This window comes from Sander vitreus, chromosome 5 (genome assembly GCF_031162955.1).
Source record: "Sander vitreus isolate 19-12246 chromosome 5, sanVit1, whole genome shotgun sequence".
In the NCBI taxonomy this organism is placed as follows: Eukaryota; Metazoa; Chordata; class Actinopteri; order Perciformes; family Percidae; genus Sander; species Sander vitreus.
Genome location: NC_135859.1, coordinates 15160021 through 15211703, shown reverse-complemented (window position 1 = coordinate 15211703; position 51683 = coordinate 15160021). Strand labels below are relative to the sequence as shown.

General features: G+C 41.1%; 4 protein-coding genes across 4 annotated transcripts; 3 read left to right on the top strand and 1 right to left on the bottom strand.

Annotated features, from left to right (window-relative positions):
- Positions 1-483: 483 nt before the first annotated feature.
- LOC144517553 (uncharacterized) lies at positions 484-21170 on the top strand. The gene is made up of 9 exons (XM_078249636.1): positions 484-492; positions 760-829; positions 5602-5985; positions 7101-7275; positions 7428-7555; positions 9127-9420; positions 12158-13432; positions 20817-21038; positions 21133-21170. Exons 1-9 carry the CDS (start codon positions 484-486, stop codon positions 21168-21170), a joined length of 2595 nt encoding a protein of 864 aa, XP_078105762.1.
- A 959-nt stretch (positions 21171-22129) lies between these two features.
- On the top strand, positions 22130-24279 carry LOC144518116 (uncharacterized). Its single transcript, XM_078250527.1, has one exon. The coding sequence runs from the start codon at positions 22316-22318 to the stop codon at positions 24200-24202; it is 1887 nt and encodes a 628-aa protein (XP_078106653.1). The 5' UTR covers positions 22130-22315; the 3' UTR covers positions 24203-24279.
- A 97-nt stretch (positions 24280-24376) lies between these two features.
- Positions 24377-40459, top strand: LOC144518115 (uncharacterized). Its single transcript, XM_078250525.1, has 8 exons — positions 24377-32637; positions 32741-32854; positions 32997-33110; positions 35485-35643; positions 35930-36012; positions 37939-38083; positions 38217-38399; positions 38502-40459. The coding sequence occupies exons 1-8, from the start codon at positions 24474-24476 to the stop codon at positions 38657-38659; spliced, it is 9120 nt and encodes a 3039-aa protein (XP_078106651.1). The 5' UTR covers positions 24377-24473; the 3' UTR covers positions 38660-40459.
- A 2014-nt stretch (positions 40460-42473) lies between these two features.
- LOC144518114 (hyaluronan and proteoglycan link protein 1-like) lies at positions 42474-51321 on the bottom strand. Its single transcript, XM_078250524.1, has 4 exons — positions 51023-51321; positions 45885-46229; positions 44539-44841; positions 42474-44307 (listed from the first exon to the last, which is right to left on the bottom strand). Exons 1-4 carry the CDS (start codon positions 51099-51101, stop codon positions 44018-44020), a joined length of 1017 nt encoding a protein of 338 aa, XP_078106650.1. The 5' UTR covers positions 51102-51321; the 3' UTR covers positions 42474-44017.
- Between the last annotated feature and the right edge of the window lie 362 nt (positions 51322-51683).

Below are 51683 nucleotides of genomic sequence, written 5' to 3'. Positions count from 1 at the left end.
ATCTTGTTTCACACTGCTATTAATTCATTTAGTTTATTTCTACAGGCGCAAACATTTCAGGTGACTTCACAGTGATTCCAGATTTCTTCTATTTGTCTTTAGATATATAGATAGATGATTTCTTTTTACAAAATCAGAAAAATCCTGATCTAGATGGAAACTGCACAGCATGTTATCAAAACACATTCAAATCAGAGCAGCTTTGGCCTTCAAAATTGTGAGTTTCGGTAGGACTAAACCCTTGAGGTCAGAGAAATTTAACGCCCCTTTTATGCGGTATGGGGCCGGAGGTAGACCACCTTTATAGGTTATATGATATGTGGGTCATCTTGGGGCCCTCACAGCAGATCACCAGGATCAAACACTCTTTGATTGGCTCTTTGACTCATTGATTTATGGGTACTGAAAGGCAACAGGAGTTCCACGGTTACACATAGAGACGTTTTACACGGTAGTGTGTGACTTGCAACTTTTAACTTAACGATGACTCAAGTGAGAAGGTGAACTAGTAAAATCATAAAAAAATCCTGTAACTATAAACTAAAACTGAGTAGTCGTTAACAAATTCTACCTAGAATCAGGTCAGTTTGAGCTCTTTGTCAAGTTCTTTGGTTAAAGTATGAAACCTGTTTCCTTGAACTTTGACATCAGAATGCAATCTGTCTTTGTCAGTAGTGGCAGGTTGTACTCTACATGTGAAAGGAAATTTGTCAAAATTGACAAGCTGTTAACTCCAGCTTTCCCGTTCTGTCTCACCAGTGCTTCTCTGGTCTCCTCTTTTTCTCAGAGTCTGGCTGTCCAGACGAGTCCAGCCTTGTAAAGGAGAGATGTACTGTGGATAACTGGTGCGGAGCCCTGAGATGATTACAGTGCACAAAGGTATGGAAAAGGCTCGTACGACTTTTTACAAGGCCTTCGGGCTTCAAGGGCAATCTTCTATGTGAGAGGCTTATCACCTCTGCTCTGGCTCTCAGCTGGTATGAGCACCTTCAGAAGGCAACACCATGATTGTGAACAATTAGTCCACTCCACTAGATCATCCAGCATCCAGACCCATCCATCAGTTGGATTCACATGCAGAAGCCTGTATGTCTCTTAGGCTGTCATTGATTTACGAACAATATAAACAGGATACCTTTCTGTAACCTTCTGCTGATGTCATTCATTATTTTGAACTGTTGAAAGAAAACCGGCTCCTATGTCAAGTATGTATATCATCATAAAATGATCTAAGCTGAGATAAATGTTGATTTGTTTATACACTGGACAAGATTCATGCACCTTGATAAGTTGCAGGTGCCTTTTGCTCTGCAGTTACTCTCGAATGTGTAAGTGTAAATCAAAAATGATAGCAAAATTGCACACAGCTAAAAAAAAACAACAAACATGATACATAAGCATTGTGTAGGTTTGCAATGAACACACCATTCTCGTTTTATAACAGATTTTTTTTTACATGTTGGATTTTTGTCACCCTAAGGAACTTTAGGTTCAGTCCAACTCTATATCAGACATTTTTAAATTGCACACACACACACACACACACACACACACACACACACACACACACACACACACACACACACACACACACACGGCTAAGCTAAGACCTCCTACCTTTCTAGCAGTAGCCAATCGTGTCGATTATTAGGCAAGAGTAGATAAACTGTGGTTCATTCTCTCCCCCGTGTGGAAAAGCCAAGCACAAAGTTAACCACTGTTTGCCGTCTCCCCAGTCAGGTAGTCCATTTGAGATGATCCATTTTTGTAAATGTACTCTTTTTTTTTCCAAACACACAACCACATTCCAATTAGAACGTGTGTCTATAGTTAAAGAACTTTTTCTTAAGGCGAACTGTATTGATAAAATGTGTTTTCGAAATCAGACAAGAGATCTGCGACTCAAAAAACTGTCTAAATGGGCTCAATAGGGTGGATGGGAAGAACTCAACTCACTTATATTGACAGAAATGTGTTGTTGGAACAAACAGTAGGTTGTGACTCAAATTCAACCAGAGACATGTCTGCACTACCCTGTTTCCATTGCGCACCCTTGGATATGACGGGTGCGCTTCACACACAGAGAGCATCAACATCAAAGGTTGTTGTTTATATCCAGCAAACGATAGAAACATGACGTAGCTACTTATAATAAAGGTTTGGGGTTGGCATAATTAATTTCTCATTTGATATATGAAAACATCAGGTTTGGAACTTGTCTAAAGTGAAGATGCACTCACAGTAAAACGACAGATGTGTGACCTGAACAAATGATCCACATGATTTCGGAGCAGTCCGATTGGGTGAGAATGCCCCTCTCGGTCACAGGGCCAAATTAGTTTTTTTCCCGCCTCCCGAAGGTGTCTCATTCACTTTTCAGATGGACACTGCCCCTCCTCTCTGACACTGACGAAATAACAGTGTGTGTTAGGCAAAATTGTAATTGTTGCTTGCCAGCATTTAACGCTTTCTGTCGCTTCGTTCAGAACTCAGAGTGGGACTCTGCAACTCTGGAGCATCAGGGAGAAAAGAAAAGCGCACCGGGGAGACAAGTGCTGTTGCGCCGATTTGGAGTGGACATATTTGGGCACTTTTTACGCACCCATGTTACGCACTGGGACTAACTGGATTTAAGGACAGTATATCGATATTTGTTTATTTTATGGAATAAAACAACTTTAAACGTAAGTTTTTCTTCTGTTGAATGAAATATGAATACTGCTCGCAATTAATGCATTGCTGGCTTAGCCTACTGTTTTCTTGATACTTAACATTTTATTATGATATGGAGCAAATGTTTGACAAATAAAACAAATAAATATATTTCAGTTAACTTCTCAGTCTACAAATTGTTTGACATGACGCCCTCAGTGATGCCGCGTTGTCCTTAGATAACCTACACTGGTGTGTCCCGCCGCTGAGTGAGGCAAGTGAAGTGCCAAAGTCAGCCCTGCGGATTGAAGTTTCATAGTTAACTTCATTTCATTTACAATTTTAAAATAAAAATAATTAATACCATGCTATTCCTATTTCTGCTGAACAAGCAGCAGGTGTTTCTGTGAAAAGAAAGAAAAAAAATCAAAGAAACGGCACCAAAACAGAAGTAAATAGATAGATAGATAGATAGATAGATAGATAGAGATACTTTATATATCCCGAAGGAAATTAAGGTCAAAGTTTCAATCAGCTCCTTACTGGATGGCAGTATCAGTATTTCAGCTCCCAGGAGCAGATCTTGTTGTTTCATAGCGGGGAGCATCTCCGAGCTGCACATAGAGGACCACTGTTCCAAAAAAAAACTATTCTACCCCCGTTTGACCTTTAAGTGCTGATGTTTCTTTGAATTACTTTTTTTTCTATTTTCTAGAAAACCTTCTGCGTCTGTAATTCACGCACATCGTTCAACTTTTTTTTTTTTTTTTTTTACATAAATCGTTAAAACCTCGACCTATTTCTTTTATTGTTTCCCCAAAGTCTCAATTAATTTAGTGTCCATTAGGGTGGGTCCGTTTACGTAATCATAGACGATACCCGCCCTGAAATATTTTAGATGATGGTCTTTGCCAGTTGTCATTGTATAGTGTGAGTGTCTCGTTTTTATAGAGTATAACAGTTTGCAGCTCCCACTGCGACCCGCCACTTGTGTGGGGTGGAAATATAAGGACAGGTGGTCCACTGCTCCTGTCCTGCTCCCAAAGCCCTGCAGTTCGACCCCACGGAAGCTTTACCGTTGCCTAATTCTAAGGAACAAATAAAAGTATTCTGCTAGCGTGATGTGTCAGATAAATGTGATGTGCCTTGTTTCTATGGGCTTTTTAAAGCGTCAAATGCATTATGAAAGTTTATTTATATTGGTGGAAGTTTAGATCATGTAGGGTGAGTATTCATTTGTTAAAAAAAAATTTTTAGGCTCCACTAATGTCTGGACATTTCATATTTCTTTAATTTTTATGTAAGGAATATACTGTACATGTTCACCAATTCTTCTGAAGCCCAGGACAAAAAATATCTTAAGCAGACATTTCTATTATAACTCACCAAACACATGTCTCATATGGAACATGTTGATGCACTAAAACAAACTAAAAGAACTAAAACCTAAAGACCTTGTATAAGTTGTTTCCTAATGCATATTTGTTTATTTTTTTTTTTTCAACAGATGATACCATATATAAAGTATATCCTGGGGTTATATTGTCTCTGTGAAGCTGCAACTGCAACAGGTATGTTTTGAATAAGTAAATGCTTCTCCTCCCTCCCTCCCTCTCATCCTCTCTCCTTATTCCCAAATCTCCCCCCACCTCTTTTATTTCTTTATCTTCCTCCGTCCCTCCCTTCCGCTTACTCCTTCTCTTCCTCGGTCCACCTCCGTGAGTTTCACTAAACGTAAAGTCATTTGACATGGTCACATTTAGCTGGCGTCTATACTCTTTAGCTTATCTGCAGAAAACTGACTGATGTGTCAGCGGTACCTCACAGCATTAAAGTTTCACTCTGTTCTTAAAGTAGCAGGTCGTGATAAGCCCCCTTCAGTCTTCTTGTAAAACCTGCAAGACTTTACTCAATGGTGAAGGTGACAGTGATGGGCAATGTGGTTTACATCTTGGGTCCCCCTGGCCCCCCCCTGGCTTTCCTGGCTCCCTATGGATGGACACCTTCAATTACACTCGGCTCCCAGTCTGGAAATAACAGCTGGTTTCACCCCTTATCCTAATAAGGCCCTATGTAAAGCACACACACACACACACACACACACACACACACACACACACACACACACACACACACACACACACACACACACACACACACACACACACACACACACACATGCCTCGGGGGCTGTCCCACCACTGTTTCCACAGCATTCCCCACATTGTTCCTTGTGACCCCCTACCAACCCCAGACTGTGAAAACAAATCTCCCTCATGGGAATATCTATCTACAGTATATTCAAGATGTGGGATTACATGAAATATCCTTAACCCAGAGCGGCAATGTAGGTGTGCAACATGAGCAGCAAGTGTTCAGCTGAGAATAGAGTAGGAGGTCATGAAAAGGGAGATACATAATATTGTCCAGTGTGCAGCACACTGATGACATATTTCACTTTTCACTCTTCATCTTTTTATGTGGGTTTACCTGTCAGCATCATGTAGGCCTATCGGAGGGATTATTTGAGAAGGAGAACTAACATGCACAGAACTCAGCAGTGGCCTAACATAAAGTAATGCAGCCATGACTCCACTGTTTAACCAATTATCTCTAACTGCATACAAACATGCTGTACATACACTGCAGTCAGTGTTGAATGTGTTCCCACACCCAACATTTTAAGGATGAGGTTTGACTTTCCAAGAACCATTTTCAAGCCTTGATGCATGTTTTCTTTTATTAGGCTGGGTTTAGTTGTCACACCCCATCAATGTAAATGATTTGGGCAGTTTATAGTGTCTATGGTTAGAATGAGAGTAAACAGTAGAGACATGTATTTGTAGGGAAGAAAAAAAAAAAAGAAAACAAAGAGTGGCAAAAAAAAGAAACAATACAGTATTAAATACATTTATATGATTTGAAAATGCGTTGCTTTTTGCCTTTCAGCCTCCAACACATTATCGATCATTAGACCAGTCACTGGGTCCCTCTCAGGGAAGGTAAATCTTCCCTGCTTCTTCTCCACCATCCCAACCTCAGCACCAGTGATCAGTCCCAATGGAACCGCTATTTATAGCAGAGATTACTTACGAATCAAATGGACCAAAATAGAAGGAGAAGTGGTATCCACAGTGCTGGTGGCACAAAATGGAGTCATCAAAATAGGCTCCAGCTACAGGAACCGTGTATCAGTGCCCAGTCACCCTGAGGATGTGGGTGACGCCTCATTGACAATGGTCAAGCTGCGTGCCAGTGATGCGGGCACTTATCGGTGTGAGGTCATGTATGGAATTGAGGACACCCAGGATACAGTAAACCTTGATGTCAATGGTAAGATATTCATGATATCCTTCCCACATCATACAAAAGATTCTAAAATTGTTTCCCCAAGTTACTCTCTCACTGTAGAGGGGGGGTTGCTGCAAGGGTTTAATAATAGTGAAATGCAATGCAAGTGGTGATAGAAATGTAAACGATATGAGAAAACTATGGACGCCCTTCTACAGTATTTACTTTGATAGCAGCAGCTACCCAGTAGTTACACAGAGTAACCACAGTTTGCAGTTCTTTTTTTAGAGGCGATGCCCTCTTAAAAAAGATGAGACTTTGGGTCCCTGTCCATTCAAATACTGCAATGTTTTAATTCCATTGTTCAGCCATCAATCTAATACACCATTAGAGCCCAAATATAGATGGTATTCATTATTCATCATGTTGGCAGAACAAAAGCTATGTCATTACCTCATCCATCCCTGTATTCTTGGGTGCCACCTTGTCAGTAGAGATTTTTGTCTTGGTGGGGCACTCAGTGGGTGTTACCATGCATTTACTGAGTAATAACAGTATTCCCCAATACCCCTCCTCAAATTTACACATGTTTAAATTATGTATATGATGATCCAACAACAATAGTGCTGCATTCTCCTTGGGGGGGTTCCTTACCTAGTGTTATTATGTGCACTCTATGTGTCACTCGAGAAGTATTCTGGTAGATATAACTCATGTTTTGGGGATGTAGAAAACATGGGTGGGGTGGGGGGATACTGGGATAGTTTTGGTTTTCACTGGTTTACAATCTGCACAACCTCTCCTCCAACTATCTGCAATGTTAATTAGGTCTATCAATCATATCTTCTGCGTCTGTTTACTGTCCACAAATATGGGGATTTCAGGGCCATGGCATCAGCTACAGTTATCTTGTATCTTTGTGGTGAACTTTAGAGTACGTTGCTTATCCTCTTGGTGTATTGCAAAGTTCCTTCTTTCCAAAGAAGCTGAGAGACTCGATTATTTCACCCATGGTGTGTGCTTTATATGACATTTGACATAATTTATAGCACTAAAATTATGCTGATGAACTCCAGATCACTATGTTCATGTTTCTATACAAAACCTCATGGCGTTTTATCTTCGGGTTATCATGTTCTTCGTCTATTTGTTTGCAGGTGTTGTGTTTCACTACCGGGCAAGCACGAGCAGGTACACTTTGGACTACCAGAAGGCTGTCCAAGCTTGCCAAAACATTGGAGCAACCATTGCTACATATGACCAACTGAAATCAGCCTATGAAGATGGCTTCGATCAATGTGATGCCGGCTGGATTGCTGACCAGACAGTGAGGTTAGCTGCAGTTTAATACTCTGCAATAAAGTAATTTCTTTTAAACAACACTGTCATTCAATAATGTACTTTGATTGTATTTGGAGGTAATGTAAAATTGAATGAAATATGATGTGACCTATGTGTTATAATTAGTTTTTCTGTCTGTACAGATACCCAATTACAAAGCCAAGGAAGGGCTGCTTTGGCAACCTACAGACTAAACCTGGTGTTAGGTCATATGGGACCAGGAAACCCACGGACACCTATGATGTATACTGTTACGTAGACAAACTTGATGGTGAGTCAAGCCACAAAATTAGGATTTTGTAGTTCCCAGCAATGAGGTGTCGTTTAGAGGCATTAGCACACCCTCTGAATTAAATTAAAACCTCCAAATGAGCACATTGCCAAAGCAAATTATTTTTACAACTTATAAGACCACTGTGGAAATAAACTTGATCGTATTTCTTAAATACTGCATTCGTGAGAAGGTGTGATCTTATCTTATCTCTAATCCTATATATTTTGTTGGCGGAAAACAATTTCACATGTTGTAGAAAGGGGCTTAGGGTTCGAGAGAAGCTTCTAATAATTTGATTCTTCACCATAATGGTTTTTGGAAAGTCGGCAACCAAAATGTGATAATGGGGGTTTAAAATGTCTTTGGCACTGCTTATGGGAAGTCCTCACTTCTCAGCCAACAGTCTTTGTCTGTCGGTTCATTATTCAGCCTGTTACTGCTGATGGACTTGACTCCACTCAGAGCGTTTTATGAGCGTTAACATCTGTCTTGCTCTTTTTATCAGGGATTTGTGCAGCCCTGCTACAGAATATCATATCATTTTTTTTTTTATTATTTTGTCACAATTTGCAAATCATTTAGTTGTGTATGAAGCTATCAGTCAGTTTTGTGATATGTGTATTATTAGTGTTATGATCAGATATATACAATGGTGTCAGCCAGGGAACGAACATACGTCTTCCAATTAGCGCTACAACCCTTCCAAGAAACTATACATGCATCTTTGACCTCGCTGTATTCATGACAACTAGGTGTGTTCTCATTCATTACACACACATACATCAAAACACTCTACCTAAGAGTTACAGTAATTACTTTGTTTAATTGATTAGTGATGTAAAGTTGCCAGAATACATCTTTTGTCTGGCATGTTGCCTTCATTAGATAGTTTGAAGTAGAGAGTTACCTAAAACATGGCTGAGAGGGGGAGGGGGGGACACACCACAATGGCCTGGGTATTCATTAGTAAATTAATGTTAATTAATACCAGGTAATTTTTCTGCCCTTTTTATATGTTCTTGGAAAACAGACATGTTTGGCTGATGCGGTTTGGTGGGCTTTGAAGTTGAATGGCAATATATTTTAAAGGGCAGACAATGTCCAATAAAATTACCATATAAATAGTGAAGTTTGGTTGTTGTAAGTAACTGTTTGTAGAGTATTGCATGTCTCTCATCTGATCTGAAGAGGGAAGACATCTGCAGACATCTGGGTGGAAAGCATCTCCTAATCTCAATGCCATTGTAAATCAATGGGATAAAATGATCATGGGATATTTGAAATGTTACACCCAAGCCTAACTAAAAAAAAACATGTAGTCAGTCAGTCATCTTCTCCTCTAATTTTGTTTGTTTTCCATCAAGATCCCACCCTTCTGTAGTCTTTAATTTATATTACCCTGCAGGCAGAGACAAATGTTTATAATTGCCATAGTGCAGTGACCTTTCTGAAGATATAAACCCTTACAAGAACAACATGTAGGAAGGAAACATAGAAGGTGTTATCTTGTTCACTCACTCTCTCTTTTTATTTTTTTAATTACTTTTATTTTGCTATCTTTCATTCAGGTGAAGTGTACTATGCTCCTGTGACCCATAAAATGACTTTTGAGGAGGCCAGTACAGAGTGTAAGAAGAGGAACGCTCTCCTGGCAACCCCTGGCCAGCTTCATGCTGCCTGGCGACATGGTCTGGACAGATGTGACTATGGCTGGCTCTCCGATGGCAGTGCACGACACCCTGTTGCAGAACCCAGAGTGCAATGCGGGGGAGGTCTGCTCGGCGTCAGGACCATGTACCGCTACAGAAACCAGACCGGCTTCCCGGAACCAACTATGAAACTCGGAGCTTACTGTTTCAAAGGTAAACTCACTCACAAGGTCTAGTATATTATGTCATGAAATAAAGTGTTACCTACACATGGTGGGTTGTATATGTTTATATTTTGGTTTAGACAGTGACAGACAATGAGTTAAGCGACAGACCATTCCCTGTCAAAAACGAGAGAGGCTATGATCTCATCTCCTCTTTGCCTCTGCTCCCCCACCCTTTGATTTTCTGCTTCTTTGCACTGCTGTACACACATCCACGTCCCACATCTGAACCAAACCAACACTTTGAAATGTTTACAACCTGTCTCATCTTTTGTCCATTGTTCTGGAGGAATGTTTTTCTTATGAGCATTGCATGTTACATGTCAGAGTAGTCTTACAGATTGCAGTTTCGAGTTGACCTCACTGTCTCACATTTTAGTTTCCCGGCAACAATAATTAGCCAAGAGGAGAGTGAAATCATAGTGGTGGCCTCTATTTACTTTAGAAAGCATTGGTAAAGGCAGTTCTTCTTCTAATGGGGGGATTAACTCAAGAGTTTGTGAACAGTCAGTATCTGTCTTATCTGTCTGTCTGTTTTTTATCTTTATTACTTCCAGCTGGGCTAATCAAGGCTCCTTAAGCTTCATCCTTATACAACCTAACTGGCGATGAGAAACAAACTAAAACAGTTGATGCTGCTGTTCAAAATATCCAAATGTTTTATATTAGATAATATCATATTTATTAATTGTTATTCCACTCATAACAAAGTCAAAATAAAGCTGGTTGTGGAAATTCATCAACTGAGCATTCTGTTAATGTTATTCACTTTCTGTGGACTTGCTTGTAGGATCCATTTAGATATGCATGGTAACGACTCCTTCGTGCAAACCATGGTGATTACTAAACATAGGAAGACACTTCATGGTTCACTGGAAGTTAGCAGAACTATGCTAATCCCTCCTCAAAATAAGAGTGTTCTTAACTAATCGCTATCCCCAGGGTAAAACCAAATGGCAGATGATAGTTGCCATTTAGAGAAACAGCAAAAGTAACTAACACCTCACCTGTCAGCCTTTTTAGTCTTGCTATCTTACTCCCTTTTTCGCCTTTCTCATCTTGTTTCCGCTGTCAGAGTTTGCCCTCCGTCATTCTCACTTGTACTTATCAGAGCAGACGTTTGGATAATGGACAAAGCTACTGCTGGACTTCTATATTCAGTCATCCTCGGTGACCCCTGACCTGGCCTTTCCAACTTTACAAATGAGAGGTTGAACAGATAAGCTGTCCCCTGCCTGGCCATTTACTGCGCCTGAGCTGTGCTAGCTCTCGCGGTGATAAGTCCCCATGGAGTTCAGAGGGCACACAAACAGGCCACCCTCACCTCCTGCTCTGTGTATTCCATGTCAGCTCTCTCAGTCCTGTTGTATTTACGGCCCCGTCTAAGTGCTTTTCAAGTACCCTTGTTTGGTTGGACTCACTCCATCGTATCCTGCTTTTCCACTCTCAGTAATATTTCAGAAAACTATGTAAACCTATGTCAGTCAGACTACACAGAAAGACAGGGAGAATAGAGGGTTGGTGCAGAGGGAAAAGTGCGATAATTGGTCTCTGATTGGTCTCTGCATTGGCCCAGAGAAAACAAGGCCTCAGTAACAGCATCAGTGAGATAATGCACTCTCTGAGAGCAGGCACTATTTTCCTGTTAGGGAAAAAGTGTGTCTCACACCTTACATCAGAGATAGTTTCATGAAGAAAGAGGGCTAGTACGTAATGGTCAACAGCTGGCTTTACACAATCTGTCTGCACCAGCGAGGAAAGCTTTCTAAGTTTCTCTCTATGGGTGTGAGAAAATGAGAGAGCATGTGAGGACAGAGAGGAAGGAGCAAACATAAAGAAGTAAATTAAGGGATTAACTCATTAATAAAACCCTAAGAACAAGTAGACAAGTTAATTAGTGAGCATAACTGAGAGATGAAACACATTCACGTGCTGCTGTTCAATGACAGGACAAAACACAAGTAAACACTCAAATTGTTGGAGGAGAGACAGTGCACAATGTACAAGAGAGGACAAAAATAGTCAGGGTCAACTCGGACCAAACCACAACACTAGATTCCTTCCTGTTTAATTTCTCAGTTACAGTAATGTGTATCTTTTCAGGCAGATCTGGACATGTTCAGAGAAACATTCAGAGTACACTTAGTTTTTCACAGAAAATAGAACACTTTGAAAATGACCTCACCGGCCTTACTGATACCTTAAGATAATTGAGATTAATTGCCAACAATTCTAGTGCAGATAAAAACTTTGTTCCATAACAAAGCATTGATTCCACTGTTTCTTTGAGAACATTGTGCGAATTAATGTTAATGCAGGTTATAAACAACATTAGGAGTTAAGAGAGGAAGTCCTTTGCACATGTTTCTAGGAAACTTACCTCTGGATACTTCAATGTTAAGTGGCAGCTGTGGCATATTGTTCTTTGACTGCTATTTGACTCGTAAGGCTTGTCTCACAAACTGCCTGATTTACATTCTAAAAAGATTTAAAACAATTAGTATATAATAATTGTATCTGTTTTACACATCACGCATGTGTAACATTTGATCAAAGTGAGATGAGGCGATTGTGTTAATCTTGGCATCTTTCCACACCTCGGCATGTTGTCGGTATTCTTAAAGTGTTCTAAACAATTCTGCTTTATATTTGAAGGAATTATATTCTTTCAGATTATTGTAATCATTTTAGATTTTTTAATTTATGTGCTTATGTGTGTTTCTTAGGAAGGACTAAGTTGATCAACCAGACTTCCTTTGTGGATATGTCTGTGGTAGGAACCACCACCATCAGCTCCCCCACCTCCATCCCTTTACTGGAGAGTAGCACCATGACGCTAAGCCCAACATCTGAAACTGTATCAGAGGCAGACAAGTCTCCAGATTCTGCAGTTCCTACAAAACCTCCATTTATGTTCTCTACCAGTATGACTCCACCTCGCTCCACTCCAGCAGGCCAAGAAGAAGAGTTAATCACCACAGTTGGACCCACCATCAAAGAGGAACATGAAGATGTTGATGATGTAACGGCCGCACCAGACGTTAATGTTGATGACTTTGTAAGTGAAAATGTAACCTATGTGGAATCCGCTCCCCACCGCGGTGACACATTTTCAGAACCCCAACACACAACAGAGAGCACTGATACCACAGAGTCAGTGGTTAAACTCTTTGAGGAGCCTGACGATCAGTCGGTAATTGAGATCAGCACAATCCAACCTGATGTCCCCATACCAGGCGCCTCTGTCAGCACAGAGCCCATGTTTGCAGAGGGGAAGACAGAGGAAACAATTGTGGATTCTGGGATCACCACAGCCATGACCTCCGACCTCACCGACACTCCAACAGATTCAACTGAACTGACCAGCGACGAAGTGTTCAGCCCCTCAGAATCACCCTTAACCACTGGGCTTTATTCAACAACACCATTCCCAGACTATGTTGATGAGCTTGAGACTGATATTTATGTAAAGGGAGTGCCACCTTCTCAGCCACCCCAAGATGACTTCTCATCCAGCCCATCCGACAGCACTAGTATCATTGATGGAACAACAATCCCCACAACCGTTCCCACTGACACCACCTTTATGTGTAACACCCAACCTGGCAGTGAGGTCACCACCACAGGACAGCCAGAGACTACCAGCACTGCGGCACAAACCACACCTCAAACCCAGGATGTAGAGACACTGGCTGTCGTCTACAAGGAAGAGAGCACATCTGCAGCCGTGATAGCCATCACCTCTCCCATAGATGTTGGAACCTCAGCTGAAGATGTGACATCGCCAACAAGTGTACATGTCTTTGATGAGTCCACCACTCAGGTGCCAGAGCACAGCAGTGACTCCTTGACAGAGGACAACACAGCAACAGCGATGGGCGCCGAGTTCTTTACATCCGCTCACGTGGCTTCAGCTGTGGCTGACACAACCACCACTCCAGGTACAGTGGTCGCTGGTGAACAGTCCGTCCAAGTGACCACTGCCATGCAGAACGTATCAGGTAAGACATACCAACAATTCATTTAATCTTTCAAAGTTTCATTTGGCAACTTTGAATTCAGGGCAAATGGTTCTAATTTAAAGGGGAACTATGCAGTTTTGTTTAGCTTAATTTACCTTAAAGGGATATTTCACCATTGGAAAGATGAATATATCTTTAAATTGGGTCACTTATGTAGTAGAAATGTGAAAGAAATTTCACAGAGAAATTGGTGGCTTCTAGGCCGAGAAAAGCCAGAAAATGTTTTTGGCTCATGTGGATGAAAGACACCAAATCCCAGAATGCACTTGCTTCACTGCTTTAGAGTCCACTCCCAAGCCACGCCTACCGTTTACAGACAGACAATGAGACGTTCAACTCAAGTGTGTTTTATTGTCATTTCAACCATATACACGAAACAACATTTCACCGTGGCTCAAGTGGTGTAACACATTTAAAATATATAAAAATGACATTATATAAAAACGACATACGAAACAGGCTACATTTAGTACACACACATTATAGGCTCCGTAAAGTTCAGCTAACGCATACTAGCATTAGCGCTTGGTGGGCTGTAAACACCGAGTATAAACACCGTAAATTTGCGTGGAATGTAGAATGGTCGGCATTTAACAGTCACAAACTCCACCAGCAGTTAGCAGTTAGTTGGATACAAGCAACCCATTTCTGCACAAGTCCATGTTAACACAGCCCACCTCCACTAGTCTTACCCAGCGACAGAGCAGCAGACCTGGTAGCTAGATAGTCCGGTACACTGTTGTTCAGCCATGTTTCCACAACAACAAAAACACAGCAGTCTCTGAACTCCCGTTGGGAGTTTCATTGAAGTTAGATGTAGTCCAGTTTGTTGTCTAATGAGCGGACACTTGCAAGCAGAATTGATGGAACAGGTGGCCGGCTAGCGTTAGCTTTCCACTCCTGCACACCGCTGTCGAGGTCCCTTTCCTCGGGCGACACCGCAGGCTGAGGTGCTGGTCCATAGCAGGCGAAGCTCGCGTAGTGTGTCGAGTATTCCGTCTGTAATAAAGTGTCCTGCATATTCTCCGATATGTGTGGTAGTTTGAATGCACATAATTGTTGTAAAAGTTTTCTGCTAAAAAGACGGAGCTCCCTGTTAGCGAAGCTTCAAGATGGCTGACACTCATTTTACTTCGGTAACCTTCGGGTAAAGACGACAGTCCAACCCCCTATGGGCGTGTTGAAAACATGCGGAAGTAGCTCCTACTGCTGGCTGTAGTCTATTACCTCTGGGCACAAAATCTTCCGATGACGCAAAAATTGTCGTTTTCCTTCATCGGAAGATTTTTTTCCAGACCCACAAAACAGAGATCTCTCGTCTCAGGGGGACATGATGGAGGGAAGCACGGTCATTCGAAAATACTACCGTGTTTCTACTGATAAAAAGCTTAATGCTAAATCGGTGAAGTACCCCTTTGACTGAACAGCTTCGGAGTCATTGGAATGGTTATATGACTTTATTCAGGTTGAAAGGTGGTCGTCTCGCTCCCCCTAGCGCCTTTGAGCGGAAAAACTACCCTTGCAGAACTGCATAGCGTCCCTTTAAGTGTAGTTCAGATTTTTGGTTGTGCAAATAGGACATTACTTGATCTTTATTTACCACAACAATGAAATGGTAAACAACTGGAGGAGGGCCTGATTGAACGAAAACAATCTTCTTGGAGATAGTTATAGCTTTCCACATTAAAGCATTGTTTTAGGCTGGCCTGTAATTTACTCAAGTTCAATGAGCTCTGCAATTTGGTCTATCCTCAAATAGTGTGTGTCCATTATACTGGAGGGTGATACAAATTTGTTGTATTTGTTGCTCTGTTTTGTTTTTTCTATTTGTTACAAGTTGATGCACTGATTTGTTGAGACGTTGATATTTCTCATGAATAGCCTTTTTGCACTCTTTATCATTATGCTGCATTGTACAATAGCTGGGAGTTTGAGGAAGCTGTGCTGTCCAGGGTGCTGAAATAGAGAGAAAGTTTGATTTTGACTGCAAGTGAAATGTATTCTGGTTGGAGTAAACTGATGTAATGTGAACATATCAAAGACAATGTCTTGGGCCTCTGCTGTTGAGCAATTGGATTTTTGTTATTTAACCCAACCAGCTTAAAACAAGTACTGCTCTTGTTCTTTTTTCCTACCGGACTTTACTATTATTCCTAGATAATTTAGACTGTTAAATAACAATGTTTAGTTAAGGTGCAGGGACTTGCTCTCTAAATTACTATAATATTTAGTGGTAATTGTAATCTACTGTAATACACAAGCAGTTACTCTACAGTGTACTGGTACTCATTTTTGCATGGTGAGTCAACTCCTTGCATGCAAGTTCTTCTACAATTAACCAAGTTGAAGTGTTTTGTTTTCCGGTTCCCTCAGGCTCATGTTTGTGTGTGTTCTCAGTGTGGACTACTGCTGAAAGACTGCTTAGCCTCAGGACCTTCTCAGTCAGTCCAGCTGAGCAGTTGTCCTTATAATTATTGTCACATAGACAAGCGAGAGAAGATGGGAAAGAGAGAGGGAGAGGCGAGAGATAGCAGTAGAGAGAGAGAGTGGGATCAGAATCATATCATCGGTGGTGGAATGTAACTAAGTACATTTACTCAAGTACTGTACTTAAGTAGAAATTTGAGGTACTTACACTTTACTTGAGCGTTTCCTTTTCATTCCACTTTCTACTTCCTCTCCACTACATTTCAGAGAGAAATATTGTACTTTTTACTCCACTACATTAATCTGACAGCTTTAGTTACTAGTTACTTTACACATTAAGATCTTTGCACACGAAACACGTTTATGAAATACAATGTTTCATTTCCACTTTCGAAAATGTGAGTTTTTTTCTGCATTGAGTACTTTTACTTTTAATACTTTAAGTACATTTTCCTGATGATACTTACACACTTTTACTTAAGTAATATTTTCAATGCAGGACTTTTAATTGTAACAGAGTATTTTTCCAGTGTGTTATTACTACAAGTACTTTTACTTGAGTAAAGGATCGGAATACTTCTTCCACCACTGCCTATCATGAATAAAATATAGTTTCAAAACTTAATATAAAACATAATTCACTAAGGTTGTTATGATTTATTATAATTAATTATTTAATTTAATTTAATTAATTATATAATCTGTATTTCTTCATATTTGTAGTGCTACAGGAATGACAAAATCTTACTATTTGAGTTATGTCAATTATGTTATTGTAGACATGACTTGAAGATATTTAGTTACAGCAAATTGAGAATTTTTAAATAAATATTTAGGCCATGACTTTCAGGTCAACAGCACATGATCTCACATGCAAATGCAGCTGCATCATTTTGTAATTTAATTTTCTCTCCAGCTGAGCTGCAAAAATTGCCATGGTGACTCATTCCTTGTCCCTGAGGAGCAGCTCATGTTAGAGCAGAGGGATCTGTTGAATTGGAAAGGACACAAGTGAACACATTGGTCATTTGGCAGTTTTTGGAATTTGGTCTGGATTCGTGGTATAGGTGCCTGGGAGAGCAGTAATCTGTACTTCAGGTTATACACACTCAGCAATGTGTATATGCAGTGTGGTCAGTTTAGTTGCCAAGAGTATACATTACATAATATTTTGTATGTTTGTGTTTGCACGTACAGTACTGTATATGAAAGAGATACAAAATCTGTCTGTGTGTCTTTGCGCATAGTGTGTATTTGTACTGCAAATCACCATGCATTTGCAGTATTTCTCTCCTTCTGTGTGCATGCACCGGCTTACTGACAGCCAGCCTGGCAACAACAGTGTTGTGTTGGCAGTCTACCTGAGTGAGCGTATATGCTTTTTTTCCACACACATTGGACACTACCTCAAGAGGTGATGTCATTGCTAACACAAAGCCTCCCCTCTGTATGAGGACAGCTGGACGCTGCCTGACCAAAGCGAGTGATTATAGCTACTTTTACTGCTATCATGTGATGTGACTCGAGGGCTCTTTTGCCCTCCCAGTTTGTGTGGGAAAAGCTTGTGGAAAATATTGTGGCAATGGGAGAAGTGTGTTGCCTGTTTGCTACACAAAATTGCTGCATGCTAACAAATTGCTGCATGCTAACAAATTGCTGCATGCTGCATGCTAACAAATTGCTGCATGCTGCATGCTAACACATTGCTGAATAATATCAATGAATGAACATTTAGTGTTGCCCAATATCTGTCAGTGTTATTGTCATTTGAACAGTGCCTGTGCATTTTTGATTAATTCAAGACACGTACATATCAAGTGTTTGTAAGATATATTATGAAATAAACTTTCAATCCACCAAGGCTTGCTAAGGCAGAGCCATGCTAGCAGTTCCTCCTGTTTCTAGTCTTTTTTGCTAAGCTAAGCTAATAATTAACCACTTGAAGCTGATTGCTAGCTGAGGTAGTTATTTGTCCTATGTTTGTGTCTAACCCCTATATGAAGACTAGGGTGGCCAATGCTACTGTGGGCTGCTTCGATTCGGTCATTCATGTTTAATGTGGCGTTGGTAACTTCAGCACAGCCAACTGACTAGAGGGAACGACCTGTGTGTGTGTGTGTGTGTGTGTGTGTGTGTGTGTGTGTGTGTGTGTGTGTTGGGTCAGGTGGGTCCATTGCCTTAATTTCCCAGGCCTGGCCTAGGTTTTAAACAGGTGTCTTTCTACAGAGCTGAGCTGGTGCAGGTGTTCTTGTTTGCAACCAATAATCTTTCTGAATCACCATTTGTGGGAAACAGAGAGAGAGAGAGAGAGAGAGACATAACATGACCAGGCCCAAACCGAAGTAAATTATAATGTTATTTGGCCCTAAATACAGAATACAAATAGGCAGATTACTTGATTACTGTTAAAAGTATCAGGTTAAGAAAAGTTCTGATGGTGTACAGACTTAGTGCACACAGCCTAGCTATAGAGACGGGTCGCTACACAAAGCGGGCTCCCAGAGGAGGACACACACACACGCACACACACACACACACACACACACACACACACACACACACACACACACACACACACACACACACATACATGTTAGGCCTTGAACACATTTAGACTTTTTATTATTATTACTTGAATAGCTTTGTCTCATATTCATTTGATTATTACCATTGGTATATTGTTATTATTGTTATTTTGGTTGTTGAGTTTGTATTTGTATAAATTTTGCGTGATGCTTTGGCAATATTGTTTTTGTGACATTCATGCCAATAAAGCTAATTGAATTGAATTGGATTGAATTGAGAGAGAGAGAGAGAGAGAGAGAGAGAGAGAGAGATCGTAAAGTAAAGTTTGTATACCAAAGGATTTCATGTTGTTGACTGTAAATAATCTTTTCCTCCTCTTTGCTTGTAAACTCTGGTAAACAATTCAGGCGCAATAGGACCAAACTCCAAAACCAAATTTTAGGATTAACTATTAACTGTTAATTTTGCCAGCTGCCCTATGCATATTATCGGATTTGTCGAAAACTTGATGCTATGGCTCACTGTCAAGGCTTTTCTTTATTAATTAAGAGCATGCAAAACAAAACTGGAATGTCTGTTCTTGTAGGGAGGATAGCCAAGTTAGTCAGAGGGATCAAGATGATTTCCAGAGATAAAGGGCTGTTGTTTGGGCCAGTTTTCATATGTGACATGGCCCTTTCTACAGACATGTCATGTGGACATTCAGTGGGCGTCATCAGGGTTTTTTCCTTACAGTAATTCTTTTTTTTTCATGGCCTCAAACCCTTTTCTTAGTTTCAAAGGTTATGAATGCCATCTATTAGTTCCCTAAATTGAGCTGTAATATAACACTCTAATCTAATATCTAATATCTTGATGTTTGGGTTTTGTGTAGTCGTGTAGGGCAACTATCTTTTGGAGTTGTACTATTTCCAGCCAGACATCTTTTTTTATTCATATAAATACATAAACCCATTTGAGGCAACATAGCGTAGGTGGAGGATGATAAAATTGGAACATTGCATGCTGAAAAGGGAATGATATTCTGCTTCTGTGTTAGACTTAAAATCAAGAGCAGACAGCTGCTGACATCTGAAATCACTTAGTCTTTGGAACTCTAATTAGATAATATGAAATGAGTGGACACAATAACATGAATAATTCTACAATATAATATTATCCAAATTAATAGTCCTACTATAAATATTACTTTTGTGAAGGTCATGATTTGTATTAAGCATTGGACACAGTTGTTTTGATTCAACTCTCCTACTACTATTTAAGCAGTAGATTGTGATGATGTTTTTTTGGGTTGTATTATACAGTATGGTGTTCATGTTTTAAATTTTAACATAAGAATGTGTTCTGAAATAGTTGCATATGATAGTGTATATGCCATAAATGTTGTTGGCATACTGATTTACTACGATTCATATTTTCTGTTTCAAATGTGGTAACCATTTTCAGTTAAGACAGGGCCGTTTTACCACTGTGTGATTTATCTTGTAAATAATATTAATAGTACCTTTAGTAAATCAACAGATCAAAACATTTTTTACGTACTTGGCAATGTCTATGTTCAACTGGCCTCTTGATAATATTTTATTTTTCACAGCAATTTAAAATATAAATCTTTGAATTATGGTTTGGATGAAGTTCAGACACAAATATGCTGGAGAGAGATTTATTTGCAGTGTTTTGCAATGTTTGTTTATTTCGAAATGTTTTTAGAAGAAGGATTTTGTGAGAATACTAAAAGAAATGTGAATGCTTTGTTACAGTGATAGCCATAGCTTTTTCATTCTAAATCACAATTTAACACATAGAAATTCAAGTTCAGCTTTTACTTGTAGTTTTCTCTTAATCCATTGACTCGTTAGCAGCTGCAGCATAAGTAGTTGATACACTTTGTTTCGCAAGTGTTTAGAAACAGAACCCCTCGATCAATTGATGCTTTTTTTTGGTTAGACCCTATCTGCCTGGTAAACGTCCATGTCTTTCTTTTCATTAAAAATATGTTGTCTCGAGCCGAGATAACCTTGGTGACATAGAGGTATTTTCATAGACTTGACAAAGCTGTGGTTACAGTCTAGAGCCACCAAAGTCATGTAGTGGTAATCCCCATGTCTAGTAAACTCAATTTAATGTGAATGTCTTTAATAGTCACCCCATAAAATTAATCTTTAAAGGAGCCTTTCCTTTGTCTCCTTTCTCAGTGATGTATTTGGTGTTTTTCCACTGACAATTAAAAGAGCACCTCTTAAGTGTGTTGTATGTGATAGTGTGACTATCTGTAATAGAATGTCATACCTACCACTTCTGGAACTAAAATGTAAAGTTGTTTTATTTTTTTATCCATTAACTACATTTCCAGTTGCTTTGCAATCAAATTGCCACAATCTGCCCTTATGTTCATTTATTTTCATTGCAGTTGACCAGGATCCACATCCACAAGATTCTGAGTCTCCTGCCATACCAGTTGTGCCTGACCATCCCACCCCCTCCATAGCAGATGGTGAGCCCATCCTGCAAAGTGGAGACCCAGACCTTTCCTCCCAAGCTGCGGTAACCATCACTCCAACTATTAGCTTTATAAATGGTAAACATGAGCTGACACTAGAGCCACAGACCCCAGAAGAAAAAGAAGCCAAAGGTACCCAGATTTTGACAAATGTGACAACTCTGGGAGCAAGTGATGAAATAACCACAGTGTTTGATGATAGTTGGACTGATCTGCCTGTTGATAGCTCCACTGAATCAACAACAGAACAGACAGCAATACTGACCTCTACAGAGATCCCAGATGTTGATGTTGATGAGAATGACCCTGACATAAACCCACTAGTTGAATCAACACCTCCTCACATACTCCCTGAAGCAGATGAGCTGACCACAAAAGGCTACACACAGAAAGACACAACCTCTGTTCCAGCCTCAACAGTAAAGGACACAGAATCGAAAAGGACACACAAAATTGAAGTTGCCACAGACGCCACAGAGGGGATGAGTGATGTAACAGCTACCTCTGCTGACTTTGTTCTTACAGTAACACCAGCTGAGCTACAGATCACCAAAGCAACTAAAGAGACCCAAACCATAAAGGCTCATGAGGAAACCACCTCTGTCATGACCACATCTGTACAAGAAGAGGCCAACGAGTTAGGGAGGACTCCCACGTATGTTAAAAGTGACTCAGGAGTGACTCAGACAGAGAAGGCTAAGGACCAACCATCTGTTACTTCTTCAACTGAACTTTACACAGCCAGCGATAAAGTTGACACCAAACAGGACACAAAGAGCACATTTGCCACTCCAGCTGCTGAAGACAGCACTCAGTCTATGTTACAGACAGTATACACTCCCTCCTCTGATGACGCTGATGGGAAAACACCAATATCAACAACTAGTGACTCACAGACCTCCACTCAAGATGAGAAGGGAGAGAAAGAGACCCAAAACCCAAAAGAATTTCCCTTCAGCACAATGGATCCTTCAGTATCTAGTAGTTCTGCCTCTCCTGAGCAGACAGCCAAGACTGCGATAACACCGGCCATAGATGTAGGCAGCACTGAATCATCAGCATCTGCAGCACCTATCCTGGCTAAAACTTCAGAGGCTACAGTCACAAGTCAGGGAGGGACTACAGCCAGCCAAATGCCTTCCGTCTCACCTAATGAGAAAGTTGCAACTGATGCAATGTCTATACAGGAGGTGGATTCAAGGGTTCAAACAGTACACTTATTTACAACCGGCCCACCATCAAATACTTCAGCAGGGACAACATCATCTTCAAGTTTAAGTGCTACAAATACAACGGATCAAGCTACGTGGGAGAGTGAAGTAACATCGCAAATAGTAGAAACAGCAGGCACAGATAAAACATCAATTTCTGCCACTGATGAGTTGGAAAAAACGTCAACACCCACCACTATGCACGAGGAGTGGAAACAAAATGAGACAACAACTCCTCCCTCTCATAAATCCACCAAAACCACTAGTTCCCCCTTATACAGTGCTATTGAAATTATTAAAACAACAATGGCCTCTTTCACAGGATATTTTAGTCAGTACTCAACACAAAGTGCATCACTCATGACGGAACTACCTGAGAAAACTGCCAGTGGTGACAAAGATGAGGATACTTCAATAGATCAAACTTCCTCACCTGTGGCTACTTCTCCAGTCAACAGCATCATCAAACCAGATGAGTCTTTTTCAACCGGAGCTTCAACAGTGGAAATCTCAAGTGTGACTGAGGACACAAAAAAGATACAAACTCTAACCGTGACCCAGGTTAGTGTCATTACGGAGACAGGTTCATTACATCCTAGCATTGCTGAACAAATTACAGATGACCAACCTTCTGGTACCACATCAACAGGAGCTAGTGATGCAGCTACCATGCTCATAACAGAAAAATCAGCTGTTGGAACAACACAATATGAAACAGCTCATGGTTCAACCACAGCAACTACTGTCTCATCATTGTTGATTACAGAGTCACCATCAGTAACAGCATCGCATGAAACTGAAACAAGTTATACTTCGAAAACAGCTGTCACTACAGCTTCATCATTATACAGTACTGAAAAACCAACATCAGTGTCACGTGAAACACAAGAGACTGTAACCACAAGTCAGACTGAGAAAGCATCAGTAACACCAGAGTCAAGTTCTACTTTCCCAACAACAGATGAAGAGAGCTTAAGTGAGCAGACTACTGAGATGTCCAGCAAAGATTCTCAAGGTCCTACAGGTTCATCGTTGTTTAGCACTGAGAAGTCAACAGCACTTCCAGTTGGGGAACAAGACAGTGCTCTCACAGCTCAGACAGATAAGTCCTCACTCTCTCCTGTTACTGATAAGTCAGAGCAAAGTTCAATTTTCACTCCAGCAGATGAAGAGGGCTCAGGTGACCAAACCCCTCCCATGTTCACTTCTACCTCTTCTGTCACAGGGACATCTTCTCTCTACAGTACTGATGCACCAACAGCAATGTCACCTAGAACAACAAAAAGTCTTGACACACATAAAACAAAACTGCCATCACTTACGAGAGAACCATCGGTTTCTCCAATCTCTGATGAGACACACACAGGCTCAATAACAATGTCTCCACGTTTGGCTTCAGTTACATCATCCATTGATCCAGGCATTGAGGATGATGTTACCAGCAGTGAACCTACAATGGTGGAGTCCAGTCCTTCATTCAGTGGATCAACCATGAGCCCTGAAACAGCATCCATGGACCTTCACACTACCAGTGAAAGATCTGGAGACAGCAGTGTTGATTTCACTGGAGAGTCATTACTTTTGGCAACCACTCTGTCCTCAATGTCTAGCACTGAGACTCCATTAGTGACAGCATCACATGAGACTGAAATAAGTGTTACTTCAAAGCCAGCTGATATTACAGCTTCATCACTCTACAGTACTGAGAAACCGACCTCAGTGTCAGCTGAAACACAAGAGTCTGTAACAAGTCAAACAGAGAAACTACCAGCTACAGCAGAGATAAGTTCTACTTTTCCAACAACAGATGAAGAGAGCTCGGGTGACCAAACCCAAGAAATGTTCACTCAGACCTCCTCTGTCACAGCTAAATCGTCTCTCTACAGCACTGAGGCATCAACAGCAACATCTCCTGTTACAGCATCAGCTGTTTCAGACACTGACACTAAAGTTATTAGTAGTGAAACTACAATGGTGGAGTCCATTCCTTCATCCAGTGAATCAACCATGAAAGCTGATACATCATCACTCCTCATTACCACAGATTCAAAGAGTTCTGAAGCAAACACTGACGAAATTCACTGAAGAGTCAATCATAACAACTACTGTCTCTTCATTGTTGAGTACAGAGTCACCATCAGTGACAGCAACTCATGAAACTGAAACCAATGATACTTCGAAAACAGCTGTCACTACAGCTTCATCATTATACAGTACTGAAAAACCAACATCAGTGTCACGTGAAACACAAGAGACTGTAACCACAAGTCAGACTGAGAAAGCATCAGTAACACCAGAGTCAAGTTCTACTTTCCCAACAACAGATGAAGAGAGCTTAAGTGAGCAGACTACTGAGATGTCCAGCAAAGATTCTCAAGGTCCTACAGGTTCATCGTTGTTTAGCACTGAGAAGTCAACAGCACTTCCAGTTGGGGAACAAGACAGTGCTCTCACAGCTCAGACAGATAAGTCCTCACTCTCTCCTGTTACTGATAAGTCAGAGCAAAGTTCAATTTTCACTCCAGCAGATGAAGAGGGCTCAGGTGACCAAACCCCTCCCATGTTCACTTCTACCTCTTCTGTCACAGGGACATCTTCTCTCTACAGTACTGATGCACCAACAGCAATGTCACCTAGAACAACAGAAAGTCTTGACACACATAAAACAAAACTGCCATCACTTACGAGAGAACCATCGGTTTCTCCAATCTCTGATGAGACACACACAGGCTCAATAACAATGTCTCCACGTTTGGCTTCAGTTACATCATCCATTGATCCAGGCATTGAGGATGATGTTACCAGCAGTGAACCTACAATGGTGGAGTCCAGTCCTTCATTCAGTGGATCAACCATGAGCCCTGAAACAGCATCCATGGACCTTCACACTACCAGTGAAAGATCTGGAGACAGCAGTGTTGATTTCACTGGAGAGTCATTACTTTTGGCAACCACTCTGTCCTCAATGTCTAGCACTGAGACTCCATTAGTGACAGCATCACATGAGACTGAAATAAGTGTTACTTCAAAGCCAGCTGATATTACAGCTTCATCACTCTACAGTACTGAGAAACCGACCTCAGTGTCAGCTGAAACACAAGAGTCTGTAACAAGTCAAACAGAGAAACTACCAGCTACAGCAGAGATAAGTTCTACTTTTCCAACAACAGATGAAGAGAGCTCAGGTGACCAAACCCAAGAAATGTTCACTCAGACCTCCTCTGTCACAGCTAAATCGTCTCTCTACAGCACTGAGGCATCAACAGCAACATCTCCTGTTACAGCATCTGCTGTTTCAGACACTGACACTAAAGTTATTAGTAGTGAAACTACAATGGTGGAGTCCATTCCTTCATCCAGTGAATCAACCATGAAAGCTGATACATCATCACTCCTCATTTCCACAGATTTAGAGAGTTCTGGAGATCACACGCATGGAATACTGTCAACAACTATGGCTGGTCTCTCCAGCCAGGCCCCAATGCCAGGAACCACAGTTACCATACCTCTGCATTTAACATCCAGCATTACAATTTCACAACAACCTCAAAATCCATTAAGCACAGAACAGACATCAGCCATCCAGATCATTGATCAATTTGAGACAAGTTCTCCAATCACTTTGAAAGAAGAAGACATCTCAACTGGGCACACTACTGAAATTCTAACAGTGGATTCATCCACACGGTCTTTTTTGCTAACACTAGACCAAACACTGAGTCTAAGCAGCCACTCGGCTAAAGTAATAGGCAGCACAGAAGAAACTGCTACTTCATCTCCCAGCTCCATAAGGCCATCCATTCCTATCATTGATGAGACTGAGATTTTAAATCAAACCACCAAAGTTACTGGTAAAATATCAGTCACCATCTCTTCAATGTTCAGCACAGAAAAACCAGCAGTAACAACAGCTGACATAGAAAAGACAACAGAAAAGCAAATAGTAACTCTTGAAACAGACTCTGTGATCACAACTACTGAAAGCACTGGAAGTCAAACTCCTTATAATATGTTCACCAAGGAACCTCTATCTCCTTCTCCCAGCGAAATATTATCATCCTCTTTATTCAACATAGAGAAAAATGTGATGACAACTGTTGCAAGTGTAAGTGAAACAGCTTTAAATACAACAACAGAAGTTACCTCATCTCTGGACAGTACTAAAAAACCCACAGCTGTTTCAGCCAGCACAGTGCATGAAGAGGGCTCTGGTGACCAAACCCCTGATATGTTTGCTCAGATCTCTGCTGTAACAGTTTCTTCTGTTGCCAGCACAGAGTCCCCAAGTGTGACACCCTCAGTACAGCCAGATGAGGAAGTGGACTACAGCATCACAGACTTCATATTAATTGAATCCTTACCTAACTTTGTGAGAACTGTCAAGCCTTCCAGCACTGCTTTTACCACAGACCTACAGTCATTTTTCACTGATGAGGAGGGTTCAGCTGATGTTGCCAGTACTTCTGTTTCTTCCATGTTTAGTACAGAGACACCAACAGCAGTGTTTGCAGAAACAACAAAGAATACTGCAACAGATGAAACATCAGTTAATCCTACAGAGGTTCTCACAAAAGCAACAATGATTAACACAAAGGGGCCGTTATTAACAACAGCATCACCTGAACCTGAAACAACTGAAGTTTTAAAATCTCATGTAACCAAAGCTTCTTCTCTCTTCAGTACTGAAAAACCAACACCAGTGCCACCAACTGCCTCCAGTGAATCTCAAAGCAATCTTCCATTTGCTACAGGAACGGATGAAAGTCAGATAGCTGAGACTCAGAGCACATCGCAGCCTGGTGTTGAATCAACAACCCAAACCTCATCACAGTTCATGACAGAGGAGTCTAAAGATGCTACCCAATTTTCTACCACAATTGAGGCAATAGCAGCCGAGTCAGGAAGTGGGGATTCTACTGAAGTAGAGGAGTCAGGAGATGACACATCTGCATCCACAGATGAAACCCCCTTCAAAACACAGACAGCATTTCATCAACCCTCTGTGGAACAAACAACCTTAGCAATAACCACATTTAGAACATCAATTACATCCACATTTGTTGAGGAAGAAAGTTCAATTGATAAACAATTCACAACGGTCACAACAAGTCCCTATAGATTTGAAACATCTCAACCCATGGCAATTCCCAATGTCACCATGTATACCTCAAAGGAAACCTCTACTTTCATTGACATAGAGAGCTCTGGTGGCTCAACTGACGAGGATGATTTGGAGTCAAGTCCAGACGGATCTGGTGCAGAGGTATACATTGCTACTACAAAACCCCAGGATGAATTTACTGTGGCCACAGATGAGACTGAAATAGATGACAATAAGAGCACATCTGACACGTTAAGTGCTGCTTCTTCGACTCACTCCAGTACACAACCTACCAAGGAATTTATGTCATCAACCCAATCACCACACATGACCAGCACTGAGCAGGGTAGTGGGGTCTTCACAGATGACTCTGCAGTAGAGGATGAGAGTTCAGGTGCTGATCTTTTCAATGGATCAACTACATTTGTACCAGTCAGAAGTTATCCTGTGATGTCCACAACTGTAGCAGCTATAAAAGGAATCACTTTGTCATCTATTGCTTTTGCTGTCACTGAAGAGAGATCAAGTGACGAAACAACAGATAAGTCCACTGACGATGTTTTTACACAAAAAGCTGCTGGCACTGCAGTTTCTTTTCTTCACAGCACTGAGAAGCCAACAGCAATGTCTCCTGAAATGCACACGTCGACAGTTCAGGGAAGCTCAGATGATATGTTCTTTCAGAAGTCATCTTCAGCTGTTTATAACACAGAGTCTCCTGCTGTCACTTTGGTAACATCTTCAGCCGTAGTGGATATTGAAGATAAAGAGATACAGAGTACAGCCTCTTCCCTGTTTAGCACAGAGAAACCTAAAACATCAACAGCATTGCATGAAAGTGGACCATCTGATATTCCAAAATCTGCTGTAATTGCAGCTTCTTCTCTCTACAGCACTGAGAAGCCAAACATAACAACAGTATATGCTGTCACATCTTCCCAGTCAGTTAACACATCTATATCTGTAACTGATAAATCAACACCAAGTTCAGCCTTTACATTAACAGAGGGAGAGAGTTCCGGTGACCAGACCACTGAGATGTTCACCTCAAAACCATCAGTGATGGAGAGCGTCACATTTGGAGAAGCAACAGGTGAAACCGAAACCTTTGTGTCAGTCACACCAAACGCTGATGAGCAAGTTTCCTCACAGGAGGGTGAAATTACTCCAGATTCAGAAAGCCCCATCACTTCTGAAGTGACAGAGCCTTCTGCTTTGAGCATTGGGAATGAAAGTACTATAGCTGAGCACATAACGCAATCCTCCTATATAACTATGTCCCCCCATACAATTGGAGCTTCAGTTAGTGATCACTCTACAGTTGCCTTCACCACAGTAAGCTCTAGCAGTGAACATAAGCAAGATGGATTCTCAGCGATGTCCACCCCTATTCCCTCCATTATATATCACAGCGTTACAGACCAACAGGTTGTGATCATTACTCCCAGTAGCAGCCAAGCCAAGACTGACCAAACTGAACAAACACCAACCATGGTTCTGCATGTGTCTAAACCATCAACCAGCACAACTATCATATTCACAGAGGATGCAAAAAATGAAGATGAGCTGTTCTCTGCAGTTACAGACAGTATAAAGAAAGGCAGCTCCACTCCTGAGCTTATCACCAAAGATGATAATATCATTGATGCCGACACTATCTCCATAGTTCCCTCTTCTTCATTTTACCCAACCATCCAGACAGAGGAAGCTGGAGGTATCACACCAGTTACAATGACACAAATGCTGGAGATAACAGAAGAATCTGAGGGTTCAGGGACTGATAGTACCAACTTACATGCAACCTCAGCCATTAATTCATCAGTAGCCTCTGCATCTTCTGAATATTTATCGTCCACTTTAAAACCATTAACTGTGGAAGGTGTGTCTAGTATGCAGACATCCAGGGAAGAGACGGTTACATTCGTACCACAGGCCACCCCAGCTACTACTCTGTCGACAAAGTCAAGCTCTGAAGAAACGTATGATTTAACTACACCACATACAGTTTTCCATATTGAGACTCATTCCAAACTAGTTCCAGAGCTGGTGAAAGATGATTTATCAGGGGAAGACACTGCTGATAATGCCACCGAATATATCACTGAAATCGCCACCTCCTCATTTTTGCCTTCTCAAACTGAATTAACCAACCCAAGCTCAGTCACTCCGGTGTCCAGTGAGGAGTATATGGTCAGCACAGTTGAAAAAGAAAAATCCATGACATCTTCACCCACATCTGTTACAGCCACAAGTCATCACACAACAGATGAAACATTAAATTTGACCATTTCCACGCAAACGGCTGTACCTTCAGTTGCTGTCACACCACACACACCAGTTTCGACGGAACATGGCACAGTGAAATCAACCAGTAAAGCATCTCATGATGAATCTTTAGGTGTAAATGACTCTGATGAAAGTTCTGCAGAGACAACTTCAGGGTACTCTGTGGATGGACGGACAGCACCTGAAAAGCCAGTGACATCTACAGCCTCTTCGCTGTTCAGCACTGAGAAACCAACTGTTGCCCCTGATACAGGACATGCAGTCGTTACTGATACAGACACTTCAAGTGATCAAACTTTTGGTATACTGGCAACTTCAACAGTGAAAGCCGAACCGGTAACATTTTCAGTTACCTCATCTCCACCTGAAATTGCAGTATCAAGTCCTGCTTCCAGTCTTTATAGCACAAAGAAGCCAACGGTCACATCATCTCCTGATGTTACTGGGAAGGATGTATCATATAATCACACTCATGTGCCAGAGCCTGTGACAGAGACAGCTGCCTCTCTGTACAGTACAATGAAAATGGACCAAATGCTATCCACAACAACACTTTCTCCTCCCTACAGCACATTTTCAGTGGCAAGTAACACAGATATTGCAGGTGAGGAGGGCTCTGGGGGTGAGATATCAGATACCACAACTGCATCACCTAAGACAGTGACATCTGAGGGTGAAAATACTGTAGCCACTTCAGTCTCCCCTCAGGAGAAACTCACCACAATGACCCCAGAGGATGAAACTCAAACGAGCAAGGCAACCACAGTGATAGAGAGAGCATCATTGTCAGAAACAGTATTACCCCCTACCGATGGTGCAACATTAACCCCAGCACATGAAGAGAGCACAAGGGACCTCATGACCTCCATATCTACAAAAGAATCCATTTCGACAGTGTTGTATCTACAAAGCACTTCAAAGCCTGATGTTATGGTTCAGTTTGTCACAACTTTTGTACCAGAACTAGATACAACACCATTTGAGGTGTCCTTTCAACAGGCCAGGTCTGAAATCACGTTCACTCATCATCCCAACATTGACATCTCCTCTGAAAAAACTGTGTTGGCCACAACCAGACCAATTTTGCCCAGTGAAGAGTCAAGCCATCCCTTTGAACCTAGTGATGTGACTCCCCAGACTGAAGTGACAGCCATGTCAATGGAAGATAAGACAGCTGAAGCACCAAGTCGAGCACCTATACCCAAAGAAGTTTCAACTGATGCTGAAGGTAGCACGCAAAATAGTAAAATCCAGGAAACATTTACTGATGTTGCAATAACTTCACATCCTACCGATGAAACAGTAGATACTAAAGGGACAGAACCTGCTGGGGTTGAATATACAACTCCAAAACTTGCAACTGACAGATCCGCAAAACCTAAAGAAGAAACTGCAGCTGTTGGGACTGCATCTACTACAGACTCAAGCTCTGTGGAAACATCTGCAGAGAATTCAAGTGAACAAACTATAGAGGCAACAGCTTTGTCACTTTTAATGCAAAAAAAGTCCTCAACTGTGTCTTCACTGTTCAGCACTGAGACTCCATCGGTGGCTTCCATTTCAGATGGTACTGATCAAGTGGCCTCTAAAGAGTCATCAACAACATCAACCACAATGGTGACAGTAGAGAGTGAGCATACTGCCACATCCCCCTCTGCCACTGATACATCAACTGCAGTGTCACTTGAGACAGACACTTCAACAGATAAAGAAGGTTCAAGTTATGAAATTACATCATCAGAGAGTGAGGAGATCCCTGTTTCAACAGAATCAAGCGTTATCATTTTAACAGAAGAAGAAGGTTCAGGTGACATGACAACTAGTATAGTCAATCCTGACTCGGTCACTCCAGCTGTTTCATCCCTGTCCAGTACTGTTGACTTGGATATTATCACCAGCACGTTATCACCTGAGATGGAAAACACCCAAACAAATAAGCCAGAGTTATCTACATATGGACAAACAACACATTCTCAGGATGCATCACTGACCACAACTCACCCTATGTTTTCAAGTCATGAAGCAAGACAGATTACAGAGGTAACAACTGTGCCTGCTGCCTCTTCTTCAGTGGGTGAAGCTGTATCTGCTTCGGTGGAAGATGGGACAGTTGAACCCGCTGTTGATCGGGTTTCAAGTGGTGCAAAGATTGAACCATCTCCAAATACAGATGTCCAAATAAGACCTTCTCCAGAGAATATATATGAAGAGAACATAGATTATTTGACTCCAGATTATGAAGTACCAAACCTCAACGTGATTGAATCAGTTCCAGAAAACAATGAAACTGAAACACTAAATGAAGTAGCAGTGTTCCTTACTACACCACCTGTTGTTTCTCAAACATCTGAGAGTCAGCCTGTTGACTCAGTGAGCAGTACTGAAAGTAGCTCAGAAGAAAAGGCATCCACATCACCTGTAGTAGCAGCAGCAGCTATTACTTTGCTGCCTTCTGCCTCAGCTCCCATCAGTGCAGCACCCTCCTCTAGTTCTGAGAGTGGTTCAGAAAGCACCAGCAGCTTAGAGGAAAGCATGTCCACAGTGCGCACTGTTAAGCTGGATGGCGATGAAGTTGGGAACATCACCTCTGAGCTTGTATCTGCCACAACTATGTCACCCTTCATCCTTAGCACTGGGGCTGAAAGTGGGTCTGTCAGTTCTGGGAATGCATCTGTCAGCTCTGACAGTGTGTCTGGGGAAATGACGACTACAAAGAAACCAAAGATCCCCATTATGGAGGAACAGTCTCTGTCCCCAGATGAAATCCAGACTGTATTCAAGGTAGATGCTACCACAGCTTCAAAGATGGAGTCCACAAGTGCTGATAGCACCTCTGGGAAAGAGGAAGTTCTGGGCAAAATTGAGGGCGATGTCTCTCCTCACACTGAAATACCCACAAGGACCCATATACAGTTTACAACAATGACACCAGCTCAAGCACAAAGCCAGCAGGTCTTAGTTGCATCCGTAGCCACCACACCGTTATCTTTTTCTGAGGAGAATGACAAAACGGACAGTGACATACCACTCATTGAAGGAGAACCACCACTAATAGGGGAGGACACAACTGTGATAGTTGACACAGGACTCGATTTGGGGCACACTGTTGTTGGCGAGACTGTTGATATTCCAGGTACGTTTTTTTTTTTTAAATGGCTTTCATTCGAATACAACAAAATGTTTAAGCTCAGAATAAATTTCCTTTTTATACAACTTTTTTTTGTATCTTCTAACAGGACTTTACTCATGTACAGACAATATTTGTCTGAATGGAGGATCTTGCTACAAGAGTGGCAGCATCTATACATGTAGCTGTGCTCCTGGTTACAGTGGTGATCGCTGTGAAACAGGTAGGATACCATAAATAATTCCTCTCACAATTTCTCACTGCCATAACTTTTACCCAGGAAGCATCAAATTAATCCTAAAAGTGTGTCTACTGACTGTTGTTTTGGCTGACTTTTGTATTCATTATGTTTGTTTCTTATGTAGATACAGATGAGTGCCAGTCAAACCCTTGCCGCAATGGAGGTACATGTGTCGATGGGCTGGCTTCCTTCACATGTGTGTGCCTCCCAAGCTACTCTGGGCTGTATTGTGAGGAGGGTAGGTTTCTGGTTATTTTGATTGATTCTCTCCATAACTTCTTTCTAAGTATTGTTTCAGACTAACACAAGCTTACAACTTACAACATTAGTGTTGTAAGTGGTTCCAACCATCCAACTTGTTTAGACTCAGCTTATTCTATTTTCAAAACACAGAATAAACAATTGTCACCTCATACGCAGGACTTGCATTTGGTAATATGTTTAGACAGTTAATGTAATCACTCACCTGAGTCCCTGGGAAAGAAACCACAAAAGACTATGAGTCATTTCAATGATTGAGTCATAAACACAATCTTTATCTCATCATCACAATCACTTTTTAGTAGTCAGTTTTTAGTATTGCCTGATGATCTGTCATGTCAGATAATACTTCAAGCACCCTTGAACTTTAGTTTCCACAAGTTTCAGACACGTAGACATTTGACACATTTTCAGTGTACCCTATTTCAGACATTAATTTCTCAGTGCCAAGTCAGATGTGGTGTACACTACATCGCAGGTATGCTAGACATCAATTCACTTCTTGTTATTTCCCTCTAAAACAAGACAATTAGACTAGACATTAATCCAGGTTACCAAGTTTATCTACACAAGGCATTTATGGAATATTGTACAAAGATTAATTTATTCAGAAGTTTTTACACTTTAAGCTTCCCAGTTGTGCCCCCCTTTCAACCCAAGTGCTTTGGCGGATTTCTCTTGACCAGCGTCTACACCCTGAATTTTGTCAGGATCACTCATCAGTGAATCACACCCATTTACTGTGCTCAGACACAGCTGTTGTCTTAGAACGTTTTGGCAGTAGAAAATGAGAAAAAGTAACTTGAAGAGGAACAACCCAAAGAAGGATTTTGCCTCTGTTTTTGTCTGTTAATGTTTGGAAGCTGGAGTGAGGAGGGAAGGGAGGACCAGACAGTAACTGAGTTCAAGCAGTATATGTTGGGAAACATAACATCGGTGGGGCGATGAAGCTGGTATCAAGGTGTAACAGAGAAAATCTACAATCTTTAGTGAAATAAGATAAACAATCTATACCCATTTTACCAACCTCACCTTATCCAAAAAAATCTCATCATCTCTTGAGTTTCTGGGTTACACATAAATTAGACCTGTTTGCAACTGCATAGCTCATTCTCCATTAATTTAATTTGACTGTAATTAGGAATCTTAATTTACTGATTTGGGTTTGCATTTATGAATACCTGTGATGCACTCTGCTTTAGCATTTTAATCAAACGTGATGTTAGGGGGTGTAGGAACTAATCTGTCACATTAGGTGCTTTCCGACCGGATAGTACTTGTACTTTTTTAGAGTAAAAGTACACTTCTAAGCAGTTCTAAGAACTACTCTCCCCCAAAACCTTTTTTTCCGTTTGCATTCCCACTGGCCAAGTGGCCATATGGGACTGGTAGGAGGGGTAAGGGAGTTACGCAAGCACTGCAACAGTCTTTGCCGGTGAGCCGCAGGACACGCTTGTGGAGTTTAACTCCGAAAAGACAGTTAACCACAGGTTCCCGTTAATCTTATGATGGACATGTGTTGTGATATTTAAACAAACAAACCGTCAACGGCGAAATAAAAGTCTCTTATTTACGAGAGCGGCCTGAGAGACCTCCAGCTTACCGCGAGGTGTCTGAGCAGGACTGGCCGAGCGACGAGCTAGAGGCCGGGGCAGGCGCCTGCTGGCTGTCGCCTTACTTCATCAAGCTTTTCAACTCCGAAAACTTTGAAGCAAAATGTCAATTCGGCATCAATTTTCGCAAGACAGCCTATATTCGAAATCGAAACAGTTAATTTCTCGCCTAAAACGTTGTCAGAAGTGAATTTAATGATGAATAAGATGGTGAAAATTGTTAAAAATGTCCCGTTGTTGCTCTGTCTGCAAGTTTCCGAGTTGGCAGTGGGCGTGACTTATAAGTTCGACCAATCAAGTACACCTAGGAAAAGGGAAAAGGGAAAAGACCCTGCTCTGAAGTAGGAGCTAAAAATGTACGCTACTGAGGCCAGAGGAACTTTAAAATCCCCAAATTTTTCTTGTCGGAAAAGTGTTCTAGGAACGTTTAGTTCTAAGAACTGCAAAAATCCCTCCGGTCGGAAAGCCCCTAGTGTTCCTCTTTCATCGGGATTAGAGACAGTAGTCAGAGATAACAGCAGGCCATGAAGGGTCAGTATACTCACGTTTTAGGAGTACTGTAGATGCAGTAGATTAGATGATGTCATACTGTACATATTAAGGTGGTGAGGTAAATAGATGCATGGATGAATGCAAAATTGTGTCCTTTGAAAATGTTAATGCATCACATGTCTGTCGATCTGTTGCAAATCAGTTTTTCCTGTATACCTCATTCCCTCTCGCTTTCTCTCCCATCAGATACAGAAACATGTGACTATGGCTGGCACAAGTATCAGGGCCACTGCTACAAGTACTTCCCCCACAGAAGAAACTGGGACACAGCAGAGAGAGAGTGTCGCATGCAGGGGGCTCATCTCACCAGCATCCTCTCCCACGAGGAGCAACAGTTTGTCAACCGTAAGTTAAAGTTTACCATTGTAGATAATCGATAAGTACATGAACCTGTTCAAGTCATACATTATGAAACTTATATGATAAGATTGAAAAAATACAAGATCTCCTTTAAAGCCACTTCAAATACGCATATGTAGCTGTACAGTGAATGCAGGAAATGATTAAGGCATTGCAAATTCCATCGCTATCTCTGTCTTCCTTATGCACGTTCTGTAACTGAACAGTCCTAAAAAGGACATGGCAACAGAGAAACATAATCTGCTGTGTTGCACTCTACCCTGTATGGCAGGTCTTGGACAGGACTACCAGTGGATTGGCCTGACTGATAAGATGTTTGACAGTGACTTCCACTGGACTGACGGCAGGCCTTTGGTAAGATAGGTTGCTTTCCCACATATTTTTGTCTCAACAAACGTGGCACAGAGAGAGTGTAAATATTTGGAAAAGTTGCCGGTGACAGATACAGTCATCTAGGGAGAGTCGTTCTTTTCAGGGGCTGTGGTGACTTTCTCATGACGTACTCTCCTCTGCCTCGTATCACTACACCCTGGTGGGTGACTGCTCTGGTAATAAATCTGATGTAGCACATACTGTAAGGCACCACCTTTTAAGCAGTGTGAGTCCAGAAAACCAATAGCTGCAACAATGCAAGAGGATGACAATCCAATGTAAAAAAGTATGCAAGATGGGAAAAACACACTTCTCATGAATGCAGTGTTTATTAAAACAGCACACAAGTGGGAGCTTGTGTGGCATATTGGTTGTAGCTGCTGAAGATCACCCTCACCAGACAGGAAAGTGACTAATTACTATGTGCATCCGTGTCATACAGATTGATGTCCTCACTTCAAAGATAATCCTCCAGGACCAGAGATAGGGGAAGCATAGTGGCGGCCTGGGGGTAAAAAGATAAGCATGGGCCGGCTATGGAGACCCTTGCTCAGCTGAGCGATTGAGGGGTGATGAGGGTGTGAGTGACGCTGTGTATAGGGCAGTTTGGCAGGCGTAGACAGGTATGGTCCCCCTTCCACCCCCACACCCATCAGAAGGTCTGGCCACCAGGCAGCCACCCGGGGGAAGGGCCACTAGGCAGGCAGACACACAAATGGACAGCACCTGTGCTCAGCTGCAGAAAGAGAAAAAAGCCCAGGGGGTCTGGGTGGGTGGTCACCTCCAGTGGATTTAAGTATAATACATAAGACTAGTGTTACAGTAAATAACTGTGTGTGTGTGTGTGTGTGTGTGTGTGTGTGTGTGTGTGTGTGTGTGTGTGTGTGTGGGGGGGGTGATCAAAGTTTGTTTGATTATTTTGAGGAGGATGCAGGCCTGCTGTGCAGTTGATGGGTCACCCGTTTGTTAACTAGAAGTGAGCTGAGCAGGAAGTCGGGGTGTGTTTTTTTAACCATAATGACAGAGTAGCAGAGCCTCAGGGCATGATTGGGGGAGTGGTGGTGGTGGGGGGGGGGGTCACAGCTTTGAAGAGCCTGTTTGAACCTAGAATGCGCTGAAAGACTGCAGGTAGCATCAACTCCTGTTTGATTGCCCCACAGCACCACAACTGTGCATATACTGTACAATTGTGTAAATGTACATCTGTGTTTATGTGGATTTTTTGTGCCTGCAGCATTATACACGTAATGCCAGGCATGCAGACGGTGTGATGTAATCTGTGATATAACACTCATTAATAATCTTGGTAAAAGTTCAATGAACACTGTCTTTTAGAAACTGTTAAAAAGCACTATTATGGTTTCTCATTCTGTGGCTTAGTGTGAGATTGGCTGAACACAGTTTACGAGCCCATTTTATAAATGTGTTGGTTTATGTGCCTGCAAGTGTCCCTCACTGCTGAACAATGATTAGGTCACTAGGTTGCTGAGTTTAAGTTGGCTCCTGGAAACATTCAGTTGCTCCCTCTTGTGGCCATTCATTAGAAATACTGTGATGGGAAACTTCTGTCAAAAACAGCACCGGATCTCTATTTTTGGGATCACTTCTGTGAAAGAAGATAGGTGGTGGTAACAATACATGTGCAGATTTGTTAACCCCACTGGTGTCTTCAGTGTGATTTCATGCACTTTATAAAGCAAACTAAATATACATAATAGAAAACTGTTGCTCCTACAATAGATTATAATGATGAATAAAATACTAAAATCATAGCATCTATATCTTTGTTAGGGTTAGTGTCTATGTTATGAAAAAGTTTATAATAAGCATTTACATTCCATGAATGGTTCTCTAAAGGGCATAAAGCCATCATAATGTCTTACCCTTTATATTCTGCTCTTATTTCAGCAATATGAAAACTGGAGGCCCAACCAGCCTGACAGCTTCTTCTCTTCTGGCGAGGATTGCGTCGTGATGATATGGCATGAGGACGGCCAGTGGAACGATGTTCCTTGCAACTATCACCTCACCTTCACTTGCAAAAAGGGCACAGGTAAAAATACTTTTGTGTTTGCAGAAATTATCTCTTACTTTACTGAATGCGTGGATTTAGAGAGGAGAAAATACAAGTGTTCTGTTTCTGTTAAATTCCTCACTTAAATGTTATCTTCACCTCTGCTTCTCAGTGGCCTGTAAGCAGCCCCCTCTGGTGGAGAATGCACGTACCTTTGGTAAGAAGCGTGAGAGGTATGAGATCAACTCGCTGGTAAGGTACCAGTGCAGGACAGGCTTTATTCAGAGGCACGTCCCAACTATCCGTTGTCGTGGGGATGGACTATGGGATAGCCCTAAAATCTCCTGCATGAACCGTAAGTACAAGTATGGCTCTCAATAGATTGTCTCTCACTGTTTAGGATTTTGACAAAAACTATGACATTTTTTAGAGCTAATATATGCTTTTACTCTAACAGCATCGAGCTATCAGAGGACCTTTATCAGAAGACATCAACACAATAGTCTCTACAGCATTAACAACTTCAAGAGATGGCCGGACGAGGCCTACCGCGTTCAGCATCAACGCTACCGGGGAAGAAGAGACAGGACCGAACATAAGCGGAAGAGAAAGTAGAGGCCATGTAACATGGCAAAGCTTCCCCGAGACGAGAACACATGGCTGATGCTTGTGTTGAAAGAGGAAAAGGATTCCCCAAGAAGAAAAAGCACAAGAGAAAACTCATCAAAGAAACCAAGAGGATAACCTGCAGTTTTCTTGCATTTTGAATGACAATGGAATCTTATGAAGTGCCTTTTAAAAAGATGTTGATACATGACTTTTTTTATCAAGGGGCACTGATTTATGACAATGCCAATGTGGATAAAATACTTTCATCTGGCTACTGGAAAAAGCAAAAAATACACTCATCAATTTTTTAAAACTGGACGTTTTTTTTCTTTGTCCTTAGCTTATCAAATAATACAATCACGACTGTCTAAAACCTTTGTACACACTGCTATTTAAAATCACCATAAGTGTTCCTTATTCATAGAAAAAAGCTGTTGTGAAATAATATCGCTTATGTTATGTAAAGGAATTCATTATGTTTGTTGTGCTGTTTTAAGCTGGACTTCATTTCAATGAGCATGCATATTAATATATATTGAAGTCTTCAAATGTTTAACTATGTTTATTCTATTTCAAGACATCCAAGTTTACCGAACAGAAATGGAGACATCACTGGCAGTGATTGATCAAACAAAGGACTTATAGTTTATATACGTGGACTATTATATCACATACTTCCAGAACTGTAAACCTTTGAAAATCTTTTTCCAGTCTTCAAACCTAATCAGCATGGCTTATTAACTTTGCTAGCAGTAGCTATTAAGATTTCAGATAAATAATACACCCATGTCTGGGGAATTTCGACCAAACTGCTTAATTAACGGCTAGAGACCTTTTTGTGGTGGCAGCTTTCAAAGTAGCAAATTACCACCTTTCATTAGCTCCCGCCGTTAATGGATGTCAACAATGACTTGTATAGATAAATGTTTATGGATAAATTTCTATGCAGACAAAGCCTTTATCCACTGATGGAAATCAATGTCCATCAACAATTTTCAAATGAAATTAGCCTATATTTTCTGCTCATGTGTGTTCAGTGCATAACTTGCAATTAGTTGCTGCAGAATGTTTACAATAACTGTAATGCTATTCATAATTACACATCAAAGTGTTTTGCTCTCACCTGTTGCTGTTGTGCTTTAGCCTGTTATGGTTTTCTAGGTAATGCTTTTCTTCTGGACTCTGTTATTGTTGTCGATTGAAATCAGCCTATGAGAGAAAATGTATTTTGTGAAACACTCAAAAAGACTTGAACATAAAGGCTGTTTAGGCACAGATAATTTATTTTCAAGCTGCTCTTGATCTCCTTACTTGTAAAATACAGGTAAAATATGATGCTGTCACTAGTCCCAGCCATGTTCTTCATATATTTGTGTTGTATGTTTAACAGGAGACCAGCCACAATCACAGACTGTCTAAATGGGATGCATTGAAAATGAAAAGTTACTTTACAATACAATGGATTTCTTCGTATTGCTACATCTTTAATGTCAGCAGTGGACCAAAGAATATAGAGGGCCCCATTGGCTGCAAAAATGTTCTGTAATATTATCAAAATATTTGTGGTTATGTATGTCACCCGCATTTTCTCATGGAAAGATTTGTTGTACTTGTCTGCCTGTGAATGTCTGTGTTTGTGCCTTAATGTGCATATAATATCATTTTATATTTATAACTGTTTGTTTTTTTTATTTTACAATGTGAATGTCTGGGATGTTTGTGAATTTTTTTAAAGAGATCAAACTTTTTTTTTCCTGCTTTAACTCATCAAAGAAATAAAAGAAATATATGGATATTATATAATAACATTTCATTTGGACTTTTTAAGGAAGTGTATTGAAAAAAAACTGTATGTTTGAGTGTTGGGTCTGTGAGCTTTTCTGCAGGTGTTGTGGTTTCCTCTTAGTTTTTTTTTAAGACATGCATTTTTGGTGGACCAGAGAGTCTGAGTTGTCCATATGTTTATCTTTCTGTTTTGTAGGGCTTTTATGGAGTAGCAACCTCTTAACACTATCTGGATTCAGTATTGTAGGCCAGTAAAGAGACTGAATGAATGAAATTGTTAGGTCCTCCTAAGGTACATTTTTGCATGGAATAAGTACAGTGTTGGTTTCACCAGTAGGTAGTGCTATCAGACTAAGACATAAACCTAAGTTGTTGTCTGCCCAAAACCATGGAAAAGGGTAGACATTTAATTTCCTTCACCCACACAACTCATGGAAACTCTAAACATAATGTAAGGAATTTACACTGAATTCTGTGAATCACGCTCTGTAGAACATCATACCAATGTCCTGTTAAGTCTTGCAGTCTGGCGCATACATCAAACACTTCTGAAAAACCCATCAGACATGCTCTACAAGCCTCTTGGTAGACAGACATTCAGAGGGAGCAGATAGGAGAGTTATAGCAAACATATGGAGTAAGAACTGGATTAGGGAAAAGTGAAGCTGAAATGGCTGATGCTGCAGAACTGTGGACCTGCATAAGTATACCACACTACACACTTGTTTTAGTCAATAGTATGGCTCCTCTTGAATATCAAATACTTCTGATGCCTACATGGCGGTGCATAAAGGAAGCAGATGAATTCCCTTGGTGTAAAAACAGAAGCTTTTTCAGTACTTTAAAATGCACCACTATTCCCAGAGCGCCTCTAACACAGCAGTGATTTGACATTGACACTGCCTTAGAGCACAAAGCACCATTACCAAGGTAATAACATCAAGTTGGTCGATGTAATCTTTGTGTAAGTTTGGATTGCTGTGGTTTTCACTGTGACTGCCCACTCTGTCATTAGAGTAGACTTTACTTGTGATTAAAGGCTGCTCCTTGGTGCCCCTGCAAGAGTAAAACCTATATTCTTGCCTCATGAAATGCAGATGTCTCATGGGTGATCTGCGGAAAAATCTGGCCCTCTCAGCCCAGTTCTCTCTGGGATTTAACAGGCTGTCTTGGTTTGTTTTGGAAAAGAAACCCACCCCGGCTCCTCCTGATTTCCTGGGTTTGACAGGCGTTTCAGACTCTGTCTAGTCCGATGCAGATTGTCTATCATTCACTCATTACGCTGCTATTTTGTTTTCACATGTTACTTAGGCTGGAGCATTACCAGACATGCTGAAAGTCAGCACAACGTTTGAACGGTTGAAACCACAGAAGAAAACCAAATGAAATGTTGAGCAATACTCCAACAAAATCAGTCAGCAATGACACAGTGGTTGTCCACAAGAGCAATTGCTCATCAATTTAACTGTCTGCTTCCAGCATAAACAAACCCAGAGACAAAGAAAAGCTCACTGTATGCCACGATTGTGCACAAAATGCTTTGTCAGCTCAAGTGTGTAATAATATAGTTTACTCCTCAGATTTTAGTTGAGAATTCAACATCATTATTATACTTTTATATGCTGAAAAGTTCTGCACAATCTCTTTTTTTCCATTGCTATCTGCTGCATTGTCCACAGAACAAAAGGCTTGCTTCAATGGACTTTTCACCATCACACACATTTACATTTCACTGCTGTATCAACTTAAATCTGACCCCATTCCCATGCATTCCCAGAAGCACTCTTAAGCACTGTGTTACTGTCCCCTTTGTCTAACTTAAGGGTGGGCTGGCAGTCTGGCACTTGCCAAAGAATAAATGAATGTGAGGAGAGTCTAATCTTAAATCCTCTCAATGACATGAGTTCATGCCAGATACATGGCCCCTAATTTGGCAACTTAAACAATACTATTTAAATATCTGCACATAATGCATGTAGATTTGGTTCCAGTGGAAATAAAAATGTTCATTGTTAAAAAAAGGGACAACAATTGATTTAAAAGTCATATTCTTTATTTCAAACTGCTTTGTTGAAAAAGGTACATGGTGCTACGATACAAAAATACCTTTTTTAATGCACAAGTGTATACAAATGCACAAGTGTGAGAGACATTTTTAAGTTTTGCTTTTATAAACAATGCATCACCATATTACTACAACCTGCAGTAAGTACCATATGTCAGTGCCCAGGGTTAGAAAAAGTCTAACACAAATATCATATTGTTTTTGTAACGGATACCTAAAAAGGTTGCTATCTTCTGATTATGGCAGACCTTTAGATTAACAGCTCTGTATGTCCAAAACATTCTCACTGTGGTCCACAGGACACTATTGTTATGGTTTTCTGTTGGCTTTGATCTTTTATTCCCAAACATGTATTCAGATCACTACAGCATGACTATTAGTTATGAGTGATCGTCAGTACTACTCAGGTCTTTAAAACAATAGAGTGCTAGTGGAAATGTACCATTTACAGCTCACAACCTCAGTAAGAATTTGTGAAACTGTCACTGCGGTCATTGTGGATTTCAGCCCCGACAACGGCCGTTGCAATTGTAACTACTGGATGTATTGTATATCTTACGGAATTGCTACAACTGTCAAGACAAGACAATCACAGGTATGATTTTAGAAAAAGGTTGTGTTCAGGGCAAAGGGGAAGATCTGTATTTAATCTGCAGTCATTATCTGGCTAAACGTTTTTTATTGTTTTCTAAAAACCACAAATCTGCAATTGTCAGAATCTGTATTGTTCTTCTTTAAAAAGAACATTACACACATAAAACTATAGTGACAAACAAAAAAAAGGTTACAATATCTTTCAAATTGTAATTGGAAGTTGATCTAATGGGAGCTATCAATGCAGAAAAATTCACAGTCCATCAATACATTTACATTCATTTTCCTGTTAAACTGTAAATTTGATCACAACTCCACAGGTTAAAAGAGAGAGGGATCCAGTTGAATACTTACTGCAGTAAAACATGTTTATATCCATAGCTCAACAGTGGTAGTTATGTTCATGACTTTGTTATCTATCTAAGGTATTGTATTGATGTGATACTTGATAAATGAATAACATTTTACTTTGTTTTGTTCTTTAGATACATTTTAAAGCAGCAAATATCATCTGCACATGAACATAAATGCTATAAATTCTAAACTTCACACATCTAATCATTCTGTGGAGGTCAAACCAAACTTAGATCATGTTTTACAATCATCAAGTTCTGGTCTCTGTCATATCACTCATACATTAACACTGTTGCCTTTTCCCCAACAGTCTCTGTAAAATTAATGAATGCACAGTTAGAGAAAAACAAAACTTAATGGCTACAACTATTTTGTCATTCATTGCATTTGGAAGTATGATGTACAGTATTTGTTTTTAGAAGTTAAGGAGGGTTATCACAGTTTCAAAAAAGTATTGAGCTCATGCTAGTTAAGATCCAAAGCTTGTCTGCTTTATTGTGGATTTTATTGGTTGTGGTTGTTGTTGCTCTTTGGTGATTATGGCTTCCCTACTACTACCTACCACCTCACTGCTCAGCCTTGTAGCAGTAGACGCCATAAGACTTTTGCATCTTGTCTGGGAATCCAACAAAGCGCACTGCAGCTTCTGTGGGGCTGCAGTTCTTGCGGGGCCTGGCAATGGGGTAGCGCACACTTCCGTCAGCCAACCAGCCAGCATCGCAGCGATCGTAACCCTCAAGCTTCCAGGCGGAGTAAATGTGGCCCACCTTGGCAATCTCTGCACCATCGTCTATGCATGCCTGCACAGCCTCGTCAAAGGTCAGCCTGTCGGGCTGGACCAGCCAATAGAAACGTCCTGACAGCAGAGTGAGCAAAACAGACAGTCAGAAAGAACTTACTCTTTTCTTGAAATGATTTCTGTGAGTATATTACTACTGTACTTTTTACACATTGGTCTACCAAACAAGGCCACACATAGCAATTTTTTAAACAAAACCATAAATTGCACAGTTCTTACTGTTGCAAGAGTAATGCATACCAAAAATAACAAATCAAGAAAATGGATAAACAAATAAAAGCAACTCACCGTTGAATTCAGAAGCAAAGCAGAACACGTCAAAGTGGCTTATTTGTTTGTCAGGACGGCCATAGCTTCTGACGCCAGGCCCGTTTTTGGTGCCTCCACAATTCTGTCTGGGTTTGGTAATGGGATACTGTACTGTGCCATCATTCAGCCAGCCAGCATTGCACCAGTCCAGGCCGCCCTTCCAGGCCTCAAACAACTGGTCAAAGGTGGCGACAGAAGCATCCTGTCCCTGACAGGCCTGCACAGCTTTGGGGAAGTTCAGGTTGTAGCGGCCCACAAGGGGGGAGTATGGGAACACAACACCTGAGCGAGGCAGAACACATGAAATGAATATGATAATATGTTAAGCTATCAGTCTGTGTTTAGTTTTATGTTATTGAATGTACAGTAGGCCTATTAGTCTTTTAAGTCCAGCAGCTTGCAAAATGTTGTCTTCAGAGGCCAGACTTTGCTTACTCATTAGTTAGTAGTGTGCTTGTCCTTCTGCATGGAAGAAAAGATCATCTTATGCAAACTAGGTGATAGGTTCTGCTGCATTACACATCACAGCAAAGCACTCTAAACTGCTGCATGAATCAACTAAAAAGTGAATCTACACATGAGTGCAATCCAATTCAAGAGAAATATGTACAAAATGCAGCAGACTTAATTGCATAAATGCTCTGATAGTTTCTCACCATGGTGCCCTCCTTACACCAAGTTTTACCTCAATATATTATCAACTGTATTTCATGATTACAAAATTTCAAATTGCATGTGCCTGTCAAGCCTCCACCCAGATTGATCCTTCACACATGTGTAGAACTATCAACAAACCGCCCTTAGTTGCAGAGAAGCTCAAACACAGTGCAATGGTTTAGTGTGTCACCATGCAAGGTTCTATGTATGAATAAGGTAATAACACTAATGTGCATGAAAAGCAGTTTCTCTTTTTAAGGCACATTTTAAAGAAGACAAGAAGGAAGAAAATTTTGTGATTATAAAATCTGATGAGTCAGTCAGATGTATGAGGATGTGGACCGGAAAAGATGCAAAATGTGTTTCTGTTTACTGATGTTGAACAGTATTCAGATGTGATCATGGCTGAATTATGACAGTGGTTTGGATAAATCAGCACAAGCTGTCTGTTCTTTTCCTTTTCCACATGAAAAGTGGATGTTTGGATGTTTTCAATAACTAGAATGGAAATGACACACTGGTGAAAGAGCTAATGTTAACATAGCTGGTATATTAACTTATACTTTAATGCCCATCCCTAAGCTACGTTTCTGAATATATATATATATATATATATATATATATATATATATATATATATATATATATATATATATAAAAAAAATTACCATCAATAAGACCGCCTTGCACTTCCAAAGTAATATCTTGCACGGTTTCTTCCACCCCGTTGATTATCTCACAGCGGTATTTTCCCATGTCATCCATGGAGACGTCAGTTATTATTAGGGAGGCATCTTCACTGTCGTGCTCCTGCAGAAAGACACGGCCCTCAAAGTTTCCGTAGGTTTTCTGGTGGAAACCCATTGAAAGCAGCACATCCTCACTCAGTGCTTCATCATCTGCCACCTTGGTCCATTTGACTCGGATACCAATGGTACCAAAGAACATGGCATCTTTGGACAGGAGCCGACAGGGCAGGGTGACGTTGCCACCTAGGTCAGCAAAAGCCTTATCTGGAAAAGAGGAAAACATGATTATAACTTTGTTGTGGTTTGGTGATGGTGATTAGGCTTATGATACTTGGACTTGCACTAGAAAATATAATGTAATGTTTATATAAATTAGAACTATATTATATACACACCAAAAATCGAAAAGACCCCAAAGCTGCTTTTCCCAACTTTTCCTTTATTGTTCTTTCATAATTGTTCCACAGCTTGTTTTGGCATGTGTGTACTGTTTGTATTACTGTACAACATGGCGTACACACAAAAGCTTTCTCTCACACAAAACCATCAAAGAGTCTGGGTGTATCCTGTTCACTTTATTAGATACAGTACTGGACAGCAGCCAGTCTTCAGCCCCTGGAGCCAATCATCCTCTTCAGTCTCCTTCCTGCTCTTGTCAGTCCTGGCACTTATAAACCTTTGGTTCCTCAGAATTAACCCTTAAAATTAAGTGCTTATTTTTCATCCGCTCCATCTGATTTGTGCAAAGTGTTTGAGGCACCAAGTGAATAACAAGTAAAGAAAGCAAATAATATAGTTAATGATACAAAATCTAGCTGTCATCATTATTTTTTGTTTCCTCTGGGCACCACTGTCCAAACTAGGCCACCCTTTAACTCTAAACAGCAGGTCATTTGTGTCTCACCATGGGTTCCCACAATCTCCCTGACCTCCATGTTTAGACCTCACAGGGCTTGCTTAGTTAAGAGGACCCCAACCAGCAAGGGGCCCCCTATGCCAGGCAATAATAAGCACCAGATGGATAGATGTACACAACCTCTGACCCACACCATCACAGGTACAGCCTTCGACAACGAGCCTTGTAAGTGGAGTCAAACTCTGCAATGCACAGGTCTTGCAAGATAATATGGTAATTACCCAACTGAACAAATCAACTGGCTTTTTAGCTATAAGTAGTCTACAGGCATAACTATTAATCGTATGCAACTAAGCTGTTTTTGGCTGAATCCTGGTTCGGTGTTGTTGCCAAATCCCTGTTTTTAATTTATTTCCCTCCCACTTACTCAATAAGGATGAACTGTGTCTAAACCAGTCTGTCTCTCCTTTCTGACTGAGGAGGCCAGCATTAGTGTTGAGGCGCCTCATTTTGAACAGCAACATTAGAGCCATGACTGGAATACTGTCACTGGCTCCTCAACAGGGAAACCTTTCCCACATGGGCAATAAGGAAATAATAGCAGTCACTGGCTTGCTGCCTTCCACACTGATCAACCCATTCCTCACACACACACACACACACACACACACACACACACACACACACACACACACACACACACACACACACACACACACACACACACACACACACAGAGTGACACTGAAACAACTTCTCATCAAGCCCATGCCTAAACTGTTCTAATCCTCCATTCTAACCACACAGCAGATGCATGTCTGGACTTTGTTCAATGGTGCTCAGATCATTAGTATTAAGCTTTCCTGCAAAAGGATTTAATTAGCAGTAACACTGCTGACAGACCTAATCTAACCTTCAGTCCAACCTTGTGCCTTGTTCATAAATGACATTAGACTGCAAACCTCATATGCCTGAGACTCCTTCTATTACCCAATCACCACACCCAGTAGCCTCACTCGCCTCTTGACTGGTCAGCAAGATGCCAGGTACTTTACGAGCTAGGAAACACCCGTTTAGCCTCTGCTAATTACTAAAGTCTTCGAAAGCAGAGTCTAAAAGCAGTCTGGACAAGAGTCCTCTTTACCCGTTCTATTAGCGAGGAATGACTCACAGCTTCGCCGTGCCTCATAAATTCTCTGCATCGGTAGCAGTTGCACGAAGTGCGATTGAAACCTGTGGGATCCAGAGTGACTAAGCTGCTCAAAAGCTCTGGCCAAGGTGAAGCTGATGGTGACGTCAACACCAGCTCACCAGATGTTATACAATCCAACATTTATGCCTAAAAATGTCCAAATTTCGAAATCTTACTCAGGAAGTTAGAGTAGATAGAATAAAGGGGTTCATTGTACTCTCATATGGAAACATTGTTCTGTACACAAAAACCAGCCGCTGGATGTGGTTTGTAATCCTGAAATATGAGATGAAAGGAGGGGATTGATCAAACATCACAGTGCCAACATAATGCTGAGAAAAGCTTGGAATGAATTACTTTATACATATTAACCTAATACCTTATAGATCACTAAATGAAAGCATAATAAAGAACTCTGTCTCTTAGACATATATATTCTGGAACAACCTTGAAGCTAATGGTTTCATGAGACAGTAGCAGCAGACAGAGACAGGCATGTTCAAAGTAATTTCACACTCTTTCCTGCTCCTGCGGTTACCAGCAGACATGTCCCACAGGAGATTATGGCCCCGACCATGTGGGGTACACTACACTCATAAAGCAACAGCTGGTTGTGTGTACTTAGCCCTTCAGGAAGAGATGGAAGCCTTTTTTTCTCTCTTTGTCACACCTCACCACCATCCTATTTGTATATGTCTCTCTGAGGTCAAAGGTGGTGCCAAATTGTCACATTTAACATAAAAAGGGGTTGTCAAATAATTCTGAACGGCTTCTATCTGAAATTGTTGTAGAGTGCAGCTGGGAAAAACACAGCAAAGAAGTAAATTAACACACGTGCGTGACATAAAAAAGTTCTGCAACTGCAGCCAAGACCCACTGCCATTTTATGACCGAGCACAATGCTCTCTCACTCTGTTAGAGTGATTGGAACCATCTGCTTAGTCGTAACACTGAACTGTAAATTAACAATAACATTACAGTGGTCCAAGTCTACTTAGTGACCTATATATTCTGAAACTACAACAGTGTAATTATGCTGTTAAACCCCTTAGCATAATTTTTGCTTTATTATTGAATTAACAAAATGTCTAATTGGCTCAAATCCCCCCTCTATAAGGATGGAAATCATCAGAGAGCAGTCACTGCCTGTTTATATTGGTGTGTGCCACAATGTGCCACACCCTCTGACAGAGCAGCTAGATATGAGATGCTTTGCAATATCACAGCTTTGTTCTCTTCTGCTGCTGGCCCACTTGTGTCAATATGGAAAAAGAATTAACAAGCACAGCTGGGACAAACACAGGGGGCCAACTCCTACACGTTAATTCCAATAAACTCTTTCCTGCTCTCCATCATTCAGAACCAGCACAAACACAGAATGTGGGTGTGTATTGCTCACATGGGTACACATATGTAGTCTTCAAGCACATACTGTACTGTATAGCAAACTGTCATTTGTGAATTAACACAAATGCCAAAAAATCAAACATGTCTCCATCAACATCTCATCTCCTAGTCTAAACACATTTTCAACTCAGTCCCCAGCCCCAGCCCATTTCCGGCCAAGTTCCTTTTCCCACCCAGTCCTAGCAACAGAGCCAAGCCTCACTAACCAACAACTACAGTGAGCATTAGACTTAACAGACTATTACCTCACAGGGAAAGACAGAGTCATTGGGGCTCTATATGTTTGGCTGCGAGTCATTAATCTTTACTTCGCTCCTGTCAGACTGCCTGTTACCATGGAGGATTTCCAAAAGCTCCCAGTGCCAGACTGAGTCAGTAGGTTTAAGGACAGGCAACGCCCCGTGAACAGACAGAGAATACACAGCTCATATGGTTAATAAAAGCCATACCGTATGGAACAATGATTAGGCTCGCCTGAGCCTAGCCAATGTTTTAACGTAATGCAGACAGTGAGGTCATGTATAAACATACGTGTACTGTATAGACACATACACAGTCACACACCTGTGACATCACTGGCTAATGGGAGAAATTCCAATGTTTGCATAAGACAGCAGGATCTCCTCCTAAAGTGAAACTATTCTCCCCACAGACAAACCATTTCCTCCCGTCTTGAAAGAGAGAGAGCTGAGACACCCCTAATTTGACATCTACTGAGTAAGCTTGTAGGGCTGCTGAAAGCACATTAAATGTCACTCATATAACATGAGAGCTCCTACTGCTGGTAGAGCTTCTACCATTCTAGTATTTGCAGCATCCATCTCCGTGTGTCATCCTGTATGCAGGTGTGAATTTGAATCATAATAGCCTCATGATGGGGTGCAAGTGCTCTGTGATAGGATGTCTTTCATTTTCTGTCTGCCACAGGAAGACAAAGACAGACAACTAATAAAATGACAAGGTCAAGACTTTACTGTGGGAAATTCCTGACTATTTTTGCACTCTAGTAAGAATTGACATCCAAACAGGGTCAAGCACGACTAGCCCAGTTTCAGCCACAGAGGCTGCTGTGACCCATTTAGTAAGAGTACAACCAGTAGTATTAGTGGTGTGGTTTTCATTCAGTAGTGCGGGCAGTGAGCCTCTGTGAATGGCAGGGTGATTTACAGTTTTCACCAGCCAGTTCATGCTGTGGTGGTCTGTGTGTGTCAATGAGTCAATGGTGAGTCACACTGTGTGTGTGTGTGTGTGTGTGTGTGTGTGTGTGTGTGTGTGTGTGTGTGTGTGTGTGTGTGTGTGTGTGTGTGCGTGTGTGTGTGTGTGCGTGTGTGCGTGTGTGTGTGTGTGTGTGTGTGTGTGTGTTTGTTACCCCAGAGACGCCTCTTTTACCTACTGATACAAAGACCCTGTTGTTACACAAGCCTGAGCTGTGGTACCATTTAGCTCAGGTCCCTTACACAGCTCATCGTCCAGTTCTTCTTTTTCTTAATTCACAGTAATATTCTTGCACATACAGACACATCATGCATTCACAAAATAGGTCACACACAATCACCCACATACCTGAAGATCAAACCTTTTTTACATGATTTCTAATCTTACCTGTTGGTGGTGAGGGCATACTGTATGCACTGCCAGCCAGGGTCAGGGAGATCATTGTAATGCACAGCAGACTCGTCATTTTCTCTTTTTTCCACACAAAGGGCCCTCTCCAATAAAGATATAAATATAAAACTGAATAGAAAAAACTTCACTAAGTTATCTTAGCTTTAAGTATTTTAAAAGAGCCAAATGTTAGCTTGAACTACTTTTCTTCTGTTTTAATTGATATTCATCTAGCTGTCCCTCTTTCTGTCTGTCTTTGTGCAGCAGCTGCCTGTGGTGCTACTGGAAAGTTTGGGCTCCTCAGAGGTCTAGACAAGTGCCTTTTATTGTAGCCTTACATGGTTGAGACCACTCCCCCTCCCCTCAGCCCATCACCATCCACAGCTCTATACTGGCTCCCATTTGCCACATTATTTATAAAAAAAACTCCCTCCTCTCCCTTGGGAGAATAATGGATAGAGCAAACCTCCAGACAATTAACCTGCAGATCATTATCCAGAGTAACATGCATATTACAAGAAGTGGAACTATACATACTGAATGCAATACAGTAAAAAATTGCACAACTTAAGTAAAACCTTTAATAAAAATGATTTTGCTCCACATCCATTGTCTCATGACCTGCAGCCTTTGTGTGTTTTCATTCTATTAACTCTGA

Bases quoted from the DNA above. Each gene is read 5' to 3' on its own strand.
- LOC144517553 (XM_078249636.1), top strand. The intron at 5,986-7,100 runs GTAAGATATTCA...ATTTGTTTGCAG, and splicing joins AGTAAACCTTGATGTCAATG to GTGTTGTGTTTCACTACCGG. The intron at 7,276-7,427 runs GTTAGCTGCAGT...CTGTCTGTACAG, and splicing joins ATTGCTGACCAGACAGTGAG to ATACCCAATTACAAAGCCAA.
- LOC144518116 (XM_078250527.1), top strand. From the start codon at position 22,316: ATGCACGAGGAGTGGAAACAAAATGAGACAACAACTCCTCCCTCTCAT.
- LOC144518115 (XM_078250525.1), top strand. From the start codon at position 24,474: ATGTCCAGCAAAGATTCTCAAGGTCCTACAGGTTCATCGTTGTTTAGC. The intron at 32,855-32,996 runs GTAGGATACCAT...TTTCTTATGTAG, and splicing joins TGGTGATCGCTGTGAAACAG to ATACAGATGAGTGCCAGTCA. The intron at 33,111-35,484 runs GTAGGTTTCTGG...CTCTCCCATCAG, and splicing joins TGGGCTGTATTGTGAGGAGG to ATACAGAAACATGTGACTAT.
- LOC144518114 (XM_078250524.1), bottom strand. From the start codon at position 51,101: ATGACGAGTCTGCTGTGCATTACAATGATCTCCCTGACCCTGGCTGGC. The intron at 46,230-51,022 runs GTAAGATTAGAA...CCTCTTTTCCAG, and splicing joins TATGCCCTCACCACCAACAG to ATAAGGCTTTTGCTGACCTA. The intron at 44,842-45,884 runs GTAATTTTTTTT...TGCCTCGCTCAG, and splicing joins GCAAGGCGGTCTTATTGATG to GTGTTGTGTTCCCATACTCC.